This window comes from Diospyros lotus, chromosome 10 (genome assembly GCF_014633365.1).
Source record: "Diospyros lotus cultivar Yz01 chromosome 10, ASM1463336v1, whole genome shotgun sequence".
Classification (NCBI taxonomy): Eukaryota; Viridiplantae; Streptophyta; class Magnoliopsida; order Ericales; family Ebenaceae; genus Diospyros; species Diospyros lotus.
Window position 1 is genome coordinate 28,408,556 of NC_068347.1, and position 54,720 is coordinate 28,463,275.

General features: G+C 36.1%; 3 protein-coding genes across 4 annotated transcripts; 1 reads left to right on the top strand and 2 right to left on the bottom strand.

The window, feature by feature from the left end:
- Positions 1–519: 519 nt before the first annotated feature.
- On the bottom strand, positions 520–1,206 carry LOC127811215 (uncharacterized). The gene has a single exon (XM_052350922.1). It carries the CDS (start codon positions 1,204–1,206, stop codon positions 520–522), a length of 687 nt encoding a protein of 228 aa, XP_052206882.1.
- A 10,197-nt stretch (positions 1,207–11,403) lies between these two features.
- Positions 11,404–47,058, top strand: LOC127811318 (flowering time control protein FCA). Its single transcript, XM_052351062.1, has 19 exons — positions 11,404–11,895; positions 12,957–13,027; positions 17,481–17,559; positions 21,658–21,740; positions 21,825–21,876; positions 22,784–22,851; positions 23,047–23,113; positions 23,558–23,637; positions 23,765–23,829; positions 25,357–25,416; positions 25,557–25,719; positions 27,625–27,693; positions 27,781–28,359; positions 34,177–34,380; positions 34,493–34,687; positions 34,769–34,807; positions 40,896–40,961; positions 41,038–41,083; positions 46,675–47,058. Exons 1-19 carry the CDS (start codon positions 11,538–11,540, stop codon positions 46,677–46,679), a joined length of 2,349 nt encoding a protein of 782 aa, XP_052207022.1. The 5' UTR covers positions 11,404–11,537; the 3' UTR covers positions 46,680–47,058.
- Positions 47,059–47,117: 59 nt separating this feature from the next.
- LOC127811319 (peroxidase 40) lies at positions 47,118–48,835 on the bottom strand. Of its 2 annotated transcripts, XM_052351064.1 has the most exons (4): positions 48,304–48,835; positions 48,031–48,222; positions 47,670–47,835; positions 47,118–47,567 (listed from the first exon to the last, which is right to left on the bottom strand). In XM_052351064.1, the coding sequence occupies exons 1-4, from the start codon at positions 48,550–48,552 to the stop codon at positions 47,158–47,160; spliced, it is 1,017 nt and encodes a 338-aa protein (XP_052207024.1). In that variant the 5' UTR covers positions 48,553–48,835; the 3' UTR covers positions 47,118–47,157. The 2 variants fall into 2 exon arrangements, with proteins under 2 accessions (XP_052207024.1, XP_052207023.1); XM_052351063.1 differs by having other exon boundaries at positions 48,031–48,835.
- Between the last annotated feature and the right edge of the window lie 5,885 nt (positions 48,836–54,720).

Below are 54,720 nucleotides of genomic sequence, written 5' to 3' on the forward strand. Positions count from 1 at the left end.
ATGCACACCAATTAGTGCTACTGCTGCCAATCAAATTATAATTACATAAGAAAAATAAACATTATATTATTATTCACAAAAAAAGTGGGTTAAAATTTTACAAAAAGTGGGTTAAAACTTTACAAAATATGTATAATTTACAAAAAAATGTGTTAATAATATGTCTTCAAACATGTGTTTGCCCGAACTTCCTCCTCATTACTTTCCAAAAAGTCTTTGTATCAACTTGTATGTATCTCCAATGAGGAATATGCACAATAATCTGGTAATTTGTGAAACAAAAAAAATATAGATTAGTAAATTTGTTGTAAATATACATATTAAAATATACTTTGAGATTGAAATTACCTTATTACATCCCCATCGAAGCAAGGTAGTTGTATTTCTCCTTTTAAGCTCCATATATTTTTCAATCCAATCCTACAGAAGTTCATATTTCAAATTATTATTAAATTTAAATTTTAAAAAAAGTTATATAATCAATAGAAATAATAAATCTATATGGTTACCTTCTGAATACTATAACAACACTTCAGGATAAACAATATTTGTAGTAGAATCCAAACAATCTTTAGGGATCAGAATACTTATACGATCAACTGATGTACATCTGGACAATGCCACATATAATTGCCAATTGCTAAACACTGGTATGCGCAAATCAACCCCAACAGATTTCACAAATTGTCTTTGAGATTTATTAATGGTCAAGGCATATGCTAATCGGACTGGAAATTGACGTCTTGTCATTTGGAAAGGCATTTCTGAAGAAGATGGTGCCAATGATATCCTTGGTATGAATGCCAAATTGCTAAACTTTTCTCCAGTTAAAATTTGATCTTCAATTATGCGAGTGTTGCACCTAGTAACCATCAATCTTGTACCATTACATAGTCCATCTTTCAGTGCAATGTTTCTCAAAAATATTATAGGACAGTCCACCTTCAACTCTAACTTAAAAGTTGGCAACCTAGGAGGATCCAATAAATTTAAATATTCATTAGGATATCTATTTGTAATGATATGATCGATTTCATTATCTTCAGACATTTTATTTGCTGCAAGATAAGTATATAATCTCCCTGGAAAGATATTCAATGCAGTAGCATTGATGTCACTAACATCATCGTTACGCGCAGACAGAATTGTGCGTTCAGTTAAAAATGTTGGGATTGACGTCTCTATTAGCATTTTCACGGCCTTCATGATTCAAGCGCATATTCAAATCCAAAGTTAAGATATGTATATACTTCCATAGAACAGAGTGTCTTAATGATGCATTCACAATTTGCTCACGAACTCCTTTGGGTATAACTGGTAAGATTTGTCGAATGTCTCCACTAAGAACAATAGTAATACTCCCAAATGGCTTTTCACTACCACAAACATCCCTCAATGTACGATCAACCGCCTCAACACAATGTCTATGTTGCATCGAAACTTCATCCTAAATTATAAGTTTTGTTTCTCTAAATAACTCAACTTGTAATGATTGTTTGCTAAGCCCACAATTTGAATTTTCTAACACATCTAATGGGATGGAAAATATTAAATGTGCAGTGCGACCTCCAACTAGCAACAATGATGCAATTCTAGATGAAGCCATAGTAATAACGATATGCCCAAGGTTGCGACATTTTAATACTATCGTATTGTACAAAAATGTTTCCCTGTTCTAGCACCCCCATTCAAAAAGAAAATAACTCATTTATTTTGAAAAACTGAAGAAGTGATTGTGTTATAAGCATTCTATTATCCATTGTTGAGACAATCAATAGAAATTTGTGAATCTACCTATTGTGCCTCACTCTATAGTTTTCGATGTTCGAATATCAATTGATTACCAACTACTGCACTCCAATTTGTAGTAGGTTGTGGCATGAGTGGGAAGTCAATTAAACTTTTGCCTAATTCATGAAGCATTTGATTCAAAAGATGGAGACCATAATATTTAATTTGAGCCTCAGTTGGGTTAGAAATGGCAAATAATGTACGAATCTTATGTGCAAGATCATCACATATATGCTTTGAGAATTGATTCCATAATGCACATAGATTTAGTGGAGAACACTGGGTGAGAATAATACTAAACAATCTCCTTAATTGATATCCAGTTTTCATAATTACATCCTCTTTCAAGCATTGTATCCATTCTTCATCATCTTTTAAAAGCCCCCTTGCAACACATGCTAATTTAAATGTATCATGCACAACATTATCGACCGTGCATAAAGACTAAAACGACTTTGGTCCTTTGACAACGGTTAGTAACAAACGCAGATAAAATCTTTCACCACAATTAGGGCTGGCAAAATACATTCTACCAATTGCAAATCCCCTTTCTCCTGATTTCCATCTCTTTTCCTACTTAAGCCAAACATAATGCTATAGAAATTCTTGATAAGTGAATGGACATTCATCTTCACTGCCAGCACAATATGCAAATAAGCCAGTAAAAGTTGACATTTGTTGACCAACTCTAGATTAAATCGTTTCTAATGACTCTTCTGGGTTAAAAACAACGCGATGCATTCCAAGTAAATGAAGTGTCAATCGTACAATTGTTGGCATCTCTGCATGCAAATGATGACCAAATATTCGCCAAGCAGCTTCTGGAGGTCCAATATACCTTGCATCGAGATATTGTTGAATCTCATTTATCATTCCTAACACCATCGTTATACGATCATAACCCTTATAAATGTACTTATGTGTATACTTAACACATCTCATCCCGGCACAAACTTCCACATTTATATGACAGTTGAAAAATTTAGAAAGATATGCATTGTATGGTACGACATCCCTCTTATCAACTTCTTACCCTCTCACAGTATGTACTTGACCATTATTGCGACGACGATAGATAGGGTATCCATCTTGATCCATAGTTGTTGTTTTTGTAAAAACTTGAGGGTATCTCTTAGTGCATCTACCATTTTCCATACATGGTGCTTGCGGATTTCGAGCACCACGCGGTCTATGTACCATACAACATTTGATAGTTTTAAAAAGAATAGGATCATCTTTTGGGTCTGAAAATTCTGTATAGACTAATTTGTTTACTTAAGCATCGAATTTTGTCTGGACCCTTAAGAAATAAAAGTGCATGCATATGAGGGAGGCCTCGTTTTTTAAATTCAATTGTAAAAACATATGCAACTTTATTTCCAAACACCTTATTTGTTTCTATCACCTTCATCAAATATTTTCTCTTCAACTCAAAAACACGGGCAATTAAATCAGGACGATCAATATGTTTTTGATGTGATAATAATGCTAAAGTAATTTCTGGTTAACTGGGATTTGCAGTCATGGTCAGAAAAATATCTGGGTGTTGATTGTATCGCGTGATAGCCATTGAATCTTGAAAATTTTCAAACATATGTCTTGGACTACCAGTAAATGAAGATGGCAAAATAAACCTTTGACCAATTTGACTAAGTCTCATATAATCTGGATCCATATCCGACAACTCTTGGTACAGCTCAGCCCGAAGTTTCCCTTGATTAAGCTTGTAGTATGTCAATCGATTTTGCTCAGTTGCAGCCCAAGCATCTACCAAAAACTCTTGAAATAATTTTCCATCTCTCAAAATTATTGAATAATCTGTGGGTCGTTCAAACAAACGATAACTATAAAAATTCATTTGAGTAAATCGATCAGTTGAAGGTCGATCATACTGAACATTCCACAATTTCAATTCAGGTTCCTATCCAAGTTCACCATATGGAAATAATAGAACATAATGTAATGGCAAATATGCTGGGTGACATTCATTAATTTGCATCAACTCATTATTTTCTCAAAAATGTAAGATAATATTTCTCATTCCACTTGCCTCTGTTCCATCACTCGGTATTACAATCACAATCTCATCTGCAGTTGGTAGGTTATACCGATGTCGATCAGTTTTTGAATTGTAATAAAGATGAGCAGATAGATTGTGTCCTACCGAGTCTAATTGATGTAAAATGACATGAGCCTGGCGAAATTTATCTACAAATGCATTGACTTATAACAAACTATCCTGAATAATTTTGAGAACATCCCTTCTCAAGATAGGATTTATATGATTACGAATTTCTAAAACTGAATCAGGGTCATAAATATGCAGTTGAGTATAACTCGCATCCTGCCTTGGTTGTGGTTGTAGTGATCCTGTTCGATGTCGCAATTCTTCATGAATTATGAATGATATAGGGCCCCTTCCACTGAGTACTTTAGGATCTAATGTAGCACCAAGACTCGTAAAATCATTGGTTGCGTTGTACACTCGAGTATAACTTCGAAAGGATTTTGATTGATCATTATTCCCATCATACAACGCCTGAAGTGGTGGAGGGAGTGTAATAAGTAAATGTAGCCTAACATTTCCTTCCAAACAAGTTCCGAATAAGGGACGTTTCATAGATGATTTTGTCAATTTTTCATCCATCCAATGTAAGGCTAAACAATAAGGACATAATACATTCATCTTACTAAGATAATGGCAGCAAGAATCTTTGTATACCCGAACGTCAATTGATGTACTCATAGGCATATCTTCTAATTCATCATCAATACATAAATCTTCTTGAAGAAATTGAATTATAAGAGTAGACCTATGAATATTGTGTATAAATAAAAATTTGTAAAACAAAATGGTATGAGTAAAAGTATGTATTTCAAGATTATACACAGTAGTTTACCGATTCCTTTGCGGAGCTAAAGATGTGATTGGCATAGAAAATGAACATGTAGAATGATGGGTAACCATTATTCATTTTTGTGCCGAATAAGAATCTTCAGTTATTGTTTCCCACTTCAGGCAAGTGAGATCGTGACGAATTGGTGTTAAAAAAGATTGTTTTGGGTTAATACATTCCTTTGATCTTTCTCGTTCTCGTTGCAGGTGTTGTCCCAATTGGTATACAGAATATGACTTTTGATTTTTTTCACGTTCTCGTCGTGCACGTTGGGCCAATGCAGCTTTTGATAACATATTATCATTGTGTGCCTATAATGAGAATATTTTAGGAGTATGCACTTGTTGGTTTAAAGACACTACCCATCTTTTTAGCGTGTGATGTTTTCCACTTTCCCTTTTATTCTTCATGTTCTTTTCTTAAAAACTTTTTATAAGAAAAATAAAAAATTAAAAAAACTATATTATGTAGTTTCCTTTTTTTTTTTTCTTATATATTTTCTTCTCTTATTCGTTTGCTTCTCTTTTTAATAAACAAACATATTGAAAATTCAAATTAATGCTTACTTTAACATATTTTAGAAAAACATTCCACATTCAATAAAAAGAATTTTGAATAAATATTTGAAAAGAAACTTTTTAAAAATGTACATAAAAAAGAGTACATGACACTATGTAATTCCTACAAAAATTTATATGACAATATTCAAAAAAGAAACTTTTAAAACTTATTGAGAAACCATACCACATGATGTGCATTTTTCTTTCTTTTGCTAGAAGGGATAGCCTTTTCTTTTTCCTTTGCCTACAATAAAAAATAAGTAGAATATATTTATAAATTATTTTTAAAATGATAAGAAAATGTATATCCTTACCTCACGAATATGAATAGTATTAAGGTCATGCTCATCGCGAATATCAACATTAATATTTTTTTTTTTGAAGAAATCGAACCTATACATACAAACACGTTAGAGTGATAAATAAAATTTTATACACATAAATAAAAAAATTAGTAAACGGAATTGGTATTATGGTTAGGTGTAAGTCTCCATCCATCTATAAAGTACGAGAAAAAAAATATTATATTAGAAGAAAATTATATATGATAATTTTTTTTTTAAAAAAAAATAGGCCTTACATTATAAGAGAGGTACTTAAAATTATATGAAGAAAAAAAAAATTACTTGACCAAAAATAGTGATATTGTCGGTTATACTTCAACCGAAAAATGTTTGGTTATATAATTTTAGACACCAAAAAATAAAAAATTAGCAATACTAAATAGTTAACATGGATTTAATTGGCAATGTCATATTATTTCCAAATCAGTTGCTACCAAATTAAATAATAAAATTAAATATTTTATTTAAATAAATAACTGCCATGGATAAAAAATACTTAACGGGTCATAATCAAGATGTATTTTAATAATCACCTTAAAATGATAAAATTAAAACTGGAGCACAACAATTGTCCAAATTTGAACTCTTATCTTTCCTAACTGACTTCACTTTTATATAAATGAAATTAAAATCAAAATCAAAACCTGGTATGAATAATTATCACTTGAAAAGTCCAAACATAAATTTAGGCACAAAAAATAAATTTCAATAGATAACAAAGTCATTTTATAAATAATAATGAATAATTATTTCACACACACATTTCTATATATATACGAACACACATGGTTGGGGCCATGGCAACCATTGCTCGCTGCCAGCCGCCATGGCCACGACCATCAATGGAAGAAACTCTGATTCGAGATCGAAGAATCTTGGGTTTTTTTACCGCGAGTGGTCGGGAACCTTTGTGTTCCCCGACCCCCATGAGTCAGGAACTCTTGGTCGGGGAACACGTTTTTTTTATGTTATTTTAATTAAAAAAGATTTTATTATAATAAAATAAAAAATAAAATTAATAAAATAAAAATATAACACAAATAAATGAATTCTTTTTGAGTAACCAATTTCGATTTAAACTTTGATAGTAAAAATCGCCTTTCATCATCATTCAAAAAAGAAGTTTTTATTTCTTTTGAAATTAAATCATTTATGATTTACACTGTTGGTTTTTTTTTTTTTTATTTAAAAAATTTCAAATGTTGTAATCCATAATTTTTTTAAAAATTGATATTTAGAATACTTAATATTAGATTCCAAACTAAAAATTAAAAAATATTTTAAACGTGAGCATTTGTGCATACATAAACATGTAGTGTAGTCCATAATGTTTTAATTGCTTCTAAACATTTTGTGTATACACATAAGTCTGCTTTTATGCATACACATACACATTAGTTTGCTCATAACTGTTTAATGTTTATGCATGCACATAATCAATAGTTAATTAAAAATTTTAAAAACTTGCCGCCCATGAAGCATCTTTCGACGCCCATGTATATACACAGCATCTTTTGCTACATACACATATATGTGCTACATAAATTAAATTTTTAATTAACAATAGAGCATCTTTTGTTGCTCATTTAAAAACATACACAAAAATGCACAGAACTCAAACATGTATTTGTTTGCTGCTCATTGTCTATATACATTTAAGTGAAAAAGGATTAATATATACATAAATGGAGCAACAAACAAACACCATTTGATAGAAATGCCCATTAAGATCTTGACAGAAACCATTTGATAGAAATACATACACAGAAACGAACTCCATTTGATAGAAACGCTCCCATCTAACTTCATTTGACAGAAACACTCAAATAAAGAGAGAAACACTCATTAATTAAAAATTTGACAGAAACACTCATTAAGATTTCTGTCAAACATTTGACAGAAACGCTATATATATGCATTTTTGTTAATCCATATGGATTAAACATTATCCGCAAATGGATTAAACATTAAGATCTTGCATTAAGAATTATGTGAAAGAAATCTTTGCGAAAATGCGTGAAAAGAGGGAAAAAGTTAAAATAAAGTGAGATGGGAAGTGGAGTGGGAAGCAGAAGGAAATAAATCTTACATTAAACATTAATGCAAATGGAGTTCATTTGAGATGGGAGCGTTTTTGTCAAATGGATTAAACATTAAGATCTTGCATATATATATATATATAACAAAAAACATTAAACATTAAAGAAAGAGAGAGAAGCAAACATTAGGTTCCATTTGGAATGAGTAAACATTATATTGCAAACATTAAACATTAGATTCCAAATGTAACTCGAATGAGCAGCAAACATTAAACAGGAAACATTATATTACTTTTGTGCATACATAAACATTAAACAAAGAACAACAAACAGAAATGTATACATAGATTTGCAAACATTAGATTCCAAACATTAAACATTTGCAAACATTAGATTCCAAAGGGCATACATACATATAAAATTTGACTATTTCCTTCACAATCTAATCATGAGCAGCAAACACACAAAATATATTTATATGTATGTAAACAACGAACACCATCATTTCTGGCGTACATTACATACATACACAGAAATACATACACATATATGTGGTGTTGGCAGGGGGTGACGGGGACGGCGAGGCAAGCTGCACTGTGGCCGGGTGGGGGCAATGATCGGTGTGAGCGGCTGCAGGGGCGATGGCAGTCCGAGCGGCCGCAGGGGCAAGGGAGATAGAGAAAGAGAGAGAATGAGAGGGGGAGGGATACAGGCAGAGGGACAAGCAATGGGTTTGGCGCTTTGAGAGAGAGAGAGAATGGGAGGGGCAGGACATAAGAGAAGTGAATGGGATGGGATAGTTTTTTTTTTTTTTTTGGGGGGGGGGGGAACATACCTAATCTTAGCCATAGATGAAAAATTAAAACTCATCTCAACTATCAAAAAATGTCTCCCTCACATTTGTCTCTCAATTTCAAAACTCATCATCCCTTATTATATAGATTATATAGTTGATTTGTGAATCTGCGACCTCCTTAATTTTGAATCCTACTGCATTTTTGTTGTTTGCTTTCTTTGTGCAATCTTTTTTCTTTCAACTAATTTGATTCGGCTTCCAGTGATTTGAGATTATGTGAGAGCCATTCAAATATTCTTAGGCTTTTTGAATATTTCATACAGATGACGTCAATTGTTATTGCTAATATACAACAATAAAATTATTTGAAAGGAAACATCGTCGTCAAGCCGCCTAAGCCTACAATAAAGAAAATAGTTAGAGGGTGTGGGAAGGTCCCCACCCAAACACTCTGATACTCAAGTCAAATATTAAAAATAATGAAGATTGTATTAAAATTAGTATTAGGGACGTACATTTTTTTAGAATGAATGTATGTTTATTTACAAAGGGTATGGAGTAATCCTAAGTAGTCTGAAATTATGATTCTCATAAATAACGTCTATCTTGACATTTCTTAATCATGTTATAATTATAATTTTTACAAATAAGATCTATGTTGACATTTTTTAATCCTATTAGCATTAAAATTCTTATAGATAATATTTATCCCCATATTCTAAAATCATTTTAAGATTCTTAATGGACAATTGTTTATCCCTTTCGTATAATCTTTTGATGGATTTTTAAATGTCAGAGTTATCTAATTTGCACGTTATACAAGATCTCTTTGATTTATGGGAAAATTTACACACTTTAGCCCAAATAATTATTTTCGGCTTTTAGGTCTTTTTTTTTTAATATCTTTTAATGCCTTTTGCCTATGATCCAATGAGTAATAAGGTCATTAATTCAATAAAATAAATAGTTTCAAGTGATAGTACACAATTTCAATAATAATTGTCCTAATTCTTTGATTTATTTTATAAAAAAACAATAACCCTCAAGGTTTGATTTGTTGATCAATTGAGTATAATTATGAAAATTTTTGTAGGATGAACCCATTAACTTTTAGGTTAGCTTTGCATATATTCTTTATAAAGTTTGTTTAAATTACACTAATAATTTTTGTTTTTTTTTTAAATAATATCTACCGTTACTATCATTTAAAGACCAAGTAAATTGACTAGTTTGACCTTATATTTAAGATGTTATCTTTTTTTATCTCTTATCTGCGATCTATTTTTCACTTTTATCTATTCATTCCTATATTTTATTTTCGCATTTGTTATTACTAATATACAACAATAAATATGTTTATAGCGTGAAAGTGTCTCAAGTGTAGTCCTTATGAGACATGTAGAGAATTAAATCAATTAAGGGCATGGGTGGGTCTCCTGTGTGGACCCTTAGTTGCTTAAACCAGTATTGTGACCGAAGTGTAAAATACAAAAAGCAAGTACAATTATAGTCTTAACAAAGTAGTGATCGTATATTTACTAAAGGATAAATTTCATACTTCTAAAAGAGGAGAAGACTAACAAGTGAAGAAAAATCCCCAATATCTGCCATACATCTCGAGGTTTCTCCCGAGTTTGTAGACAAGCATGTCAAATAAATAATTGATTTCGTCCTTTATAGTTATGTGTTAATAATATTTGGAGATCAAGTCTCTTGGGACTTGTAATGTCTTGAAATGGTCTTTCGCAAGATTGGAAGAGAGACTTCTAAGTCTAAATAGCCTGCGAAAGTCTCTCAAAATAGTAATAGGCAAATGACTAATGAATTCTCAATAAAGTCTCTTAAAGGCCTCGAGGGAAAGGTCTTTAGATGAGGTCACTCGACTTGTTTCTTAGTTTTAATCGTTTGGTCTCGAGTGATGTCACTTAGCTAATTTCTCTTCGTCACTTAGTCTCGATCTCTTAGTTAATATCTCTTGGTTACTTGATCTCAATCATTCAATGACTTTTTATATCTATGATTTTTTTTTTATGTATAAATTTCTTCTTTAAATAGGCCTTTGGGCCATTTTCATTAGGTTTGTGCTATTCTTGATTATGGGCCCACTTTTTTAGACATAACATCATTATTTTTCACATCACCGATGCCCTTTAATAAATTGAAGTTGTTGGCATTTTTTTTATTACTTTTACATTTTTTCGGTGTGTGAAGCTTTGAACCTATTAATTGTTGGGTTTAAAGTTCAATCAACCTTAATAGCTTTGTCCTTACTATCTCCAAATATCCATTTTCAAAGTACAACCTTGCTAGTTATATTTGCCAAGCGGTTATTAGTTGCTTGAAGATTCTTTTCTCTAAACTTTTGAAATTTGAGTTTTTGAATAATCCGTAACCATATATGGATTATTTAAAACCCATATAAATTTTGGTTTTTTAAGGGTTCAAACCCATTTGACATTTGAGCTCAAATTGGTGATAGTACAGCTTTGCGAGATATAGTGAAGATTTTGGTAGGTAAATTTACTTACATTGTCTAATCTAGTTGAAGAGAATGCAAAATACGTAATTGTTAAATTTGTCTCTCTCATTCTCTCTAGATTTCAGTTTCCCCTTTTATTTCTCTCATGAATCGTCACTGATGGGTTTATTAATGGTATTTTGATTTAGTGTTTTATTTTTTTTGTAATTTTATAAGATAGTAGAAAGAAAAAGTATTATAAAAATTTTAATAAAATTAATAATTGTTACTTAACAACAAGAAGGTATCTGTTGAGAGCGTTGCACGGTCAAGAGACATCAATATTATTTTTAAAAACACTTTTAACAATCGACGTATTTTAAACAAACTTATAAATAGTATATGAAATTTATTCTAACTTTTAATTAAACTTAATTAGTGTGTAATTTAAGAATTATTACGTCCATTCATAATTCACCCAGTCGGCCATACGGACATATAATTTATAATTTATTATAGCAGGCGGCACTGCACTCTCGTCTTTCCTCACCCCCAATCTCTCTCTCTCTCTCTCTCTGTTTCGAGAGTCCTTGTCTAGGGTTAGGGTTTTGTTGTTTTCAGATTTTGTATTTCCTTTTGAATAGTTTCTGTAATGGACAGACACAGAGGGGAGCGCTATGGTAACAACGCAGACACCCACCACTATAGGCACTCCAGGGGCCCGCCTCGCTCCTCTTCTGACGGCCCTTTCAACCACCACCACCGTCGTAGCCCTGCCAATTATCGCGGCGGGGGAGACCGGCATCAACATCGTCCTTTCGACAGCCCGCCCCGTTATCCCGCAGGAGGAGGTGGCGGCGGCGGCGGACCTGGGGGATTCGGACCAGTAGGCGGCGTCGGAGATGGTGGGTTCCGACCACCAGACGGCGGCGGGTTTAATTCCAATCACCAGGCGCCTCTCTCTGGCCAGAAACGGGGGTACTCCTACTCTGGCCGAGGAGGGTCTCCAGGTATTCTTCCAGTGTTTTTAAAATTCGTTTTTTTTTGGTAGTTTGAACTACTTTGTAGTTATCGAGAATATTTTCCGGGGTGCAAGTGAAATGATTTCGTTTTGTGTGAACTACTTGTGAATTTGTTAATTCATTTATGATATGTTTGGAATTAGGATTTATGGGTTTTGGGGTGTGGGGGGATCTAAGGAAAGGAAATAATAAAAGGAAAAAAAAAACACGAATGGTTTGAAACAAAATTTAATAGTTTTAGGAGGAAGCTTGAAGAAAATAAATAGATATTTGTAGAAAAATCTTCATTTTGATTATCCATGAACAAATTGTATAAATATACGCTACTTCATCCAGTTAAAACGTGCACTAGTAAGCTATCGCAGTGCAGAAAATTCTATCTCAATAACATCCAAAACAACTTTTTGAGGGAAGAATTGCTCTATTTCGTTCATGAGGTAGAGCATGACTTGACTCGCATTTTTTCAAAGGCTATGTCGTGTTTCTTTAATTTTTGGTGATACTTTTAGTAGTCTATCTTCCATATCTTGTGCCCATGATCAATGAAATGCAAATAATATAAAGAAAACAACATAATCTGAGAACATAAATCCTGGTTTTGGTAACAAGGTTGAAGTGGTGCCTAGGATGCCATCGACAAATTGATAGAAACATTTGTGAGGTGTGTGGATGAAGTGGAGAAAGTTTGTAACAAATAGGGAGAGGAAGGCGACAGAACTTGGTTAGAAACCCTTAGACATAACATAGGATGCCATGGCCTTGTAGAGGATATAGCCCTGGATAGAGATGGATGGAGGTCTAAATTCATGTAGCTGAAACCATCCAGTGGGATCAAGGCTTGCTATTGTTGTTGTCATCTATCAATTCTATCTGTTGACTGCAGGAAATTTTTGATCCTTACCCATTATAGTGTCAACTTAGAATCTACAACTGATGCTCTTGTTCTATTGTTGTTTGCTAATTGTTGCTTGTTCCTTTTGTTTATACAATTTTGTTAATGTGCTGCAAGTATCTCTTTGCCTAGGATACTAATATGTTAATTTTTTCAGATCGCTTTGATGGTGGCAATTTTGCCAAACTTTTCATTGGATCTGTTCCAAAGACAGCTACTGAAGAAGATGTAAGCTGGGAATCTTGTTTAGTCATTAGTATATTTGGGATATTTGGTTTACTATTAGTTTGTTTAGGAAGCTATATATATGTATATTAAGACACGTGCACTGTTTTGTGATTGGCCTTAATTTTTGTCTGTGTTTTATCCTTATTTTTTTGGAGATGGCAACTGTTAACACCTTAACATGCCTTAGATATATATGCATTCTAAACATAGGGTAGTGGCGTGTTCTGTATTTAGTTTCACTTGTCTTCTGCTTTCAATTCTTTCATTTTTCTATAACTCTCTTGGGACACCTTCAGAATTACACATGCTTTTATTTTTTTTTTTCTTCAGCTTGTACGTACTGCCAACCTAAAGTTAATTGGACTGAGGTTCAAAAGGGCATCTCAGGCTCCTTGCTTTGTGTCATGACCTTAGGGTTTAGCTAGGGTCGAGGAAGGAATTTGGATAAGAATTAAGAGGAAGGAAGAGCAGAAAGGGAGGGAAAGGAAGAACATAACAGAATTGAGGGAGAGAGAGAGAGAGAGAAAAGCCGTGGGAGAGTATTGAGAGAGGGAATTGAGATTCAAATCATTCATTAAGCTCCTTTCTCTAACTACTCAAGCCTATTTATAGGCTTACAAGTGAAGATGCTAACAACAACAACATAAAATGCAACTAATGTAACTAATAAGAAAAATACATGACATGTATTACTAATATATCCTTGAGGTTCCTTCGGGTTGTGACAATCCCCACCCCTTCAAACAATTCTTGTCCCCAAGAATTGATAGTTGTTAACCCCATTCCTCAGCCGATTCCAACCTTAGCAGTTTGGTTTCTTCTTCGCCTTTTCTTGTGTTTATCTCGTATCTTCCTTTTCTTTTGCCTTTTTGTGTCTTTTTCTTCCAAAACATCAGTACTATGACTTGCTGCAACAACAAGTCCAGCCACCCCCCTCATTCTAATTTCCATTGAGAATGGTTCCAATTGATCCGTTATAGCTGCAACCATATCATTTTCAATCATAGAAAGGAATTCCAACTTTGTTGCAGGCCAAAATCTGATTCGGCGTTGCAGCGCTCCAACTGAAAGAGGAATAAACAAAACAGCAAGAGTTCTGTTCCCCTCAACATAATTTTCACTGTAATCTTCAAACTTTGAGGTTGATGTAGTCATATCCTCTCCCTTCTTCTCGCAACCTCTTCTCCTTCCTTATCTTCAATAGAGACTTCCTGGACCTCCATGTCAACTATCCCTTCTCCAATATTCAAACTTCTAAACCATGTGGCAGCAGCCTCCTTTTCCCTCATCTTTCGAACCACATGGTTGTTCTCAGCAGCCGTAGTATTGTGCAAGTCCTCAGCCTTCTGCTTTTTCCTTTGGTCTAAGTCTTCATTGATTGCATTTTTTCCTTTAACAACTTTAGTATCAGCTTCCTTAGAACTGTCGTTAAGTAGTTCCAGCTCGGATTTTTCCGTTAAAGCTCCTTTAGCTACATATGGTCCTTTACAAACTTGCGAGCTGCTCTTATGATAACTTTTTGGTGGTAGTCCATGCTTTCTACAAATGGCTTCTAGTGCCAATTCTTGCAGCCTCGCTTTCTTCGCAGCTTGTTCCACTGTAGTAGGGCAAAACATTTTCACACTGAGCCTTAAAGCATCATCAAGACCATTAATGAATCTTGATACAAAGCAATGTTCTGACAAGGCTAGCTGAAAGCTCCATATCAATGCCCTTAATTCTTCAAACCTCTTTTGATATTCAGTCACTGATCCTTCCTGCTTAAGCTTGTTGAACTCCTCAATCACATCAATCATGTTCTTCTTCCCAAATTGGTCACACAGATCTTTAGCAAAGTCAGTCCACCTGATCTCCCCTTCCCTTGTTGCAGCACATAGTCCATCAGCCATCTCCTCCACCCAATTCCTTGAAAATTCACTGCTGTAACAACCTTTTGCTCAGCTTCTAAGGATCTCTTCGGAAATTGATTCTGGTACTAAAAATCAGCAACCCAAGCCAATGTAATTGCTGCTTCCAATTCAGCAACCTTAATCCGCTTCAGACATTGCCTTAGCAGTAGCCTAGATCTGAATCATCTTTTTAGTTGCTGTTGAATGGCTTCCAAATCAATTTTCGAAATCTGATCAGGTTGTTCGGCCTTCAAGTCAGCCTACTATCAGCTTCCAACTCACCCTAAACCACCGCCTTAGTTACGATGCAGTAGCTAAGGACTGTCACCTTCCAAATTTCAGCTTCTTAAAATGATCAACAGCCTCCAAATCCATTGCCGAGTCCACTTCAAACAATCTACTAGCTCTGAACGATTTTAGACAACTTGTTCCAAGCCATTTCGAAAACCTGCCATGCAACTTTTGAACCCCACACTTCCCCTTCGCAATTACTTCCGTGGTGCAACACTGAAATCGAACTTCTGTTGCGCACTTACTTCTGAAAATCTCTGACCTAAACAGCTTCAATCAGTTTTCAAGAAATGGCAGGCTTCTATAGTTTGCTTGAGAATTTTGTCTCAATAGATGTCCGCCTGAGTTCTAGCCAACGAACAATCAACTTCCCCCTAAGTTCGAGTTCAGAATTCAAGCCGCCGGCTCTCAATTTCGTTGACTCGCCCTTCACATGCAACAACTTAGATCTGAAATTCCGTTCCCGACCGCTCCTGCCTTTCGCCTCACTCACATGCAACGAGTTTGCTGGAATCAAATTGATTTAAGGCTAGGCCCAGCGGAGTCGGCACCCAATCACCGTCCACCGTCTTGCTTTTGAAGCAACTTTCGCTGCGTAACTCCTCCTTACCTGATTTGATTTCATCACTGAGAGCAATAGCCTATGGCCGCATGCAGATCACGATCCTCCTGTTCTATATTAGATTCGTTGCGGATTCCAACATCGCTTGGATTCTGATGGTAATCGCCCAAGCCTGTGTCCACTTACCCAATCACCGACCTCTGATAGGAATTCTCCTCAATTCTTGATTCGCTCAATGCTTTGCTTCAATTCTTCGAAATTCACTGCTCCTTGAATCGCCTAGCTTGCTCATCCTCAATTCTGAACAAAATCACCAGAATCCTAGCCGAGCTAATCCGCCTACTTCTCCTTCAAATCCGAGCCGACACTCACCACTATCAATTTTGACAATTGAAATCCAATTCGTTCGGAAATCTCGAGTCAGCTTTGGATCTTGCTTCTACGATTTGCTGAGCTCTGCTGATACTGCTTGTGGAATTTGCTTCTGGACAAGATCACTTAAATTGCCACTTGCGAAAATTGCCTCTGAACAGTGATCTCAATCGTTGAAGGCTTTGTTTCCGATCGCGACAACCTTCCAATTCTGAAATCAACCTTCGGAATTCGCTGCATGGAATCGCCTTTGCTACACGGAATCACACAAGTCACCGCTCGATCAATTCCATGGCCTTATGTTTCTGAATTCAACTATTAAAGTCGCCTTCTAATTTCGAGAAGCAACAAAGAAAGTCGTCGCCAAGGAACGGGAGCTCTGATACCAAATGTCATGACCCTAGGGTTTAGCTAGGGTTTAGGAAGGAATTTGGATAAGAATTAAGAGGAAGGAAGAGCGGAAAGGGAGGGAAAGGAAGAACAAAACAGAATTGAGGGAGAGAGAGAGAAAAGCTGTGGGAGAGTATTGAGAGAGGGAATTGAGATTCAAATCATTCATTAAGCTCCTTTCTCTAACTACTCAAGCCTATTTATAGGCTTACAAGTGAAGATGCTAACAACAACAACATAAAATGCAACTAATGTAACTAATAAGGAAAATACATGACATGTATTACTAATATATCCTTGAGGTTCCTTGGGGTCGTGACACTTTGTGAGGGTTTGGGGGGGGGGGGGGGTTTCATTTTTGTATATAAACTTGCTCTTGCTTTTTTTTTTGCTAAGAGTTTGTTTCCACAACTCAAATCCATGACCTTGTCAATTTCTTAAAAGTAAAAAAGAAATGTAACTACTTTCCTCTCCCTCAATTTACTTTCCTCTGCAATCCCATCAATTTATTTGGATTGTGGTTTAACCCTTGAATTGTGTTTGTCAAATATGTGATGGAACACAACCATATCAATTATCTTCATTCATCGTCATTTCATGAAACTTTTCCATATGAAGGTGAGGTTGGAACTTCGTCTTATCATTCTCTATACCCTAAACCCTAGGTAGAGGGTTGCCCCCGGGGGGTATTCAGTCTAAAATTTTGCCAAATTGTTCTTTTGCATGGATTTGTATTGTTAATGTGACTTTTAGAAGTCAATTGACACTACGAATGCTGTGGCACTGATTTTCCTTTTCCCTAACTTGGTTAGGATAAGGTGCAGATGATGATGATGTGGTTTAACTGTAGAGTGTTTATATATATGTTTGTTATAATAACTGAGTCATGCTATTTTACTTGTCATAATTATCTGATTTGTGGTTCATTTTGTTGTTTGTGTGATGCCAGATTCGCCCTTTGTTTGAGGAACATGGCAATGTTCTAGAGGTTGCTTTAATCAAAGATAAAAGAACTGGGCAACAGCAAGGTACGTGCAAACACTAATGAATTCAGTTTGATTGTAATTTATACCATATCTCTTTTCAGGTCCTTTGAGGGGGCTGATGGGGGCACCCGTAAGCTTATGTTACATCTCAGTTAGTTTTCCCAACAATTTTCGAGCTTCTTGGTTTTTGTAGCAACCTTTCTTTAATCTTCCGCCTGTCAACCAAGAGGAAGACAAGAAAAAAACCTAAAAATCAGTTTAAGTTTTGCGCTTGGGAACTTGGAAGAGATAGATCTTGCTCTTGTACTACTGGCTGCAGCAGTGGAGGCATTGCCCAGCAAGTCAATTGTCATGGGAGTGTCTGTCACCGTAACTGTAGCTTCTTTATGTCAAAATATGTTGAATATGACCTTGTATAGAAAGTGACACACAAATACTCGGATAACTGCCAATGGGTAGTTCTATTTTCATTGTTATGCGGAGAATTTCTGTGTTTCTTCTTATTTTACATAACTTGGGAATTATTAATTTTGAATGGCTTGTCGTATCCATATCCTAGTTTTACTTTTGACAAATTGGGATGGCATGTGCATTTGGTTTGCCAATCTGCTATGGTTGATCAGCTGGTTTATAATCTTTGTCAATTAGTTGCTAGATTTCTGGTTCTTTGTCCTTGGAAGGATGATGTATGGACTCTCTGCTAGCAGGGCAAGATAACGTTTTCTAGTACTCTTGAAATCCAAGCAAGTGGGTGACTTAAAATGGTTGCCTGAGTTCATTTGAAAAAAACATGCAAGTGGACTTAGGATGGTTATTCCCTTATATTATTCCTATAGTACTTCTCTTGGAGAATGTGATTTGGCTTCCTGCAAGGTGGTCAAGCATGGTTAGAACATTCATTAACAATAATATTGTGAGATGCAGACCAACTTTACCGTCCTTAGCAGTTTTGCCATGTAGATATGTTAATCCCTTTTCACACTTTCTATCTGCAATCTCTGAGTAAGTAACCTGAATTTCAAGCTAACATCACTGTCACTTCTTTCAAACCCTCTATGTGGATGTAATATTCATCCTCTGTTGAATGGGTATGTGAAGCTTATGTGCATTTGCAAGAATTAACAAATGATTGTTGTGCTTTGTGTTGAGTTAACTGTCTGTATTGTCTGTATGTGGTTGTGGATGCTGAGGTTTACTGTTAACAGTATTTTACAAGGCACTGATTTTGCTAGTTATTGTATATTCTAGTTGTGTTTTGTCTCTGTGATGTGTTAGAGGATGTTATCATCCAGCCTATTTATGTTCTTTTGCAGCTAAAGTTGATCAATGAGAAGTTTATGTAGTTGTTGTTGGCTATTTGGGTGTTATGAAAATTTCCTTCAGAACTGCAGTGCTGTCCGTTCGCTGTACTTCTCATCTAGTTTGTCTGAAATGACTGATCGTGTTGTTTACAGTAGAATTTGGGTTGTTGAGGGCATCCCACTTACCATTTAGTAGTGTTTCTGATGGATGTGTGCCCTCCCTAGGTGTTTATTCTTGTTAGTGGATTTTCCATGTATGGTTCTGTGAAATTAGTTGAAGGCTTGGATGTTTTCAATTTTCCAGACCCCAAAAATTTTGTTCATTTGCTCAGAAATCTGTGTTCAAGATTTGGCAACTTATCGACATATTCTTTTGTTGATGATGTATTTCTCATGTATGGGTTAAGGTTTTGTCGATGAGAGCTGTATGTTGGTGGAATAATGGCAAATGTTGTATGGTGCAGTGGCAGTATGTATTAATATTGTGTATGTGGCAGGGGTTAGTGGTTACTGGATCAAGTTTATCTCCTTCCACTTATTGTGCGGGAAAGCTGAGCTGTAGTGTTCTGATGTATCATGTATGTATGGCATTTTTATTTGGTCAATCGTTTGAGCAAGCCTTTTAAGTTCCTTAGAACTAATAATGCTTTGCAATGATGAGAACCACCTGCAAGGTTGGTTTCTGTAGAAGTTTCAGAAAGTAATTTAAAGGGAATGGTCAATTAAGTTCTGGGCTGCAACATTTCTTCCTCTGGCTTTGTTTATTCTAGAAATAGTCTTGTGAGGATGGCATTGAGCTTGGTTATAAAGTTGTTAGATCCACATTCATAAGCCTACATGGTTGATCTGATGGGTTGTCATTGTTGTAATTCATGTTGTGAGATGGTTGGTGTGTTCATTATGTTTTGTTATTGTGAATTGGCAATTATTGGTACCAGATGAATCTTGCTTCAAGTCTTCCAACTTCTTGTATTGTTTTGTTCCCAGATCCTAATTATCTTAGGGCTTCCATGTATCACTACAATGATACATGCTTGGTGGTCATGTATCATTTCATTTGTTATGAGGGCTTATCATGTTAATTTCTCAAGTATATGATGGTTGGATACAAGTCAATGCCCAGCACCTTTTTCCACAATGAATACAATATTACAGAGCTTACACCATCATCATTAAAGGGGCTTCCCTGTGCAGAAGCAAAGAAGATTTATCTGTACTTATAACGATAAATCATTGATGCAGGCCAACTTTTGATTCCTTTTATGAATCCATGACAAAACTTAGAATTTATCTGGGCAGCTAATGAGTTACTTAAGTTGTATTTCACCATGCTTGGTGATACGGTTGGGTCCATTATGCTTTGAATGACAGAGCATAAGAGAGATGGCATTTAGATAAGCAAGAAGTTCAGAAGCGTTCAATCTTCCAATTGTTGGATCTTTTTAGACGAATGTTTTTGTGAATGCATGGGGTTTGATATGCTCTCGTACTCTACTCTATTTCATTTTATTTTCCAAGCAGGTTGTATGTGCTTGTTAATATTGTTAAAATTTTCCAAAATTGGCAGTATTTCTAGAACTAGAATGACAGATGTAAAGAAGATGATCTACATGTTAGCTTGCTCTTCTGGATTTCTTAATTTTTATTTTTTAAAAAATTCTTATAGCATATATGAGATAACTCCTGTCTAGAAGAGTGTTTGCTTTGGGAATTCGGAGCATTGTTTTTGGCAGCTTGGGCAGCTTATTATGGCCTTGGCTGTGATGTTTTTAAGTTAAAGCCTATTTTTGGTTTGGGATTTGGAGCATTGTTTTTGGTGGCTTCTGCAGCTTATTCTAGCCTTGGTTGGGACATTTTAAGTTAAAATCCAGAAATCTCGTTAGTTGTATGTGGCATACTCAGGGTTTCTTATATGCGTGTTTTGTGTGTGTGTGTTGGGAAATAAAATATGCTAGATGTATTCTTGAATTGTATGGTCATTGTTATTGGACCATATGGATTTTTATAAGTCCATTGAAAAGCAGTATTATGATTTCAGATTAATAAATGAAGGGCTTCTTTTTATTGGTTTGAATGTTTTTGAGGTTCAGCAATCAGATGATATTTTGTGCTAATAATCGCCTGGGATAGTTGGCAAGTTACATTCCTCCCAGCAGCATCTGGATTGTCATGAAATTTGGTCTTTGGACATGCCTTCATCACAGGTTCAGTTAATGGATTGACAATTCTTTGATTAAAAAACTTGAGATTCCATGTGGTGATGATCTTTTTGGCTGACACTATCATCAATGCCAATGTCACAGGATCAGTCAATGGTTTCACAATTCTGTGATTAAAAAATCTAGAGATGCCCTGTGGTGAAAACTTTTGTTTGACACTATCAAATTCGAGTTGATAGTGCGTGTGTATCAATGTGATGCCCATCTTTGATGTTCTGTACATATGCTTAAATATGGCATGTGGAACTATGCTGTTTATAGATACATATATTTGAAATGATACGAATACAAAGCTGGTATTTTCAAATGGAAAATGGTCTCTTCAGATAAGCATGTATTCAGAAGACAAAAAATTGGCATGGATGTATGGAGCAAGGTTTAAACATATGAATGTGGCACGGGTTGTGGTTTTTGACGTGGTGGTTGGCATCCATGTGTGAGCTGGATCCTGGAGGATTTATTCTTTTGTCTTATTAGTTTTTTTTTTTTTTGATTTAATCATTTTGTCTCCTTATGTTATGATCAACTGGTATTTGCATCTTTATCTATCCACCTCTTTATTTCCTAGAGAAGGTAGAAGTCACGTAATGAAATCAAGATACAAACTCCTTATTCTGCAGGATGTTGTTTTGTAAAATATGCTACTTCAGAAGAAGCCGATAGGGCAATTCGAGCTTTACACAACCAGGTCACTTTACCTGGGGTAGGTTCCTTCGCCGCTAGGCCTATGCAATCTTGTGAGTTGACTAACTTTTGTATAGTATTTGATCATTCTTGTGTTTTCCAGGGCGTGGGTCCTATCCAAGTAAGATATGCAGATGGAGAAAGGGAACGCCTTGGTAATAGTTCATAAATTTCTACACCTCTTTGCTACTAAAACTTTCTCTAGTGTTTCACAAAGTCGACTAATTTTTTTAGCCCTTGAGAATTAAGATTTTGTCGAGCATACATATTAGTTGGAGATGTCTGTCAGTCTCTTGGAGTTCAATTTATAGATCGTCCATTAGCAAATCAGGTTGTTGTTTGAGCCCTCGTGTCTATATATTAAGAGCCTTTGATATGATTATTGTCCCATTTATTCACATTTCATGGAAGTGGTGTTTGTACTGAAACTAAGTTGCTTGACTTACTTATGTGTATAACAAGAAGGTAATAGATGTGGACCATACCATTAGTTTAGCTATTCCTTGTTGGTGTTCTTTTTTTCTTTAATTCCTCTACATTACTGAATGATGTAATTACCTCTCTCTCTCTCTCTCTCTCTTCATTATCTTCTTTAAATCAAGAAAATACATGGTTTGAAACAGCTAGCTGAGCTGATTTACTTCAGGACTCACTTTTAAAACATTTTTGGGAGGTTTTTAATCTATTTAATTGTTACATACTACTGTTCATCACAATTATTACATTGTGAGTGTTAAAAGTTTGGGTTTTAAATGTGTTGGTTTGAGCTTGGGTGTTATATGTGTGGGCCTGCCTGATTCACCCCCCTTTTTGCATCCTCAATTAGTGCCGTGGGCCTTTTTGAATGGCAGTTTTAGTTATTGAGCTTATCAGTTTCTTCTCCTGAAAGCAACCAATATGGGTTTAAGTATTTATTTAAGCAATCAAATAGGAAAATACACCTGAGTGATTTGAGTTTGATTTTCCAATTGCCTGTGAACTATGTTTTCTTTGTGTCCTATGATGTCTTTTTATTTTCTGCATATGTGATTCTTCCATTCTGACTTTTTTCTTACATTTTAGGGGCAGTTGAGCACAAGTTGTTTGTTGGCTCACTGAATAAACAGGCTAAAGAAAAGGAAGTTGAGGAGGTATGTTTTATTCTTCTTGCCTTTTTTCTGCCTTGGTAGTTCTCTATCCTCCCTAGTGGACCTAAACAGGAAATAATTCATTTTATTTTTCCTATATTTTATCAGGTACTGCATGTGCAATTATTTATTTAATTGCAATATTTTTGCTTAAACCAACTAGATTGAATACTGAGAACTGATTCTTTGCTTAATCAGATCTTTTCACCTTATGGTCAAGTTGAAGATGTTTATCTCATGCGTGACGAAATGAAGCAGAGTCGTGGTTTGTCCTGTTGCTTGCCCCCTCTACCCCCCATTTTCATTATTGTGACCATACTATGATTTGAATCGAGGGAACCAAAGTAACATGCATGCCCTGATTCTCACAAAAGGACAAACTGAAGTCACAACTAAATAAGACACATTTTGTGTCATATTGTACATTGGAATTGAAATTATCTATTTCACAGATAATCATGCATTCTGGTTTAACTTTTGTTTCACATATAATCAAGCATTCTAATTTAACTTTTGTTACTTAAAAAAGTTTTTTTAATTTTTTGTTGGGAAGTTACGTCAAAAAGTTTTCTGCATAGAAGGTTTGGCTAGATTTTGTGAATCTTTCATGTGCTGATCCAAGTTTTTCCATCTACTCGTTGAGATGCATATATTGTGCTCAAATTTGTCATTTTTATAATTCTGATCTAAATTTCCAACTCTTTTGTAGGGTGTGGATTTGTTAAATTTTCTCACCGAGAAATGGCGATGGCTGCTATCAACACTCTTAATGGAATATATACAATGAAAGTAAGCTTATTTTGTTTATTTATTTTATGTTTTGATAAGGAAAATAAGGTTTTTTCATTTGTTTAAATGGTGTTATGTTCTGTTTCTTGTGCAAAGGCTATCTTTTCATCTTCTATTTTCATCATAGGGGTGTGATCAACCATTAACTGTTCGGTTTGCTGATCCAAAGAGGCCTAGAGCTGGAGAGTCAAGGTTGTCCTTCTGCTTCATCCTTGAATGGTTCTGTCCATTTAGCCTACTCTTCATCAGAAGTAGTAGAGTACAGTCAACATTAAGAATTTCTTATATTCAACTTTGGCTTGGAATTTTTTTTATTACTACAAAAAATTTGAAAAATGCTCACTTTTTTAAATATGGCCAAGTATTTTCTTATCTTGAAAACTCAAAAAAAAAGTTTGAAATAGTTATATAAATGTTTTCAATTGTTATATAATGCAATATCTTATTAATAATAATATTAAAATATTAATAATTAATTTTAAATTAGGGATATTGGTACAATATTTAGGATATTGTTAACATTATACTTTTATTGATAATAATTCTGTAATATTATTTTATTATTAATTAATTATGTTGATAATATTATCAATACAATATATGTAATATTACTAATATGATAATATTACTGATAATAATGAATGATATATATTTTATTAATTATTATATTTTTATTGATATTTTTACTAGTTATTGTAATCAGTTTTACTGTTTATTACCCTAATACTATGATGTAATAAGTTATTTATTATTAACGAATTTTTCTGTTTGTTTGTATTGTTGATTTTTCTATATTATAATATTATCATCAATAAATTTTAAATTTCATATTTTTACTATTTATATTGATAATAATATAAATACAACGAGTACTGATTTTTGTTGGGCTAGAAGCTCATGTTTTCTTTGGTAACCATGAGAACTCACTATATTTTTGTGAAGGAAATAGTGGAAAACATCTCAAAGATGTTGTATAACAGTCTGCATAAGTTTGGAAAACTTGAAAATTTAGTTGTTTTGTTTTTCTATTTGAAATTTTTTCTCATTTGAACACATGTTCAATTCCTCTTTTTAGTGAAATTTTTTCTAAAAAACATACCTTGTTTTCTGCAATTCAGCAACCCTATATTCTTTAGGTCCCTTCTTTTAGAATTCTATCATTGGAACCTTGGATTTTGACAAGTTCCAACTTTTTTCTGAATAGTTGTAACTTCTTAAAACGGAGTGGTGTTTTTTGTCTTGTTTCTGTGGCAGAATGTTTGAAATTATTTGTTTGATAAACCTTCCGATGCTTATTATAAGTCTCTTGCAGGGTTGCAGGAATTCCAAAAGATTAAATGTTCTTTTACAAATATGGGCCTAACAGAAAGACATTTATATATATGCATATATATAAAGTAGAGGTTTAATTTTTTTTTTCCATGTCCTACCTTATATATATATTTCTAAAGTTGTAGAGGTTTAATGATTATTGAAAGGCTATTGAAGGAATTCCAAAAGATTAAATTCTCATTTACAATATGAGCTTTATAGAATGACACACACACAGAGGCAAGGATAGAGGTTTAAAATGTTTTTTGTCATCTCCTGCTTTATAGTTATCCTATTCTTTTTTACAATTGCTATTGACATCTTGCCCCTGCGTTGCTCTATTGACATTACTCATTTTCACCTCTTTTTAGTTTGTAGTATTGGCTTAATTTATTTTTCCATCTGCAGGGGTGGTCCTTCATTTGGAGGCCCAGGTTTTGGTCCCCGGTTTCCAGCCCCAGGAGTTAGGTAAATCATTTCATAATTCAAATTGAAGTTCACTGCTCTATTATTATTTTCCTCTTTTCCCTGTCTTGCTTGCTTCTAAATTTTTCTCTCTTTTCTTTATTGTTTTTCCATATGGACCTTGTCTAATGTTTCTTTTATAGATCAATCCCAAACCTTGGTGACCCCATGCCTGGTCGTGCACCATCTAATGCTTGGCAAACAACGAGTCCTCAGAATCTAGGGTCCTTTCCAAATGCTGGCATACAAGGTTTTGGTAATCAGATACTTCCTCGATCTGCAGATGCGACCATGAATTCAACTTTGGTATGGAATGCTTGATTTATATTCAATCTATGTTTATTTGGTAGTTTTTTTTTTTATCCATTTTGTTCTTTTCAAGGAAAAGTTTCCATTAGTTTAGTATGCTAAGAAGCTTGGAAAAGCATTGGGGAAGAAGGTATTGTGTAGTTAATGACATTATTCAGAGTGATCCTTAACTTATTAAGGATGCCTAATGATGGAGAAAGGACACTTCGTAAGAATCAAGGAGATCTTCACAATTGTATTATAAAAGAATCAAATTAATGAGCCACGGTATGAAACCTTGGGGCCAACATGGAAACTACTTATTCACCGAGACATCTGATGGAAATATCTAGAACTAAATGGAAAGATTAACATATGATGTCTGTAGATTTAGAAAAAAGCTTATGAGAAAGTCCCTAGAGAAGTCTTATTGAGGGTCTTAAAAAAGAAAGGATGATGAATTGCTTATATAAGGTTGTTAAAGATATGCATCATGGAACATAAATATGTGCTGGGATATAGTTATCAATAATGTGGTATAGGAAAAGGTTTGAGGCATGTTAATATGCTAATTTTGTGGCATGGGTGGTAGGCTTAATTGGTTTATTATTTCAGTTCATTTACATTTTAGTTATATTTGAGTCAAAATTGGTTGGATTGATGATAATCTGCTATTATAGTCTGTTTTGTTTTGTTCTGTTTTGAGTTCTCTTGTATTTTGGTGAGGGTTTCTTTTCTGTAAGTTCTTTGAAATTTTTTCTAATTTCAAGTTTCTTCTTTAGTTTTAAATTGTTTTAGTTGTCTTCATATACTGCTTGACATCCCCATTCTTGGTGATCTGGATTGTATTTCTCATGCTCCAGGGCCGCAAAATAACAATGATGCAGATTGTGGTTCCTTGGGAGTAGGGAGGAACCAAGTAACTGTCTGCTGTGAATATGTGACGGAGATAACAATTATGATTGAGTTAAATTAAGGATCCGCATTAAGCCCTTATATCTTTGCCCTATTAATGGATGAATTCATTAAAGACAGCTAGATAGAGGTGCCTTGGTGTGCTATTTCTAGATGACATTATCCTGGTGGATGAGACAAAAGTTGTGAATGTTCAGCTTGAGATATGGAGGAACACTTTAAAATCTAAAGATTTTAAGTTGCACAGATTGAAAAATTAAATGTATAAATGTAAGTTAAGTAAAATATAAGCATGGATGTTATGGTGAGATTTGAAAATCAAGTAATCCCGAATATTCTTGGATAGGATGGTTACCAAAAAAAAAAAAAGGTTGGACGGTTAAAATGAAAAAGTGCATCTTGAGTTTTATGTGAAGGCGACCTGACCTGACTATGATTAACCTGACTATGCTTGTAATCACTACCATGCTTTTTTGAAAAATATTTGGCTCTTGGGGTCCCATGCAGGTGGATCCTGAATAGTTGAGATTCAAGAAAGGGCTTGATTCAGTTGAGTTACATATTTTCTGGACAGGATGAACTCCTAAACATTAATTTCCCTTACCAAATTTCACTGAAAACCTGTGCCTTTTTCCATTGTTAGTTATTATGTCATGTCTGCTCAAAGATATTTGTCAGAATGAAATAAAGTTTTTAAAACCAGTAGGAATAATACCATGCCATACAGTTTCTGGGTAGCTGTTGAAGAAAACATTAGAAGTTAACTTAGTATTACATGTTAATTTACTGTATTCTTGCTTTTAACAAATCTTCTTGACATCCAAGTGTTGGATTTTTGCTCGGTAGGTAGGTTTATGTTTATTGTTTCAGTCAGTTTATATAAATGTTCCATGTGTGGCATTTTCTATTTGGAGTTCTTAGAAAAGATTGTGTATTTTTACATGCTTTATTAATTACTCTTTTACCTGAATATAAGGACCTTTGGTGTCATATTGTTGGGAATTACAGGGTGGTCCTCCGGGGGCTGCAGATGGGTTGCTACCTGGACTTGCTGTTTCATCATCTTCATTGCAGCAGGTATACACAGGTTGATGTGTTGTTACCTTCATGTATTTAGCTGGTCCTTATGGATAAATCAGAATCTATTTGTCTCTCAATTTTCAGGGTTTTAACCAGTCTTTGCCACAAGTCCCCTTAGTTGGGCAGCAGCAACTGTCACCCCTACAGAAGCCACTTCAGTCAGCTCAAGACTTACCATCTTCCCTGCAGTTACCCCAACATATTCCATCATCTTACTCACAGTCACTGACTTCCCTTGCATCAGTCCAGCAACTTGGTCAACTACAAATTCCTCAGTCAGCAGGTCAAACCCCCTTCAATCAGGCATTGCCAACTCAACAGTTGCTTGGTTTGAGTGGACAGTTAACTGCTTCTCAGCCTCCGGTCCAGCAGAATGCATCTGTGCAACAAGCACCTATGAATATTAATATACAACCGCATCACCTTTCTGCCATAGCAAATCAACAACAGCTACCCACTAATGTTCAGCAGCAACTGCTTCAGCCACACCAGCAATCACCTTCTCAGTTTGCTCAGATGCTGTCCCAGCAGAAACAGACACTGCAGGCTAGCTTTCAATCATCTCAGCAGGCATTCTCTCAGCTTCAGCACCAGTTTCAGCTGATGCAACCTTCTAATCAAAATCCAATTTCACAGCAAAGTTCTCAGGCTGCTAAACAGCAGGTATTTTATGTTTAGAGGTTAATAAACTTTTAGCTTATTTCTTTCACCTCTTATGTGCATGTTTTTTTTTTTTTTTTTTAAAGAGCTCTGTACTATGGTGTGGGGGTGCTATCTACTCAATACTCCCTGTTGATAATAATCTACTCCACTTTAATAAGCTATGTGGTTTCAGTTGTTGGTAAGGGAGCATAAGTTGCTGTTGTTGTAGTTCTCAGGAATATTTAGGATTCTAGGTTGGGTGTTCCTTTTAAACCGTTTAAGTTTAGCTTGGCAGAAGTTTATGTATTATTTGTTGATCTCGGTGATCTGATTTCTATATCTCTCTTGAGCTGTTATTGTCTTGTTAATTATATTGTTACAGCCTTTGCCTAGTTATTTAATGTCTGAAGTTGTCAGCTGTTGACATAGGAACTTACTTGAGTAGTTGATGACACATTTCCTGCGGTTAAGGTTTTAGTATGTTGGCAAATTACATGGACAATGTGGTTTTGGCTGAGTTAATATGAGTGCTTCTGGATGAAGTCAATTCAAGGCAATGTAGGAAGACATGGTATTTAAACTGTAGATAATCACATCAGAATAACATTGCCAATCCTTCCTTCAATTAGCGCTCATCTCAGCTCGCTGAGTCATGATGAGAGGTTAAGCTTTGGTGCCACGTGAATTTTCCAGTTTGCTCCCCTTAATGCTAGGTAGGTCAGTCCTGGTTTGATTGAAGCGTGCATCATTATGGAAATTGCACTCAGTATATCTCATTGAAAGAGCTTTGGTGTCTGGTTCAAGCATGGTGAGGCATGTGTAACAAGATCTAATTCTAGTCTATGCATCTGGAGCTCACTTGAGCAAGATTGGTAAGAAATAGTTTGCCAGGTACCCCTTGGGACTGCTTAGAAATATTGCCTTGGCAAGATTGATTTTTGTATGACTTCACAATTTGTGCCACTTTTGGAAGTGTGCCTATTAGCATGCACTCGAGTATAAAGTTTGCCTACAGGTCAGACTACATGATTGAGATACTCTAATACAGTCCTGATGTATTCAAATTTCTCTTTGATTGTACTTGGTACCTGCTGAACATCATACGGTTGAGATTATCTTGGTGGATTTTTGGATGTTTGTTAAGTGATATTGTGGGTTTTGATATGATTGATCAATCTTTGATGACTAAAGATCTTCAATTCAGTTGGTGATGAAACTGGTAGTTTGTTTGAGGATTTGGATTGGGATCATTCGTATGTTGCATCTTGTAATTGTACTTAATCTTATTAGAGGGCTTGGTTTGGCTAGACTAAGTGTGCCATATGGGGATGGGGTTCTGCTCAAGGATTTTCCACATATAGATTCATCTTGATTTATTTGCTTGAGTTTTACTAGTTGACATATAATTGTTCGCCATACATATGCATTGAAACAAAAATAAGTTATGTTCATCTTCAATATGCTTGCCTAGTTAAAAGATATTATCTTTGAAGTTTTGGCCTTTTAGGCATAGAAATGATCTGAGTTGGCTCGCAATAAATCGTGATTTGACTTGTTAACTAGCTCGATAAGTTGAGTTCATGAACAAAATGAGTTGTGAACATGAGCTAAATAATATGGCTCATTTAATAAATGAGTTGAGCTCAATTCATGAGCCAGCTCGATTGAATTACATGTAATATATATAAAATACAAATTATATGTATACATTAATACTATTGTTATATTATATTATATTATATCTTAATACTAAAATACATGAAAAGAATTTTCAAGCTTAAAATTTTAATTATTATAAAATTACTTTATTTGTGATGAGTAATTTCATTTTTTTCTAATGAATATCCTATAGTAAATTTAATTTGTACATAATATATAATTAATTATGATAAATTTATTAATTCAAAATCATTGCATATTTCATATTTGATCTATGCATTTTTTTTTTCCAAGTGATTAATTTTTAGTGTGTTGAAGTAAGATTTCTTTGATTTTTCTTTTTTTTTTTTTGGTATCTAGGTTGAATTGAGTTAAATGAGTAGTGTTAATGAACCAAGCTCATGAGCTGCTTGGCTCGAGTTGGTTCATTGACTCATTTGGATGCTATTTGAGCCTGACAATTTTAGGTGAGCGGTTCGTGAGCTTGGTTCAAGTTGAGCTTGAGCTAGAAAATTTGGTTCATTTGAACTTGAGCTGAGCCATGAGCTAAACCAATTTTAAATGAGCCAAGCCGAGCTGAACCTCAACTTGGCTCGACTCGACTCATTTCTAGCCCTACTTCCATCTTCTGTATTTAATTTCCACATGCATGTGTGTGGGGGTGGGAGGATGTCTGGCAATCATGTCGGAGTATGGGAGGTGGTTCGCATACCATGTCATATTTAATTGATGAATGATTGTGTTTGAGGCAGCTTATAGTTGGAAAATCTGGTACACTTGGAGTTAATTTGGCCACTAGTGAGGCTTGGAGTTCTAATTAAAAGGGGTTCTCTAAGGTTAGTTTGTGAAAGCAGGTAGGAAGACCGACTGTACTTTTGGCTAGAGTTTTGGTGTTATTGTAAGACCCTGAATGTAGTCATTTGAAACCTATTTGGTGAGGCTATTGACAAAGGGGCTGTAATGGGAGATCAGTTGCATCTCATCTTAATGTGATGGTCCTATGTTTTTGAGTGGTGTTTCACGATTGGGAGCTGGATTCAGTATTTGGGGCTTCTCACAGTGCTATCACTGCAATGAAGTTCATTGATTGGGAATGATACGGCTTCGAGTAACACTTAGAATATACTATTTTCAGTTAAAATCACTTTGTGAGTTTCTTGGAGGGAAGGTGGTTTGGCATTCTCATTGAAAGGATTATGATACACTAAGGCTCCGGTTAAAGTTGCTCTTTTCTTGGCAGTGACAACTAGGAACTGAAGAAATTGCTACCATGGACAGTTTAAGGAATGAAGGATTTTTTTTTTTTCCCCGGTTTAAGTGGTGTTGCATGAGTGGAAGGGCGTGTGTTGATCTTAATCATCTTATACCAAGAGCCTTGACTTTAGTCTTTTCAAGTTTTGGACTGGAGTCCTTGACACTTGGGTTAGAGAGTTATTTGTATCAGTGATATAGGGCTGCCTTTGAGTTAGACACGTGAGAACATGAGATATGACTACTTTATTTGCGCCTGGTGTGCAAGGAATAAAGTGCTTGAAGAGGACCAAGAGGTGGAATCCTATCAACTGTTTTGAGTGAATATTTCCCATTTCTCTCTCTGTATGTGGTGTTGGCTTGGGTTTGTTAGACTTTCCCTTTAGCTTCTTTTGTTGATGGCTTTTCTTTTTTTCTTAAAAAAACTGAATATTAACTTAGACATGTAGGGCAAGGTTTATTGATATATTTATTGAGTGTAGGGGTTGGCACCCCCTCTTTTCTTGCCCTTTTCGTATACAGATTTTCTTTAAAAACAAAAACCAGAGAATGCTGTTAAATGTTAACAATTGAAACCACCTTGAACTATAATTATATGGCATAGGCATTTGCAGTGTTGAGAGAATTGTACCAGACTGGCTGGTTCAACCGGAAGAATTAAGAACTGGGCGATGGACCAGTCCAGTCGGCAGCAAGAAACTGGCCAATTAACCATTGAATGAGTTGGGTTTAACTAGCCAAATGTTTTATTTTATTTTTAAATGTTAGAGAAGACAACCATGAAACACATTCTATCAAAAAAGGAAACAAAGGTTGGGACATCTTAGTAACTCCGAAGGGAATGTGAGCTACACATTCTATCGACGCATAAGTTCAAATGAAATAAGGCAAGTTTTAAAAAAGATGAAAAATCATAAGGCAGTGGGACCAGATAATATACCAATAGAAGCATGGAAATCATGGGAGAAGAGGGCATCTCCTGGCTAACGCAACTATTTAACGCCATCCTTAAATCAAAAAAAGATGCCAGATGAGTGGAGGAAGAGTACTTTGGCTCCTATATATAAGAACAAAGGAGATGCTCAAAATTGTGAAAATTATAGAGGAATTAAGTTAATGAGTCATACCATGAAACTCTGGGAGAGAGTAATAGAGCAGAGGCTCAGAAAGGAAACAAAGGTGTCAGAAAATCAGTTTGGTTTCATGCCTGGTAGGTCAACAATGGAAGCTATATATTTACTGAGGCGTCGTATCGAGATCATCAGAAGGACCTACATATGGTGTTTATAGATCTTGAAAAAGCCTATGATAGGGTCCCTAGAGAAGTATTATGGAGGGTTTTAGAGAAGGAGGAGTCAAAATAGCCTATATACAAGCCCTTAAGGACATGTATCATGGTGTAGAGACTAGGGTCAGAACATGCAGGGGGGATACTGAACCATTTACAACTACAATAGGACTGCATCAAGGTTCTGCACTAAGCCCATACTTATTTGCCCTAGTAATGGATGAACTCACTAAAGATATTCAGACAGATGTGCCATGGTGTATGCTATTTGCAGACGACATAGTGTTGGTGGATGAAACAAAAGGAGTGAACACTAAGCTTGAGTTGTGGAGAAACAATTTAGAATCTAAGGGATTTAAATTAAGTAGAAAGAAAACAGAATATATGGAATGCAAATTTAGTAAAAATGCAAGAGTGGATGATGTTATAATAAAATTAGAAGACCAAATCTTACAAAGAAAAGACCATTTTCGATATTTGGGATCAGTGATTCAAAAAGATGGAGAAATCCACGAGGATGTCGCACATAGAATTAAGGCAGGTTGGCTAAAATGGAGAAATGCATCGGGGGTGTTATGTGATGGTAAAATCCCATTAAAATTGAAAGGAAAATTTTATAGGACAGCTATAATACCAGTCTTGCTGTATGACTCAGAATGTTGGGCAGTCAAATACCAGCATGAGCAAAAGACGAGTGTAGCGGAGATGAGGATGTTAAGATGGATGTGCGGACATACAAGAAAGGATAAAATTAGAAATGAAGTTATTCGTAATAAGGTCGGAATAGTGCCAATCGAGGAGAAGATGAGAGAGACTAGACTAAGATGGTTTGGTCATGTGAGAAGGAGACTAAGAGATGCTCCTGTGAGGAGAGTTGATGAAATGGAACAATTAGTCACAAAAAGAGGTAGAGGTAGACCCAAGAAGACTTTGGGAGAGACATTAAAATTTGATATGAAATATATGGATGTAAATGAGGATATGACAAAAGACAGAAATACATGGAAGTCTAGAATTCATGTAGCCGACCCCACATAGTGGGATAAAGGCTGGATATGTTGTTGTAGAGAAGACAACTATTTGGGAGATATAGGAGTTGATGTGTGACTTTTTGAATACCATCTGTTGTTTTGATGGTTAAATCCCTATCAAATAAAGGACAGCGCAATGAAAACATTTATAATGATTTGTAATTTGGATATTATTGATCGTGGACACTTTTTTGTAATTGTTGATTTGTAATTTAAATATTTGATTTTCAGTTTTATTTTATTTTCATTCTACATTTGTGTTAATATTGCTCTATGGACTTTGCCTAATTGCATTAGACTGTTACTTATTGTTAAATCTTTTATAGTTTTTTGTGATTTCTAATGATCATGTGTTTATTTGTTAATAAAATAAATCCTGGTTCAACCCCGGTCTGAGCATTGATCCTTGATCCTCTCATATTTTTGGTTCAATACCCTGGTCTGAGCTTCAAAACATTGGGCATTTGGTTGTCTCTTTCAAAATTTATCATCTTTTTGATTTTTACACATTATATTGTTTTCATTCTTGCATAGAATTTTCCTCCTTTTTCCTCTGCAACCTCTAGAAACTTTAAAGGTACATGCTAAGACTAATGCTTTTTGCTGCAGGCTCCTTGGACTGGTATGATACCACAGACAGGTGCCAGCACTACTTCAGTTGCTTCAGTGGCAGATGTGCCACCCGTCTCATCTTCTGCTCCAGTTCTTCCAACCACCCAGGCAGTAGTAGCTCCTGCAAAGTGTAGTTGGACAGAACACACCTCTCCTGATGGACACAAGTATTACTATAATAGTTCAACTGGTCAAAGCACGGTAAGGAACTTATAGTCTTCTTATTTTTTCCCATTTCATTTCCTTCTCTGTTTGTGGATATTTATTCTATCTCTAATACAATTAACAAGTGCTTGATGGCATGAACATGTAGTGGGAGAAGCCAGAGGAGTTGACGTTGGTTGAACAACAGAAGCAGCAACAGCAAAAACCATCAGTTCAGCAGCCTCAAACCCAGATGCACCCTCAAAGTGTGTCTACGCAGCAAGTTTCACAGACACAACATGCTCAATTTCAAGCACAGCTCCGCTACCCGCAACAATTGCAGCAAAGTTCTATGCCGATGTCGGTTAGTACTTCATGTCCCTTCTCCTGGAAAGTTTTTAACTTTTTGTCTCCTCAGAGCTTATTGGATTTTATGATATTGCAGTATCAGGCTTCGGGAGTTACAAGTCACCAAAATATGCAGGTATTGATTGGTTGCTTTTGGATTTAGTATTTTTTTACTGAGATTAATTAGTTAGTACGGATGATAATGTTGGTGCTATTGTTTGTGATATGGATGCCCCTGAATATCTCTAGTTATAACTTTGTTCTGTTAAGAGGATTATGATTTGATTATAATCTACATATTAATGAATTGCATATTTTGTGTATATCTGAGTGTATATTGTTCCCTTATATTAGTATAGGATGCATGTATATAATACCTTGTACCTACTCATTTGTGAAATACATTGAGATACACTATTTTATTTTACATGGTATCAGAGCCATTGTAAAATAAAATAAAAAATAATAAAAAAACGAAGAAGGCAGTGAGAGAGAAACTCCCCTAGCTTTTAGAAGCAGCTGCTGCTGCCATCAGTCACTGGCCTTATCTCTGCCACCTTCAGTCCCTGTCACTTACTACAACGCCTTCAGTCACCGTTGCTGATCACGACTTGTCCTTCTCATGGCACTTCTTGCGACCTGTCCTGCCAGAGTGACTTGTCCTCCTTTTGACCTGTCCTCGTGACCTCTCCAGATTCAGAGACAACTCTGGTGTGGCACAATGCAACCCAGATCGTGTTTGCAATCACCTTTTGCATCTGTTCTCTAGTCCATCTTTGATCCAACCAGTTATATCTGACTCTTGACAGCCCTAGATCTGCCGGATCCAGCATCAACAAGGCCATATCTGCCTTGTTCTGTGTTCTTTTCATCAGAACCAAACCCTTCCCGTTCAGATCTGTGTTCTTAGTTTCTCAGTGCTGTTGTTCAGTTGTGGTATTGCTGTCCTGGTCTGGAGTTTCAGAAACACTAGAAAATGTGTTTGTGTCTACATTGGAAACCTAGATCCATGCATCACTAAGTGAGATCTTGACAATGAATTTCGTGTGTTTGGAGTTTTATTGGGTTTCAAGAAGGCCAACAAGGTATGCTTTCATTGATTTTGATGACAATAGAGATGCACTTGATGCAGTTTGTAAACTGGATGGTAAGAGCTGGTGGAGAGCTGAGATGTCTCATAATCCTATAGGTAGTGGTGGTGGACATGGTCATCCTTGAGCAACTAATAGAACTCCTAGTAGATCACCTTTTGTAACTATATCAAAGGAAGGGTATGCTCAGTTCCTTTTGTTTCAAGCAACACAACATGACCCTTCATCTATAGCATCTTTTGCTCACATTGGTAACCCCGCTACTTTTTTTACACAGTCCACTTCTTTTAGTCCATGGATTTTTGACTATAGTGCTACTAACCACATGTCTAGTAATAGTTCTCTATTTTCTCATTTCCAAAGTTCGAGGTCTTTCCCTATTGTTACACTGGCTGATGGTTCTCAAGCATCAGTCGAGGGTATCAGTATTGCTATACCTTGTCTGCTTTGCCCTTGTCATCTGCTGTACATTTACCACAGTATCCCTTTAACTTACTTTCTATCAATGAACTCACCTGTGATATAAATTGTTCCATATCCTTTTTGTCTGATTTTGTCTTCATTTAGAATCGAAGGATCAGGGGGATTGACAATAGGGCATGAATCTCGGGGATTATACTATCTCTCTTTGTTTGCTCCATTTATGGCTTGCACTACTGCTACTTAACAGCTGTGTACATTGTTGATTAGGGCACCCATCTTTGTCTAGTCTAAAGGAGATGGTTCCTAGTTTGTCCAATGTTCCTGCCTTAAGAGTGTGAGTCATGCCAACTTGGGAAACATAGTCATAATTCATTCCCAAGTTGAGTAAATAAGTGTTCTAGTTATCCCTTTTTAATTGTTCATTCCTATTTGTTGGTCTTGGTTATGTTCCTTCAAAACAAGGGTTTTGTTATTTTATCACCTTTATTGATGATTTTCCACGAGCAACCTGTGTATATCTAATGAAAAATTGTTCAGAATTATTTTCCATCTTCACCACCTTTTGTGTTGAAATTCACACTCACTTAGATGTGCCAATTTGTGTTCTTCGTAGTGATAATGTTCTCGAGTACTTGTTTGCACGTTTTCAATCTTACATGGTATCCAAAGGATTTTTCATCAAACCTCTTGTCCTAGCACCCTTCAACAACGTGGGGTTGCTGAAAGGAAGAATCCTCATTTAATCGAAACTCCCCGCACTCTACTTCTTTAGATGCATGTCCCCCTCCAATATTAGGATGATGCTGTTTTAACAGCATGTTATTTGGTTAATCGGATGCCTTCATCTATCCACAATGACACAAGTCCCTTATTCTATTCTTCCTCCGGCTGTCGTACTCCTTTCCCCCTTGTATACTTGGATGTACATGCTTTGTCCATCAGCTTGATCTTGGTCAGGATAAGCTGTTCACTTGGTCCCTCAAATGTGTTTTTCTTGGTTATTCTCATCTTTAGAAGGGGTATTGATGCTATTCTCCCGAGTTAGCTCAAAATTGTCTTTGCTTATGTCACTTTTTTTGAGTAATCCTCTTATTTTCCCCCATTGTTTTGAGTTGTTTGTCGATGTCAACTAATTTACCTCTACATGTACCCATTCTTGATCTTCCATCTTCTACTCTTCCACTTCCATCTTATTGCTCCAATCACCCTGATCTTGGGAGCTATTAGTATTGCACTCATGTGGACCCACCGGCTAAGCTAGAAGAAGACATACCAATGGAGCAACTTCATGATTCATCCTTCGTGCCAGTTGAGCTTTCTCCCTCTGGTTCGTCTCCCTTGCCTTGTGATCTTGATTTGTGTGTAGCTTTTTGTAAAGGTACTTGTTGTTGTACTACTGAACATCCTATTTCAAATTTTGTAAGTTATCACTATTTGCCCCTTGGATGCATTGCTTTTGTATCTTTGTTGCCCTTTGTCTATATCCCTAAAATTGTTACAAAAGCTTTTTCTCATCCCAATGGGACTTGGGGACTTGGCACCTCTCCCTTCGGGCAAGTCCATTGTTGGTTGTCATTGGGTTTATACTGTCAAGGTTGGTCCAAATGGCTAGGTTAATTGCCTCAAGGCCCACTTTGTTGCTAAAGGGTATACTCAACTTTTTACCTTGAGTATGGGGACACTTTCTATCTCGTTGCTAAGATCTCCTTTGTTTGTTTACTCTTGTCTGTAGTTGCTATGTTTGACTGGCCTCTTTTTCAGTTAGACAACAAGAATGCCTTTCTCCATGGTAACATACAAAAGGAGATCTATGTGGAGCAGCCTCCAAGGTTTTTTGCTTAGGGGGAGACTAGGATGGTGTGTCGTCTTTGAAAATCCTTATTTGGCCTAAAACAATCTCCTCTAGTTTGGATTGGTAGATTCAATTCAGTTATCTTGGAGTTTGGGTTAACTCAATGTGAGGCTGACCATTTAGTTTTTTTATCGCTCTAAATCTGGTCATCACATTCTCTTGGTGGTATATGTTGATGATATAGTTATTATAGGAGATGATGATGTTGGTATCACTGAGTTGAAAACACATTTCCAACAACAATTTCAAATCAAGTATTTGGGTCAATTGAAATATTTTTTAGGTTGAGAACAGGGCATCTATATTTCTCAAGAGGAAGTATGTTCTGGATATGCTAGAAGAGACATGGATGGTTGGATGCAAGCCGGTAGATATACCCCTATGGGTCCAAATATCAAATTGTTACTGGGACAAGGGGAGCCTATTACTGACCTTGGGTGTTGTCTAGATATCTCATTCGCTATGAGTGTAATAAGTTAGTTTTGAGATTTACCTTGTGACAATCATTGGGATGTAGTGATTTGCATTCTTTAATACATTAAGGGTGCCCCTAGATGAGGTGTGTTATATTGAGATTATGGTCATAGTCAAATTGTGGGATATACATATGCTAATTAGGCAGGACCTCATATTTATAAGTGGTTCACATCTGGATATTGTATTTATTGGTGGCAACTTAGTCTCTTGAAAAAGTAAGAAATAAAGTGTTGTTACCTAGTCCAATGCAGAGGCTAGGGTAATGACCCTAACAACTTGTGAGTTGATATGGTTGAAACAATTGTTTGAGGAGTTAGGAGTAATATAGATCAAGTATGTGAAGTTGATTTGTGACAATTAGGCTGCAATGCATATAGCTTCTAATCACATATTTCATGAGAGAACTAAACACATTGAGAATTTGAGATTGACTGCCATTTTGTTAGGGAGAAGTTACTTTATGGAAATATTTTCACGTTTGTGGGTTCTAATGATTAGTTGGCTGATTTATGGAGATATTTTCACGTTTGTGGGTTCTAATGATTAGTTGGCTGATTTTTCACCAAGTCGCTCATAGGTCCATGATTTGATCATAATCTACATATTAACTGTATATTTTATGTATATTTCTAGCATATATTGTTTCTTTATATCAGTATAGGATTCATGTACACAATACCTTGTACCTACTCATTTGTGAAATACATTGAGATACACTATTTTATTTTACATGTTCTACAGGTTTTTAGTGCAATCTTTTTCCTTTCTAGCAAAATCAATACCGTATCTTTCTTCTTGTTTTTATTTCTTCTTAAGGATGTGCATGCTTTGAATATTGTTTATCATGCAGACTTGGATTAGCTGATCATCTCTCTCTCTCTCTCTCTCTCTCATACATGTGCCTCGTGCCCATAATCTAATAAGGAGAACCCATACAAATTTGGTTGCCCCTGTCCATGGTTGATGACTCATTGGATAGACGTGTAAAATCCCCACTTAAAGTATTTGATGCACAAGTGTGCCTGTTGCTGGTAATTGTGTGAGCACTTCACTTTTTAAATCTGGATGTGATTTATGCACTGACACTACTTGAGGTTTGGTGAAATTTAGGGGACCACCCATCTATTTTGAGAAATTACAGGGACCTCTCTAGGTATAAAGCTTGCATTAGTCAATACTCCTGCTATTAAACAACAGTAGTCAAAATGCCAAAAATACCCTCCTAATCTATCTTACCTCCCCATCCGATGATCTCTCTCTCTCTCTCCCCTGCGTGGGGGATTTGGTTCTTCAAGTCTGAAGAACCCAAATGCTTGGGTTCTTTGATTTTAATCAGATCTCACCATAATCTATTGGTTCTATTCTTTACTTATAAGTGCCAAATTCCAAAATTTTTCATGAAGGTCAAATTAATGCTTACAAAATCTTCTAAGCATATAATCTGCTCGTGCGTTTGTGTTGATATAATCTGTAGATAGATGTAGGGGTTCCATAGTTGATCAAGTAGGACACCTTACACGGTGGCTGGCAGATGACAGTTGGAGTTTGAAATTTGCCAACATTTGTGTTCTTTCAAGATTTTCCAGCAATCATGAGCTCATCAGTTCTTGAAATTAGAAGCCTGCCTCTCTCTATATGATGACAGTTGGGCTAATAATTCCTTTCATTCAAATAAAATATTCAGCATCAGTAATAGCTGGCAGATTGATTAGCGGTGTTGATCCACTCTACATCATCCGATTTAAACTTACACATTCCCTTCTACCTCTTTCCTTTGCTTGAATCCCAGTGGGGTTACAGCTGGTGGTGGTGGTCAGCACAAGGTGGCTGGCCATTGCCAAACGCCACAGTATTTTTTTTAAAATTTTTCTGAAAAGTGAGGGGGGAGGCATTGCATTTTGCAGGGTAAATGGTCATTTTATCTTAATGTTTAACAGCTGGGGAAGTCTCTATAATTTCTCAAAATCAAGGGATGGTCGCCCTAATTTTGCCTGATCTCAGAGGTTATTAGCCTAATTTACCCTTTTAATTAGTGTGGAGTCCCTTTGTAGCAATTTGATATTCTCATGAAATTGCCATGTTTGCGCATGTACGTGTTTTTTGAACACTTTTTTGTGCTTCGTGAATCTGTTAATATGAATGTGTGAGTCTCCATAATATGAATTTGTTATATTAATGGAACTCATTCTAAACTTGCCAGTGTGTACATGTTTTTAAACACTTTTTTGTGCTCTGTGAATCTGTTTATACGAATCTATCAGTCTCTGTAATATGAATCTGTTAAATTAACGGAACTCATTCTAAACTTGCTGATGTAATGTGTTGGTCTTCTAATGTGGTCTTTTGTCATATTAGTTTGTGAATTTTCTGTGGTATTTCAGGAACTTGGTTATATCCAATCACAAGGAGCTGCTGGTTCTGTTAATGATCCCTCGCGCTTCCAGCAAGTATGAGATGTTTGTTTGCTGATGCAGTCAAGTTTCTCCATTGATACATCATTTGCGTTGTCTGCCTGTGCTGCAGGGGCTTCATGCTGCTCAGGATTGGATGTGGAAGAATAAGCCTTCAGGTTTGACCAGTTTCTGTCACTTCAAATTTTATCTGGCATATTATTATGAGTTTATTTTTCTATTTGTTGATATCTTTACTATTCATACCAATATGGTTGATTTTATAATATTATATATTATTTGAAAATTTTTATTTCACAGTTTTACTGCTTATGTTGACATTAGTACAAGTACAATACATATTTATCTTCCCTTTTTTTTATAGAAAATAGTGGAAAACATCCTAAATGTGTATTCTAACAGTCGGAATAAGTTAAAAAAAATTAAAAAATAGACTTTCTTTCTGCTTGAATTTTTTTCTTCTGAACATGTTTTTGAATTTTCTATTTTTCACAAAAAATAAGAAAATAGAATCCTTTTTACACTACCATGCAACCCCTTTGTTTTTCCAATGTTTACTAATTGTTAGAAGATACCTCTAGGATTTCTTCTTTTTTTTTTTTTTAACAAGAGTGTTTTCTCAAGTTTTCTAAATGGAAAACACGAGGGGATGTTTAGTTGTGGAAAATATTTCCAGTTTTCTATCTCTAATTTTCTATAAAATCTCAAGTTTTCATTTTCTGTAGAAAATTTGGAAAACACAGGTCAAATGTTAGAAATACAATTAGAACATATATTTGAAAAAAGATAAATGTTTTAATTTATTGTGTAACTTGTGTTAGAGAAGGAAATGAAGATGATTTGTGGCAAATTTTTGGAAAACCGTGTTTCCAAATCTCCAAATTAACAAAGAAAACTTAAAAACTTATTTTAGTAGTTTTCCAAGTGTAGTTCAATTTTTGGAAAACCGCGTTTTCCAAATTTTCATTTTCCGTTTGGAAAATTTTTGTATTTAAACAAGTTTTTTAGTTTTCTGTGGGGTAATTTTCTAGAAAACTGACTGTAAAATTTATAATAATTATAAATAGAAAAAATATTCATTAATAGTACACATTAACTACAGTGGCAGAGCGAAGAAAAAATTTTAGTCCGGGCCAAAGTATAGTTTTAGCCCTGGTCAAATTATAAAAATTATAATTATTCATACTAATATATATAAAAGCTCAAAAAAAAAAAAAAGCCAGCTGGGGCCAAGGCCCCAGCTGGCCAAAACGTGGCTCCGCCACTGATTAACTAGTAATAAATAGTAAAGATATTAATAAGAACACTAGTATAACAGTATTATAAAATTTTAGTATAGAAATAAAATTTATAATCACTATCATTAATCGTTATTGTTAATACTGTAACGTTAGTAATATCATGAACATTGTTTTAGTAATATTAATCTCATAAAATTATCAATATAATTTCTTCATTATTTTTATATAGTAATAACACTATTAACAAGTTATGGCCATTAAATTATAATATTAGCAATATCATGAATGATATTGATAATATGACAATCTAATAGTAAGGATAATATTATAATTACTCATACTTAATATTATATGACCATCTTTGTTGTATGGATGATGAATTCTCGTAGTTAAAAATGTGAGTGTAGCTGAGATTAGAATATTTAATAGATGTACTGCCATACAAGAAAAGACAAAATGAGAAATAGAATTATACTTAGAAATGTTAAGTGCCACCTATTGAAGATAAGCTACTAGAATGATGATTAAGATAATTTGAATATGTGAGAAGAAGACCAACCGATATAAGTTGTTGATTCCTGGGTAAGATATAAGGAATTATTGGCTATAATCTCAAGAGATTCATTAGTCAAATGACTCAAATCATCCTTGGTTTAGATGCTAATCTTATCTTTAGTTTTTAGAAACTGTTAAAGATTATTCTTTGACCGGTTTTTAGGATACTTTCCTATCCTTGTACAATCAACCTTTCCTATGTTTTTTGTACAGCCTAATCTTTCGCAAGTATAATCTTTCCTATGATGTAATCTCCAACCCTATAAATAGGGCTGTATTACTTGTGTAAAAATATGAGAAACAATTTATTTCCACATGGTATTAGAGCCATAGTTTTTTCCTCCCCATTGCTTCCTTGGTCTGGTCTGATTACTATGTGCCTTTATTGCCACAATATTGTCTTCTTTGTTGGCCTTTATTGCCTTATATAATGTTAGAAATTTCCAAAACCACACCTCCTATGGCTACGGGAGATGCTGTTCCGTTTGAATAACCAACTGGTAATGCTTCTACCAATGAGCTACTAGGGATGTATCATTCATATCGTCTAGATGGCAGAAACTATCTCCAATGGTCTCAACTAGTGAGAACTTTCCTAAATGGCCGAGGAAGATAGCTTATCTGACTGAACCAACACCCAAGACCTTTGATCCACCGTATGGGATGTTGAGGACAATGATAATGTCTTGGCTCTGGAACTCTATGCTGCTGGATGTAAGAAGAATTACATGTTTTTATCTTCAACAAAGGATATTTGGGAAATGGTTAAACGAACCTATTCTAAAGTGCAAGATACTTCTGTTATCTTTGAGATTAAAATAAAAATAAGTGGTTCCAACCAGGGATCTTTGTTGATGACCGATTATTACAATAGGATGAATGGGTGTTGGTTTGAGTTTGATCATTATCAGGACATAAAAATGGTGTGCAGGAAGATGCTTCTATCCTTACTTCCATATTTGAAAGGGACAAAATTGTAGAGTTCTTGGTTGGTCTTAATCCCGAGCATGATTAGGTGAGAGTACAGATTCTTGGTAGGGGGAAACTTCCATCCCTCAATGAGGTATTTTCTATGATCCGTAGTGAAGAACATAGAAGAATAGCGATGTTTAATGAGTCTAATCTTGAGTGGGCAGCCATAGTGTCCAACTAGATGGATGGATCATGTTCCGGGTCACAACAACAAAGGAATGACTCACCCTAGACAACAAAGCCGAGAAGGTTTGTGGTGTTCATATTGCAAAAAACCGAAGCACTCTAGAGAAACATATTTTGAGTTGCAAGGAAAGGAGGTTCTTCTAAATAAGATGGGAGGCTTTTGGAATTTGCAACCCAGAAATCAAGCGCAAGCCCATCTCACAACCAAGGAATATGAGGAAACAACCACAGAAAAGACAGATCCTACTGCAACTTCTGACCTAGGTGAACTAAATGTTGAAGAAATCAGTAAAAGCTAAAATCATTCATGTAAATTATTCAGAATGGATCTTGTTCTCTGGCACAAGCAAAGTACGCGTCTTAATTTTGAGTCTTTTATTGCCTCACAAACTGATAAGAATGGCTTATGGATTCTAGATTCAGGAGCTACCGACCACATAACCTATGACTCAAAATGTTTTTGAAAACTATAAACCAATGGCTAGTTCCAAAACAATAGCGGCAGCCAATGGTCATACAGTTCCTATAGTAGGCCAGGGAAGTGTTATTCTTAATTCATCACTTCCTGTTCAGCATGTTTTTCAAATTCCTAATCTGTCTACCAATCTAATTTCTGTTCATTAGCTCACCAAAGACCTTAACTACTGTGTTGTTTTCGCTCCTCATGCTTGTGAGTTTTAGGAATTGGACTCGGGGAAAATGACTGGTATTATTAAGGAACGGAATGGGCTATACTATTTGAAGAGGGACTGTGAGATCACTAAAGGGGACCAGCCTATCCTTGCCTGCTCATCATAGCCTACTCCTGCCATGACTAAAATATGGCTCCAACACTTTCATTTAGGCCATCCTCCTTTTAGTTTGTTGCAAACCATGTTTCCTTCTTTGTTTAAGGGTTTAAATGTTACTAGTTTTCATTGTGATGTGTGTGAATTCTCCAATCATCACTGAGTGTCCTATCCAATCGGAATAAACTCTCTTCTATTCCATTTTCTTTGGTGCACTCCGATGTTTAGGGACCATCTAGGATTCCTAATTGTTTTGGGGCTAGATGGTTCATTTTATTCATTGATGATTCTGTAACTAATCAAGCTTTAAACATTTCAGCTTTGTTTTTCTCTGGTCTTACCTAGCTTGCAGTATTTATGGTTGAATGTGTATACCTAGAGGATTTTTTCTCTACTTTTGAGATATCCTCTTTCTTTAACCTCCAACCCGGGAAGGGTATATCATTGGTTCTTCACCTGCTTAACTTGAAATGAAAAGAAATGACACCAGACACATACTAATTTTTCTCTATATAGGAAATTACATAATGAAGACACTCCGACAAATCAAAGGTATATATGGAAAGCACCGTTGATATAGATGTTGTGAACTCTATACATGAAATGAATAAAATGGCTGATGAATTTCTTATTTAAAAAATATCAATGGCATACTAACTTTTTAGGATAGAAGATCATGTACGTGTATATATGCAGTCGTGTGTGCAATATTCCATGTTTAATCTGGAACCTGTGGTAATGTATGCCAAAGAGATTGAGCAAGATGGCAGCACTAGTATCTAACGCCTGTCTATGGTAGCAGTATTATGTGGAATGTCATGCCGATAATGTCATGACACAAATTTGAGGAGAGTGAAACCAGTTTGTGCATCTGCCCCTAAAAAAAAAAAATATATAACTAGCTTCCGTATGCCTTGTCTGTACGTGTAGAAAGGCAACACAATAATAATAGGGTAATATAAGGTTATGACATTTATAGGTGCAGGATACCTAGTGATGGAGCAGGATAAATGGTTTCTTGTCTTAAGTCAACATACCAACCCCCACTCCACCTCAGAAGAAGTAAAATAAGGAATTCACTTAGGTAGTGTTTATTAATAATCAAGATATGTGGTGAAAAGGGTAAGACATGGGAAGCATTCTGGATTTTTGTCCTTTCTAATGTGTTTGTGTTTATTAAACTTATCTGACAATCCCTGAAAAAACCCTTACGTGACTTCTTATTTGACTTTTTATAGATAAATTTATTTGGCTCCCCTTTCAGATAAATTTATTTGATATTTTACAGATAAACGTAAATTATCTATATGCCAATTGTATAAAAGCCTCACCCATTTCTCTTCTCATTGTTCATCTTCTTCCTTGAGGATTGCTGTTCATCTTCTTTGTCGCCACTGTCCATTTGGCCACTGATCTTCCTCGCCTTTCATCTTCTTCCTCATCATCGAATCATCCGGCCACCGTTGGTCTCCCTTTCCCCTTTGCTTCACTGTTCGGCGACTGCTGATCTTCCCCCTTGGCTTCCCGTCCGTCCACTGGTCTTTCTTTGATCTTCCTTTTATCTCCTTGGCTTCATCGATCTTCCGTTGATCTTCTTCTTCTTCGATCTTCCTTCATCTGCTTTATCTTGACTATTCTATATCTTGGTATGGAAATTATTTCAACCTTATCTTAATACTCCTTTATCTTGCTCATTTTAACAAATGATACCTTAATAGAGTAGCACTTTGTCGCTTAATTATTAGAAATGACCACTAACACTCTTTAAGGCAGGATAGGGAAGAACTTAAAAAGAAGTGTGAAGAATTATCTGGTTGATATGATTCCGTTATTCTTCTATTAGACACTGCATGATAGTCTCACTCTTCTAATATATGTGCTTCTTAAACATCTGGTTAGTTGGAGCAGTTGGGGATGGTTGGAATTAATCAGGGTGCCTACAGAACTTGATCTGATTAGCTTAACCCAGCAAATTGTAAAATTACTTATATTTTCCTTTATGCGCAGATTGATGTTGAATGCCTCCTGCTGTGGATCGATTTACCTCATAGGAACTTGATATGAAAGGGCAAAAAGTTGGAGACTATAACTCAGCAAGTTGGCGGATATAAAGTTGGAACTAGAAACTGAATTGCGGCGATAAGGCAGGCTGGCCAGTGGCCTTCTGTCTCGAACTCAAAAGCCTACTGGGTTGTGTAATAGCAAAAAAACCTCACATTTTCCTCATCTTTTCCCCTCCTTTTTAATTTCAGTTTTTTTGCTTTGACAGTTGCTCGCACAAAGTTTCCTTAGTTAAAAGCTTGTAAGTTTTTAATGTACGCATTGGTAGATTTTCGATAACCAAATATGTAACGTTTATGGTTGTGCTAATTGATGCTTTACCTGCACATATGCAAAAGCTTGCGGTAGCATTACCAGTTTAGTTTCAATACATAGCTTACTAGAAGAGTCTTCAGATATCATCTCTTCCCTTACAAAGCTATCATTAGGCTAAACTTGATTAACTATCCTGCAGTTTTTGCGGATTTCACCACTTTGTCTTGTTAGCGGTCCCAAGCTTCCCATTTTCAGCATAGATCTCTTGAACTCCTCGAAGAAGATGATTGGGTCATCCGCATAAGATTCAACAATTCCACGTGTCTTCTCATCTCTGGCCACAAGGACCTGGTCGGACACCAGTAGTCCCTCGCCGGAGATTAGGTTGACAAAGTACTGGTTGTCAAATGTTGATGGGGTCACAAGGTCAAGCTGTGCTAATGTTGTGTTGCTGTTGGGATCTGAGCACAGCTGCTGGAGTGACTGCAAGAATTCTATATTGGAATCTTGGCTGTTCAAGTTGCTGTTTCCATTCAGCCTAGAGCTGAATGTGGAGCACCTAGCTTTCCCCAATGTGTGCGCCCCTGCAAAAGAGAGTCATGGAGGTATTCTCTCACCAACCACACACCCTGCGTGACTTGGTAATCAACCAAACCGAGAGACCACCAAACTGAAAATGAAGGTACCTGAGAGGGTAACCATGTCACTTAGAGTAAGGCCAACCTTTTGGAAGTTGGCCTCAAGTGTTGCTACATTGGAATTAGGGCTTGGAATGTTGTTGTTTGCAGCTGCTCTGCTTGCAGTTAGGCTGTCCCTCCTTCCCGTCTGGACTTCCCAGCTTGGGCCTCCTGACTAAGCCATATTCGGAACTTCTAATTAGCGTAAGATTAGTACACATTGGTTCATCAATTTTGACTAGAATAGTGTGACAGAATAGCAGTCCCAATATTACGTTATCACATTGACATGGGATTAGAGTCCAGTTTATATCTTGCCACTGAATTCATATTTTGAATTTTGAATATGAGTTGCATAATGGGTACATACAAGGACAACCGAGTCTCTGGCTGCAATGGCAAGAATATCAGCACAAGATACTGTCTCGGGGCAAACAGATTCAAGAGCAGATTTTATTGCATCGATGACTTCAAACCCTCGCAGGGAGTTCAAGTTTGGTGCAGCAGTTTTTTCTCCGACGAAACTCCGCGTGTCATCTAGTAACACTGAAGCATCACATCCCTGCAAATTAAGCTTACAACTCACATCATAACGGTTAAGAGCAGTTAAGAACATAGAACAGAAACGGGTAATATAACTTGCATTGACAAAGCAGTCATGGAAATGGAGACGAAGTAGCGAAGCTGCCATCCTCGGATCGTCAGAAACCGCCTTCGCCACCCATGAGAAGATGATGGGTTCTGCCTGCGGGCAGCTATCTTGGTACAAGCCAAATTGCAGCTCAAAGTTGCCACCATCAAGGCATGCTTCATTAGAGTAGCTTGAGGTATCTGATAAAGCCGTTGGCATGTTCTTGAGCATGAGCAAGTAGAAAGCTAAGAACAAGGCCATGGTTGCAGCTAGCCTTCCGATCAGTGCTAGCTAGCTTTGGTTAGTTTGGTTTTAGTAGAGTAGGCTTTGAGGTTGGCTCTATATAATGGTTGCTTGGAGGCATGCAGATCCTAGTACCGAAGGACTAGTAGGAGCAGAAGAAGACACAGTCAAGAGTAGAGCAGGTGGTTAGTTGTGAATGACATACTCTAGTTGTTTTCACCTAAGGCCCATGTGCTGCTTCGTGCGTTTGTGATCTCTTTTACTCGGCAAAGTTTCAGTTTCTACATGGAGAGAGAGAGAGAGAGAGAGAGAGAGAGAGAGAGAGTAGCGTCAAATATGAATAGATTAATTAATGAGTTTTATTTTTGTTTCTATGTTATTCAGTTTAATTTAATTTCATATTAACTATGTTATCTAATATAACTGTATGAGTACCTTTATCTATTACTATCTCATAGAATTTTTTAATATGAAAATGGTGTTAGAATCTTATCTCATCATTTTCTTGTTAGAGATTTCTTGATGTAATATTTTGTCATATTATTTTTTACAAGAATTTGTATTTTCAATTTGATTTTTAAAAATGTATTAAAATTATGAATATTGTGTAATTATTCTAACTTGGTTTGGATAAGGTGCATGTAATTATGACGATAAAAAAGAATTAAAAATAACTTTATAGTCAATAAATTTGTGCCATACACAATATATATATATATAATATTTATCAAAATTTATGGCTTAGACATCCCAAATAGAAGATTTATGAGTTTAGGAATGTCTTTTTTAAGCTTAGCTTTGTTGAAAGAAGGTTGGTTACTCCTACTTGGGTTTATGACATAATACTATGACTTCCTCATAACACACTTTGTGTGTGTGTCCATTTTTGTAATGACAAGAATTTTGATCTCCATTATGAAATATATATCACTACGGGTTTCTTTCTCTACATACAATCCCTACCTTCTTTGCTCGTCGGGTGTGACTAAGTCTCTCAATGCTGCCAACAAGCATGTGTTGTTTGTCGATCTCAAAGTTGTTAAATGATATTTTCTGCTCTTTTGCTTTTCTCTTTCTATTATTACCTACTTCTACCCTCCTTTGTTGCAACCTCTGTCTATTCTCCCCCCCTCTCTTTCTTTCCTTCACCCACTTGTTCCCATTGCAATCTAACCTATAATTTGTGGAAACCCTAAATCAACTAAACTACAAAAACTCTCCCATTTGGGAACCCCTTCCTAATTCAATTTACTTCATGGAGGTTCCATTAGCAAGTTGGTCATTGGACCCTAAGAAACAGGCAAATGGTCTTCACATTCAAAGATATGTTGGATGTGCTCCGGCCCTACTCGTCCATTGCCTTTGTTTGTTGTTTGGGACTTGTATAAGATGTTTGTTTCTTCGCGTTTGTTTAGTCTTTCATAAATGGTGGATGAGCTCGTGTTTATGCCCCTTGGTTTGTTCCATTTTGTATATGTTTGGAGGATTTGTTCAATTTTGTCGACGGCTAGGTCTAGTGTTTTTTTCTCTCCCCCTATTGCAAGCATCTTGGGTTTTTTGACTGTAGAACTTTTAAATAAATAGCAAAACGATATATAAAATACTTGGATCGCAGTGGAATACTTGAATCTGATTTGGCTAACAACATCCGTGGAAGAAAACTATAAAAGCTTTCTTATCCGTCCACTCTTTGTCCGCCCAAGACTCGAGTGGTGATGCCGAAGACGGTATATGAGCGATTAGAAACTGATTCTGATTGTCGTTTTTCCATTAGACTTTATGTCTATTTATAGGTATCACAAAGATACAGATAAACATATCTTTATAGGAATTTGAATCTAATTCAAATTCCAATTACTTATCCCATTATATTGTTAAAATCCAAATGTTAATGAATTTGAAACAAATTCAAATTCATAACATTTATCTTATCATTGGGAACTTATCCTAACGTAACCGCAATTCTAACAATCTCCCACTCAGGTACATGGGATAATGCTCAACTCATCTTCTCATACAAGACGTCAAAGGGTGCGACCTTGATGACAATGATAAGAGTACTATATCAAACAATCACCAATGCTAACATAGTACTACCGCAAAAAGAAATAAATGAGGGCAATGCCATCTATGCCTTAGATAATAAATAACACATCTATCAAATGCTTCCAATATCTCAAGAGTAACTCTGAACAGCATTTGATCATTAATCGAAGTTCTTGCACTCATGATCATCACACAGATGATCGTTTGGACTATGAGTTGCAAAACTTACATGACGTGGTATAAATTATCTTTCCCAAAATTCAAACCAATCCATCTCTTGGTTCAATCACTTGCCCAGACATGGCTCGCCTAGTTGCTTTCTTGCTGGCCAATTGGGTGACATGCTAAAGTAGTGTAATTGAACCTCAACTTCATGAAACAATTTTAGGTCAGAAGGCATATGTGAATAGGGTCCCACGCAGTGACAGAGAGAGAACAATCTTGTCACTTCCCTATAGCGGTCATACAAGCTCATGTTGTATGATGTGCATGCTACGGTGGAGCTCCCACTAATCAGGGATGTCACACTCAAAACACTATATAGATGTCGGCCCAGTCACCACATAGGCACTAGCCTGAGTTACTCAACTTATGAATACTCACATCCTGCTTTTCTCAGGCTTGATATGGAATTCAAAGAATATCCATATTTGACTTCTTCAAATAAGTCTCATCTTAGCCGTACTAAGGCGACAATAATAATCTTGGATACCCCTCATGTATCAAGGCACTTACATTGACCACATAAGTCAAAGAGCAAGCTGTCTCATCCTGCACACCACACAGGTGTTAGGGCGATCGTCTGCGTGAGTGGACCGATCCAAACCTGGTGACATTCACGAACATGTGCAATTATTTTCATATTTTCTATATCAACAACACAATGTCATATAATGAAAACAGAAAGAAGATAACAAATATCCATCAGCATAAATCAAAATGAATGTCGTAAACAATGATCAAATGTAGAACTCAAATTCTACGTAATCCCATACGCCTCACATGAGATTCAAATACATTCCTGCTAAGTGGCTTTGTCAATGGGTTAGCCAACATTTCAGTGCTAAGAATATAACTTAAAATCACTTCTTTATCCATGATCAATCCTCTAATGTAGTGATATCTTCTTCTTATGTGCTTTCCTCTATCATGGAATTTGGGGTCATGTGCGAACTGTATCGCAGCCATGTTGTCGATACGAATTTCGACAGGTTCATCAGCCTGAGCTGTTACCCCGAGCTCTCGAAGGAAAGCACTAAGCTATGATGCATGTCTTCCAGCTTCTGAGCTAGCCACATATTCTGCTTCCATGGTTGACTGAGTAACACAATCTTGCTTCTTGCTTCGCCAAGAAATAGAGCCTCCACTAAGAGTGAAAACATATGCTGATGTGGAGACACTATCATCTTTATCTCCTCCAAAATCAGCATCAGTGTAACCATGAACTTTCATATCTCTACCTTGGAAAGCTAGGGCATAATCATGAGTACCACGTAGATACCTCATAATTCTCTTGACAACTCTCCAATGTATCTCACCAGGATTACTTTGGTATCTGCTTACTAGCCCAACATCGAAACAGATATCAGGATGAGTACACTTCATAAGGTACATGAGACTCCCAATAACACTAGCGTATGGTTTCTTTTCCATTAGTTTCATTTCTTCTTCTGTTTTTGGGCACTGACTAGTACTCAAGGTGCAACCCTTATCAATTGGAGTATCAACAGGCTTTGAGTTATCCATATTAAATCGTTCAAGGATCTTACGAAGGTAAGTCTCTTGAAACAAACTCAAAAGCCTCATTAAGCGATCCCTCGAGATCTTAACTCCGAGGATATAACTCGCTTCTCCTAAATTCTTCATCTCAAAGACAGAGGATAGTCATTCCTTAATGGTGTTGATCATCTCCAAGTTGTTTCCAACCAATAAGATGTCATCTACATATAAAGACAAAATCAAGAACCCATCTTTTGTCCGTTGGATATACACAATGGTCTTCCTCCATCATGGTCAAACCAATAGAGGTGATGGCTTCATGAAACCGTAGATACCATTGTTTAGACGACTACTTGAGACCATATATGGATCGTTTGAGACGACACACTTTGCCCTTCAGTAACAAAACCGATTTGTTGATCCATATATATCTCGTCGTCTAGTTTTCCATTGAGAAATGCTGTCTTGGCATCCATCTGGTGTAGCTCAAGATCTAAATGAGCGACGATTACTAGAATCACGCGAATAGAGTCAAATCTCACCACAAGAGAAAATGTCTCTAAGAAATCTACACCCTCCATTTGGGTGTAGCCCTTCGCGACCAAACGGGCTTTATACTTGTCGATTGATCCATCAGCTCAGCGTTTGATTTTCAAGACCCACTTGTTACCAATCGCCTTTCTATTTGGTGGAAGATCAACAAGTTCCCACACCTTGTTCTTATCCATCGAGTCCATTTCCTCTTTCATAGCGATCAACCATTGATCTCGGTTTGGGGAGGTTAAGACTTCTTCATAAGAAGTCAGCTCACTGTCATCCGACATGGCACACATAAGTACCCTTTCCTCAACATCATCGAAATGACGACGAGGGATAAGCCCATGTTGGCTGCGTCGAATTACTTGAGTCTCCGAAGTACTATCTATGGGTTCACTCCCACTAACTGTAGGAATTCTCCCACTGACAAATGGAACTTCCTCTTGTAACTCATACAATTGGGAGTCCTTATCAACCTCACCGATTCTTGGGAACTCATTCTCAAGAAACTCTATATCCCGAGATTCTTTCTCAGTCAAACCCCTACTAGGATGTTCACCATACATGACGTATCCTTTTGAACCCGCATGATACCGAATGAACACCTTCTTGCTGGCTCTTGGTCTAAGTTTTCCATACTTGTGGGACGTGCTATGAACATATCCAGCTGATCCCCAAGGCCGCAAGTGATCCAAGTTTGGACTTCTACCAGTCCATAACTCATAAGGGGTAGAAGGCACGGACTTGTTTGGAACACGATTAAGAATGTAGGTTGCAGTCAACAACACATCTCCCTAGAAACTAATTGGGAGATTCGCTTGCGCTAACATCGATCTAACCATTTCCAACAAAGTCCTATTTCAGCGTTCTGTAACATCATTTTGTTGTGGAGTGCCAGGAATAGTTAGGTGTCGAACTATACATTTTTCCTCACATAGACTTTTAAACTGATCAGAAAGATATTCACGGCCTCTATCGGTTCAAAGAGTTTTTAAGCTCTTATCCATCTTATTTTCAATCTCATGCACAAAGCGTCTGAAGCAATCTAAAGCTTCTGACTTGTGAGAAATCAGATACACGTAACCGAAACGTGAATAATCATCTATGAAGGTAATAAAATGTGATGCACCATGACGTGCCCTCACATTCATAGGACCGCATATGTCGGAGTGAACTAACTCCAAAGGACAAGATGCACGGGAAGCCTTACCAAAAGGTTTCCTCTTGGCCTTACCTGCTAAGCAAGGCTCACACACAGTGAGTCTCACTTTACTGAGAGATCTCAATAGACCTTCTCTCGCTAGCCTTGCCATCCTTTCTTGACCCACATGACCAAGTCTCTTGTGCCACAAATCACAATCAACATTTATGTTAGAAGAAGTAGAAGAAACTAAAGCAATAGAATGGTTATTAAAACATGATCCAAATTAAGTTTGAAAAAACCATCTACTAAGAAACCACCACCAAAGAATGTATCATCCAAATAGATGTTCACGCTAGTATCATGGAAAAAAAAAGAATAACCTTGCCCTAATAAACATGCTACTGATAATAGATTACACTGGACTCCAAGAGCATACATAATGTCCTTCAGGAGTAGAATCTTTCCATTCTTCATCTTGAGCTGGAACAAACCAACTCTAAGAACTTCTTCTTGTGTGCCATTCCCAAGCGTGACGTACTGAGTTTCCGCTGGCACCCGGTGGTAATCCACAAACCCTTCTTTCTCAACACTTATGTGTCGTGTTGCTCCTGTATCCACAATCCACTCAGGACGTGAGTATGCAACTAATGCATGCGAGCAAACATAAATCAAAGGGGAATAAGAAAAGAAATATATCTTCTTTGGCTCTGGATAATCCCGAGCGAAGGGACCCTTCTTTT

What these genes read in the sequence shown, in the direction of transcription:
- LOC127811215 (XM_052350922.1), bottom strand. Translation starts at nt 1,206, where the DNA reads ATGAAGGCCGTGAAAATGCTAATAGAGACGTCAATCCCAACATTTTTA.
- LOC127811318 (XM_052351062.1), top strand. Translation starts at nt 11,538, where the DNA reads ATGGACAGACACAGAGGGGAGCGCTATGGTAACAACGCAGACACCCAC. An exon ending in ATGGAATATATACAATGAAA is followed by an intron (nt 23,638 to 23,764) that starts GTAAGCTTATTT and finishes TTTTCATCATAG; the next exon opens with GGGTGTGATCAACCATTAAC. An exon ending in AAAGTTCTATGCCGATGTCG is followed by an intron (nt 34,688 to 34,768) that starts GTTAGTACTTCA and finishes ATGATATTGCAG; the next exon opens with TATCAGGCTTCGGGAGTTAC.
- LOC127811319 (XM_052351063.1), bottom strand. Translation starts at nt 48,552, where the DNA reads ATGGCCTTGTTCTTAGCTTTCTACTTGCTCATGCTCAAGAACATGCCA. An exon ending in CCAGAGACTCGGTTGTCCTT is followed by an intron (nt 47,836 to 48,030) that starts GTATGTACCCAT and finishes AATATGGCTTAG; the next exon opens with TCAGGAGGCCCAAGCTGGGA. An exon ending in TGACATGGTTACCCTCTCAG is followed by an intron (nt 47,568 to 47,669) that starts GTACCTTCATTT and finishes TCTCTTTTGCAG; the next exon opens with GGGCGCACACATTGGGGAAA.